General features: G+C 37.7%; 3 protein-coding genes and 3 long non-coding RNA genes across 7 annotated transcripts in view; 2 read left to right on the forward strand and 4 right to left on the reverse strand.

The window, feature by feature from the left end:
• The first annotated feature begins 354 nt into the window (after positions 1-354).
• On the forward strand, positions 355-2864 carry LOC137040026 (uncharacterized). The gene is made up of 3 exons (XR_010897807.1): positions 355-1541; positions 1802-1894; positions 2841-2864. It is a non-coding gene; the product is annotated as an uncharacterized lncRNA (long non-coding RNA).
• Positions 2865-11089: 8225 nt separating this feature from the next.
• Positions 11090-13477, reverse strand: LOC137040019 (uncharacterized). The gene is made up of 4 exons (XR_010897800.1): positions 13388-13477; positions 12800-12845; positions 12615-12666; positions 11090-12353 (listed from the first exon to the last, which is right to left on the reverse strand). It is a non-coding gene; the product is annotated as an uncharacterized lncRNA (long non-coding RNA).
• A 2356-nt stretch (positions 13478-15833) lies between these two features.
• Positions 15834-19116, reverse strand: LOC137040023 (uncharacterized). The gene is made up of 3 exons (XR_010897804.1): positions 18995-19116; positions 18643-18760; positions 15834-16803 (listed from the first exon to the last, which is right to left on the reverse strand). It is a non-coding gene; the product is annotated as an uncharacterized lncRNA (long non-coding RNA).
• A 3591-nt stretch (positions 19117-22707) lies between these two features.
• LOC137040003 (uncharacterized) lies at positions 22708-32034 on the reverse strand. 2 transcript variants are annotated; one of them, XM_067415406.1, is made up of 4 exons: positions 31829-32034; positions 28009-28338; positions 26644-26991; positions 22708-25490 (listed from the first exon to the last, which is right to left on the reverse strand). In XM_067415406.1, exons 1-4 carry the CDS (start codon positions 31836-31838, stop codon positions 25330-25332), a joined length of 849 nt encoding a protein of 282 aa, XP_067271507.1. In that variant the 5' UTR covers positions 31839-32034; the 3' UTR covers positions 22708-25329. The 2 variants fall into 2 exon arrangements, with proteins under 2 accessions (XP_067271507.1, XP_067271506.1); XM_067415405.1 differs by lacking the exon at positions 31829-32034 and adding an exon at positions 31279-31431.
• A 15849-nt stretch (positions 32035-47883) lies between these two features.
• Positions 47884-72089, forward strand: part of LOC137040007 (SLAM family member 9-like) — a 228083-nt gene continuing 203877 nt past the window's right edge. The window contains exons 1-3 of the mRNA XM_067415411.1: positions 47884-47964; positions 49228-49554; positions 49753-50049. Of these exons, the coding sequence (XP_067271512.1) occupies positions 47931-47964; positions 49228-49554; positions 49753-50049 (658 nt within the window). The 5' untranslated portion in view covers positions 47884-47930. The remainder of the gene's footprint in view (positions 47965-49227; positions 49555-49752; positions 50050-72089) is intronic.
• On the reverse strand, positions 55228-62039 carry LOC137040017 (uncharacterized). Its single transcript, XM_067415426.1, has 5 exons — positions 61863-62039; positions 56996-57391; positions 56798-56860; positions 55989-56092; positions 55228-55439 (listed from the first exon to the last, which is right to left on the reverse strand). The coding sequence occupies exons 1-4, from the start codon at positions 61921-61923 to the stop codon at positions 55992-55994; spliced, it is 621 nt and encodes a 206-aa protein (XP_067271527.1). The 5' UTR covers positions 61924-62039; the 3' UTR covers positions 55228-55439; positions 55989-55991.

The following is a 72089-nucleotide window of genomic DNA, read 5'->3' on the forward strand; positions in this document are numbered from 1 at the left end:
GTAACATTCAGTAAATAAAAAACTCAGCTTTTTCAGCCTGTATTAGTAGGCTAATGTATGTGTTCATATTGTGAATTTAATAAACTTAAAACTTTAATAAACAGTAAATTAACATGTCTTAGAAAAATTATTCATGAAACATATCAGTATGTTAATATGTAAACCATATGTTTACTTTATTCACTGACAAAAACGGAAAAAACAGTCAAAGCTCAGCGTTATGAAGAGACAGGGCAAGATAAAAACAGAGAAAAAGAGAGATGTGGACATAAGAAAGACAAATAATCTGCCCAGTGACATCCCAGACAGCATTTACATCTGTGCCAGATCCGTTTTCGAATCAGCAGATTCGCGCAGCAGTCACACTCACTATGCAGATCTGCACCAACTTTGCGCCAGACCTGTCTGTAGATTGAACTATGGCAGTCCGTCCGGCGGGCGCGGCGCCGATCCGGGGCAGCTGCGCAGACCATACGCGCCACAGCTGAATTGAGTCCGTTCGGCGGGTTGGGTGCCGAACCGGGGCAGCTGCGCAGACCATACGCGCCACAGCTGAATTGAGTCCGTCCGGCGGGTGTGGGCCGGACCCCAGCAAGAGCGTTCACGTTAAGTTTTTGTTCGTTTGGTTATTTTTTTGGGGAATCAAAAGTGGTACTCAGGCTCCCTTTAGTGGTACGCAGAGGAATCACTAATTTAAAGTCCCCTTTAACCCAGCGGGCACCTTGACGTCAATTTGACGTCAAATATTAGTCAAGACTTGACCAATATTCTGTATGCACCATTTTAAATTCAGTTTGGAAATTAATTTTTTCCAGTGTTAACTGGGTGAAAATCGGAAGTTAATCCCACACTTAAATTGGTTTTATGTATATGTAGGACAAAATTTTTGACGTTTAATTTACATCAAATCAACGTCATGTTTTAGACATCAAATTGATGTCATATTGACATCAAATTGACCTCAATATTTAGTAATTATTTCATTTAAGTTTATAACATTTTTCATGACTAAGGCCTTAAAATGCATCCATTTGGCACAGTTTCCTTCCGAGCCGTTTTGGATTTGTAAAATATTTGACATTAATCAATTTTTTTTAAATAGCTGCGTTTGCAAAAACAAAAACAAAAACATCCTAAATAATAAAAGTGCCATTATCACGTGGGGTGGCATTTTGCAGTAAAATGTAATGTGTTAATTATAGATGTGTCTGTAAATGCTGCGTGACTTGAAGTGTTTTGGTTTTAATGTGCGTGCGCATTGAACAGTCGAGAAGATTTCAAACACTGAAGCGTCGCAGAGTTGCCATGGATACGATGCAGCAGCAACCGACAAACTACAAAACTCCCTCTGTTGTTTTTCCCCCACTGCTTTCAGGTGAGTTTATTTTCTCTAAAGTTACACAAACAATACACACAGCTTTTCCTAACACTTTTCTTACGTGTAATTGACACTCTTCTGTTGAATATTTACTTTATAGAAATGTAATGTTATTAATTGTCTTCGAGAAAGTTCGTTAGCATCCCAACTGTTTTCAGAGCAGGTAAGTTAAGTTAACGTTAACAGTTAACGTAACTTAAGCTCTTATTAATAAAATGTGTTCTTTTAATAACATATTTATGGGTAGATTAGAGCCGAGGTGTTGAACTTGACAGTTTTGTAAAGGTTTTGCTGGAAATTGAATAGGTCATTAGGGCTTATTCATTTAATGTTAGTTAAATGTGTGCGCTGTTAATCGATGAATGCGAAAAATGCGAATGTGAAACTGGTTAAAATATATATACAAATGTTCTGTGATTTCAGGAGGGACAAAGTAACCACTATAACATTACAGCAATTATCCCAAGATTACAACATTTCTGGAGGAAGCTGCTGACAGAGAAGTAGGAAACACAGGTGAGCTGATAAAGTTATAATCTCTGATCAAGTAAAAAATAATGTTTTACCAATATTTTCCACCTATAATATCACCATACATCTATCTTCTTTTTATTTTCTCAAATTATTGGTTTTATTTATTTTGTTTTAGAAGGCTTTGACATCCAAACGTAAGTGACACTGTATGAACAATATTAAAGGTGCACTATGTAGTATTTATATATGTGTTATATATTTTGTTCAGTTGAGTTCTTACAATATCCCAAATGTTTCCAACTATTTGTAAATTGTGAGAAAATTGCTATTTTAACCAAGGACCCGTGGCGTTTCAGCATAGCGTTTGAGGGAGTCACCTGTCAATTGCGTCATATCTGTGCCTCGGCAGAAGCGCTTTACTCTTAGCAGTGTGAACAAGTGAATGCATAGAGTAACGTAATAACATAATTTTAAAACACACTCAAATGTATCTAATATGATAAACAGAGGCGCATACTCATGACCGGAAAAGCGGAAATGGTGCACAGAACAGTGTTCCATCCCGTCATGATAAAAGTCCCGGTGCTCACGAGGCGTGTGTTGTTCATCTCATTAACAATCGCTCCAGCAACCTTGCTAAGCTCCACAACACTTGGACCTGCTCTGCTTCCTACTACATTAATGTTAATAATCACATTCATGAATGAGTCCTATCCCGATTCTTTTCCACCGGCTGTGAGATGAAGACTATATGGCCCAAGGTTCTGCTCTTAAACTTGGCATCATCAAACTACGCCTTTGTTTTTTGCTTTGCATTACATCATGTATAACCTTGTGCACACAGAAAGTATAACACTAGCTTTAAAGAGGTTAAATTACTTTGTGAATTGCTATGTTACTACAAATGATGGTTGATGAAAGTCTTATTTATGCTCTACTTTAAATGATGTGAAACAAGTAATACAAAATATGCTCCATCTTCATTCAGGTTCTGTACAGCAGTCAGGCCCAGCATCTTAAGAGGCTGATGTAAAACATCTCATGAAGAACCATCTTCGAGCTGCTCCCAACAGAAATGAGGGAATGGGACGCCAAAATGGTCAGACAGCAATTGATCTGTGTTCAGATTCAGATTAGGAAATTGTTCAGAAATTGTATTTAATGTGTGTATTGTGTCTGACCTCAGCGTATTTCCCTATTGTACACCACAGTGATAAATATATATTGTGTGTGTGTGTGTGTGTGTGTGTGTGTATGCTTGTTTTTGTGAAATATGAGGACATTACCCATGTCCTCACTTTTCAAAAGGCTTATAAATCATACAGAATGAGTTTTTATAAGAAAGTAAAATGCAGAATGTTTCCTGTGATGGTTAGGTTTAGGGGCAGGGGCAGTGTAAGGGGATAGAAAATACGGTTTGTATGATATGAAAACTATTACGCCTATGGAATTTTTTTTTTTTTTTTAATGTTCTAATTTTTTACACTGTTTATTTAAAGGGATACTTCACTTTTTTCATATTAAACTATGTTATTCCCTTAACTAAAATGAGTTGATATATACCTCTTTCGTTCAACACGAATAGTTGAACGACCAAGTATGGTGACACAAAGAAAAGGAAAAGTGCCACATTTTATTTTTTGTCCTCATACTTGATCGTTCAACTATTGGTGTAACTGTATTTTAATAGGGGAAACTTCTACTTGATCTCTGTTTGGTACAATAGTGAATGAACTGGGCTTAGTGGGCTAAGCTAAATGCTATCAGATCGTCACCACGCGTCAGAGAGATTAAGAGCACACACTGAGACGAGAGAGGTATGTATCAACTCGTTTTAATTAAGGTAATAACAGTTTAATATGAAATAGCGGTGAAGTATCCCTTTAAATTTGAGTTATGTTGTTATATTTTCCACTATTATTTAGATTTTTTTATTATCAGTATTATTAATGTTCATATATGTATTATTATTTATGTTCCTATCTATTATTTATATTCCTACACTGTCAGAAAAAAAGGTACATTGCTGTCACTGGGGTGGTACCCTAAGTAGGGCTGTGGCAGTTTTTTGCTGTGCCAGTAAACATGCATGACCAAGGGGGTAATCTAGCACTCGGAAAGCGTTCCCCCCATAGGGGCGGCCATTGCTAACCAAGCCATCACCTGCTGTTAGCATCCCACTGACTCCCATTCATTTTTGAGTCACTTTGACAGTGAATAACTTTACATCTGAGGCGTTTAAAGACTCCATTTGTCCATTGTTTATTTATAAAGAAACACGACAATGCATAAAAGGCTCCATTACCGTGTATCTTACACTATCGCCCCGCAGCAGCTGTTTTTGTAAAAATCGATTGCGTCATAACCAACGCGACTCTGTGGCACAGTTGAGAAATTACCTTATAGACAGGAGGAGACGCTCAGAGACGGGAAGTTTGTGCCTCTAATTGACCTCATTTTCCGCCGTTGACGTCTATGGAATAGCTCTGTCCATTTCTTTTACTGTCTATGTGCATGACAACCGCACCACCGCGGTAGAGCGCCACCGCGGTGCCTGCGTAGCACCGGCTGTGGTCAGCTAAACAATTTTTTTTGTATGTGAATGCTGTTTTACGTGGATATTATGACATGAGTGAAGCACAACGCTTTATTTACTAAATAAATAATAGGTTCGCAATTAAATGTTACCTCGCAGCCAAGGAAACATAATGCTGAAGATTATACTTTAGATTTATACTTAGACTATACCAAAGAGATAATTAATTTACATCTCTTTAAGATTTGGGAAAATAAATATGAGATTCCATGTCCAGTAGAATAAAATAGAGTAAGCCTATTCGGGAAATCGGGTGACTAGATTGGAAAACTCAAAGCTTAAATTTGTCTCACTTCACAATGTTTACCTCTCCTGTTTGACATGAATGTTGTTTCCTTGGCTGCGAGGTAACATTTAATTGCGTACCTATTATTTATTTAGTAAATAAAGCGTTGTGCTTCACTCATGTCATAATATCCACGTAAAACAGCATTCACATTCAAAAAAAAATGTTTTTGGTTTGGCCGACCACAGCCACCACGTTACTAATACATGCTCTTAAAGTACCGATATGTACCTTTTTATGTTACTAATATAGGGGTGAGTAAGGTACAAAGATGTACCTTTTCACTTTTGTACCTTCGGGTACTGCCAATGACAGCACTGTACCTTTTTTTTTCTGAGAGTGTAGCTCTGGCAATATTGTATGATTTATGTCAATAAAGCAATTTTTTTATTTGAATTTACAAAATCCAGTATTGTATGAAATGTATGTATGTATGTATGTATGTATGTATGTATGTATGTATGTATACTGATTAATAAAAGTATTATTATTAATTTTGTGTCATTATTTTGGTGGTCAAGAAAACATCAATGTGTGGATGTCAAATTGACGTTTAGTTTTTGACATCAATTTGATTTGCATTTTGCCCGATCGCACCCAACAAATGTGCTGTAAAATGTGTGCACATTAATATTGTGTTCAAAAAAGGTTTTACTTGGTTTTGTATTTATTTATTATATATATTTTTTTGTCATTTGAATACTTAACATTAATCTTTTTTCTCTCACTTGATTATATATTGGTTGGCATTGTTTTGTGTTTTCTTTTTTTTCATCTGGATTCACGTAGATGGTTGTTGACCGTTGTTCATACTGTTCTCTTTTTGCCTTTTTAAAATAAAATAAAAATATTTTGAAATGTACAAATTGTGTGGGCCGTGTTTGTCTGATAGCTTAAATATGCATCACAGACCAGGGCCAGATGAGCCCCAGATGTAAAATATGAGTAGCGGATCTGGGCCAGATCCGCACCACACGTCATGGCTTTAATAACTGTACTGGGCCAGTTCTGGCCCAGATCTGTCTCTGATCCGTAATTCCAACCTGTTCCGGTATTGGGCCGTTGGAAAGGATGACCCCGGCCCAGGTCCGTTTAGCGGACCTGCGCCAAATGCTAATGAAGACCTGGCCCAAATCTGGCCCAAATACATTTTGCTGTCTGGGATGGTTTTCAAGCTATTGTTATCTAATTTTTTGGCCTTCAGAACATCTTAAAATGCACACATGTAGATCATAGAAATCTAAACTTTCTCGGGGGAGCATGCCCCCGAACCACCCTAACATTTGGGATCTATAAACCTGCCTACATTATTGGGTTAATGCATGTACAGTATGGCCATACAGTAAGGTGTTAATATTTGCTTTATAAGTAATAATAAACAGCCAATATCTTCTGGGTATGTTTGTGAGCTATTAGTTAATAGCGCAATTTGGACCCTAAACTAAATAGTGTTACCATTTTTTCTACAGGCCTACCCTCACTGGGGACTGACTGAGCCCCCATAAAATGAAAATCCTAGAAACGTCCCTGGTGTATTTTACCTTCTTACCCCATAATTTCCTTCCAACATGTGCTGGAATTTAAAGCAGATTTAAACATTCTCAGAAATGAAACTTGACCACTAGAGGGCTGAGTATACTAACTATACTACTAAAGCGCCATCCAACCTGAAATACGTTAACATTCCAAGATTAGAGCTCCAACTTCAACCAAAAAATATGTGTATAAAAGATAAAATTGTTACTTTAAGAAAAGATTTGGCCAAACTCACTGCCTCTCAAATGGGAGGAGAGATTAATTCTCAAGTATTAATAGAGCCTGATGCAAACAACACCACACCAAAAGTTTGCTAATCTATTATAAATACAAGGCTTTTAATTTCTATTTTTTCTTTTTATGGCCCTCTAAATTTGACATGCAATTGAACGTCTGTGGAGTTGTATTTGTTGTGTTGTACTTTGAATCATTTATTCTCACCTCAGACACTTGTTTATGTTATATTTTATTAAGTAGGACCATGCAATCTGAGACTGCATGTAGAAGCTAAATATGAACTAAAAGTATAGGAAAGTGACTGATAAATAATAAAATAATACATCAAACATCTAAGATGAAAACAGACACCTCATCAGCTCAAACACAAGAACAGAGCAAAAGGAAAATTAACAGAGGCAAATGTGGGTGACAACAATACAATTTAGGCAAAAGTGACAAAATGACAAAAATGTGGCGTACAAAACATCACATTTAAATTATTCTCACTCCATATATATTTATGCAAATATATAGATATTAAGAGTGGAAAAAGAGAAAATGAAATAAATACTGCAGGTGTCGGATCAAAGTTCTCACGCGGTCCAGAAACACAGAATTTGACATTAGGTGGTCAAATATTAATACATTTTGCAATCAAGTCCAATGAGTGAACTGACTTTGCTTGAAAGGGACTTTGATTCAAACTCATAGCCCTTAAAGGGGTACTTCAGCGCTGTGAAGATGAATCGGTATTTAAACTGGGTCATTAATCAGAGGTGGTAAAAGTACTCAAAAGTTATACTCGAGTGAAAGTATATATACCTAAATAAAAAAATACTCCAGTAAAAGTAGAAAGTCCTCCATTCAAACATCACTTGAGTAAAAGTACAAAAGTATCAGATTTAAAACGTACTCAAGTACCGAAAGTAAAAAGTAAATATTCAAATTAACTGTAAATATCAATATTTAAGCAGATAAAATCTTTTGGGACTGATGCAAGGCTTAATTGAACAAATTACAAGATTAGATACTGCAATTAAGAATTTGTTAGATTTGCAATTAATAAGAGACAATGAAGCACCTTAACGCAGTATAGGGGTTAAACTTAAAATAGACATGTTCCATAACATTAGCTCCATAAAACAGATGAGGAGCAAGATATTAACTAATTCAAAATTAATTCAAAAGCCATAACCACAATGACATATTACATAACAATTAGTTAACAGTCATGTGCCTCAACAAGTAAAGTCATACTATAATTTTGCCAATTGTTATGATTAATGATTCATTAAACAGACAACTGAGAGTCGGAATGCATGGCATTGAATACATGAATTTACATTATTAGTTAATGTAATATGTTATTAGGGAATTAATGATGTCATATTTAATTAATAGCAATTCATATATTACTTAATCTATTAATCATAGATAATGTTCATTAGTTGCTGATGCATCTATAAATGGTATTAATAATCATTAATAAATGGTTTAGTTCTTCATTAGTAATACATTAATTCATGATTATCTGTGCATTAGTTAGGCATGAATTATAATAGTGCACCTGTATTGTAAAATGTTACTGATGTTTTCATAGTAAATTGTGTGCCGAAAAATAAAAATTTGGGGAAACACTGAGCTAACGTTAGTGTGGCAAACCTGACCTGTCAGCTTTTCCAAGTCTATACCTGACTGGATCATCCATGACCGACCAGACCGGTTTGGAAATCAAGTGTAATAAATACTTAATACTTGGAGCGGGCATGGGGAAATGTATTGGAGTAAAAAGTAAACTTTGCCTTTAATATTGTAGTGGAGTAAGAGTAAAAGTAGATGCAAATAAAATATACTCAAGTAAAGTACAGATCCCCGAAAAAAATACTTAAGTAAAGTATCAAAGTATTTTTACTTGATTACTTACCACCCCTGTCATTAATGTAGTAGAAATGTGAATTTTTTTTTTGAATTTGGTGCTTTCTAGACTGAGAAAAGACAGAACATTTATTTTTGTCTCATGGGGATGAAAGACTACAAAAAAAAAAATCTTTACAATCTTTAGTTTATAATGTCCAGAGTCTGTTGCTCTGCTGTTCGTCATGGTCAGAGATCCAGTTTGAGGATCCAGCCTCAGTCTGTCTCTGAATGTCCCGTCAGGACCATCAGATGTGCCGAACTCTCCGGTCGCTCCACAGATTACAGCTACAGGAGTGTCTTGATCTCCAAACATCCACAGGATCTGATCATCTCTCTGTATTTCAGTATCAGTGTTCAGAATCACAGTATCTCCTTTCCTCACGGACACATTGTCTACTTGTCATCTGTATCAGCAGCACATAAATACAGGACAGAAATTAGAGCCTGAGATTAGAGTCAAAAGGAAAACCAACAATAGCAAATGTTCAAATGAACTCATTTCACAATTATGTGTGTGACTGTGTGAAAGAGAGTGAGAAAATGAAGTCATGTATTATACATGTACATTGTTCACCCATGGGTGTGCTTGTTTGAAAACGAAGTGTGTTCAGGCTTATTGTTAGCATGTTGCTATTTTAAGGTGACTGAAAATGACCGCGCCTTTGACAAACAACATTTTTTGTGTTACTGAAAGGGCACGTGTTGTATGTCGGTGCAGTGCACTGTAGTGTGATCGAGAAGGGCACTTTAACTTTCAAAGAGTCCGTCAGAATCTGAATCTCTTTTTACACTGATCATCTGCACAGATCTGACTCTGATCTTCAGTGATTTCAGCGATGAGAACGTCAGTAAAATACCACGCCATCACATCATTTGTTTTTATTATTTCATCAGGATCTAAAGTGACAGATTCCCCTTCCTTACTGACTCTCTTTTGCCACATTTTTGTTATGTTGTAGTCTTACTCCAAAATGGATTAAATTAATTATTTTGCTCAAAATTCTACAAACAATACCCCATAATGACAACATTAATTTAATTGAAATCTTTGCACATTTATAAAATTTAAAAAAAAAATGCTCACAGCCATTTTTAGATCTCTCCAGAGATGTTCAAGTTTCAAGTCTGGGCTCTGGCTGGGCCACTCAAGGACATTCACAGAGTTGTCCCGTAGCCACTCCTTTGTTATCTTGACTGTGTGTTATCTTAGGGTCGTTGTCCTGTTGGAAGATGAGCCTTCACCCCAGTCTGAGGTCCAGAGCACTCTAGAGCGGGTTTTCATCAAGTATTGGTGCATTCATCTTTCCCTCGATCCTGACTAGTCTCCTACTGAGTCTCCTAGCAGTTCCTGCTGCTGAAAAACATCCCCACAGCATGATGCTGCCACCACCATGCTTCACTGTAAGGATGGTATTGGCCAGGTAATGGTTTTAATTGGTAATGTTAATTCTATAAAAGTCTTTTTAAAAATAAAAAGTTTTTAGCACCATTGCTGAAGCAAATGATAACCTACGTAACTTAAATGTTGTCCAGTCTGTGAGCTCTCTCCTCAGGAAAAACGTATAATGCTGCACTGGTTCCTAATCTAATTCAATAAACTATTTTTTTAAATAAAATGTTAAGTTTACCTTTGTTTTTAAGCACCAATGCTGACAAGGTATGTGAAATTGGAGTGCAGACAACTGTGACTACACTCTTAAAACAAATGTGTTAAAAACAACACAACTTGTGTTGTTTCCAACACATGTTCTGAGTGTGCTCAGGGACAACACATGTTGTGTTAAATACAACACAGAATATGTGTTGTGAAAATATACACACAAATGTGTTACTTTAGTAAACACATTAATGTGTACTTTTTGTATACATCCAACACAACTGTGTGTTATAGATTTCTACTATTTATTTTTTACTCTAAAAGATTATTGAAAAAGCTAGATCAGAATACAATATGTACACTTTCATGAAATCACACTGAAGCATTGAATACTGATCATATAGTGTTTATTTAGCTTTTATAAAAAAGTCAATACAAAAATAAGCATTTTAAAAACATGATTCATACAAAACATTAATCAAACACTTCTTTAAATAACAACATACATCACATATGATTAAAAAACTTAAAAATTGAAGTCAACGAAATCACCACATCACACCACACACATAATTCATATTTACCTAAAGAGTGCATGTTCTTTCCTTAAAGGGTTACTTCACCGCTTTTTCATATTAAACAGTTATTTCCTTAACTAAGACGAGTTGACACACACCTCTCTCGTCTCAGTGTGTGCTCTTAATCTCTCTGACGCGTGGTGAAGATCTGATAGCATTTAGCTTAGCCCACTAAGCCCAGTTCATTCACTATGGTACCAAACAGAGATCAAGTTAGAAGCCACCAAACACGTCCACGTTTTCCCTATTTAAATACAGTTACACCAATAGCTGAACGACCTAGTATGGTGACACAAAATAAAACGTGGCGCTTTTCTAAGCGGAATAAAAAGGAGAACTATAATGTATGGTGGAATAGCACTTCTGAGAGAACTTCGACTCGGCGCAGTAAAAAGTCCCGGCTGAAAAATCCTCCCTCACATCCTCCCTGTTTGGTACCATAGTGAATGAACTGGGCTTAGTGGGCTAAGCTAAATGCTATCAGATCTTCACCACGCGTCAGAGAGATTAAGAGCAGGCACTGAGACGAGAGAGGTGTGTGTCAACTCGTCTTAGTTAAGGAAATAACAGTTTAATATGAAAAAGCAGTGAAGTAACCCTTTAAATGTCAAATCAAGTTTTGTATTGACAAAAATATTTTCCAAGCACTTTTGACAGTTATACATCATCTGTTTAAATTAGGCACAACGCTACAATTTGGCAATTAATTCTATAGCATTTGATCGTTTGCAAGTGGACTGGGACAAAGGCAGGTCACATACATTATAAACTGAAGACAGTTGGCATAGATATTGAAGATTACACAGTCAATAGAATTTGAAAAGTTTGTCTAGAGCACAAGTGAGGCTTTGTACATCAAGTGGAAGAGCAAAATAATAATTATTTGCCACAATTACATACCGTCTTAAAGGGTTAGTTCACCCAAAAATGAAAACGATGTCATTAACTCCTCACCCTAATGTCGTTCCACACCCGTAAGACCTTCGTTCATCGTCACACACAGTTTAAGATATTTTAGATTTAATCCGAGAGATTCTGTCTCTCCATTGAAAACATATGCACAGTATACTGTTCCTTTCCAGAAATGGAAAAAAAAACATCATCAAAGTAGTGCATGTGTGACATCTGTGGGTTAGTTAGAATTTTTGAAGCATCGAAAATAGATTTTGGTCCCAAAATAACAAAAGCTACGACTTTATTCAGCATTGTCATCTCTTCTGTGTTTGTTTTTAATCCGCGTTCGCGACTGCGCAGACTCCCTCAGACTATAAACGAAGCTTGTGCGCACCCAAAAACACATCAGCAGCGTCACTGCTAAGGGATATAGTCGGTTGATTTAAAACAAACACGGAAAAGAAGACAATGCTGATTAGTAGTTTTCGTAGTGTTTGTTATTTTTGGACCAAAATTTATTTTGGATGCTTCAAGAGATTCTAACGAACCCACAGATGTCACACATGGACTACTTTGATGATGTTTTTATTAGCTTTCTGGTCCTTCAGGAAAGGAACAGTATACCATACATACGTGTTAAATGGAGATACAGAAAGCGCTCAGACTAAATATAAAATATCTTAAACCGTGCTCCGAAGATGAACGCAGGTCTTATGGGTCTGAAACGACATTAGAGTGAGTCATTAATGACAATTTTCATTTTTGGGTGAACGAACCCTTTAATGTCCTGTAGAGCCGATGGAAACCAGCTGCGGCTGAGTTGACATTGGCGATCCTTTTATGCCTTCTGTAAGCAGAGACGTCACACTGGTACCAGCCTACAACAATGAAACAATGAAAAGCATCAGAAAATGTTTCATGCAATATTGAAACTTTATTAAAAGCTAACATAATGCATACTGGCACCAGTTCCAATAGAGTATGTGGATGATGATGATGATGATGAATGAGGATTAACAGTGTCTATTTGAAATTATTACTTTTAATTTATGAATTGAGTGTTACAATGTACATGTCATTGTCCCATTACCACATTTAGAAATGTGTGCACATGCCACAGAAATAAAATAAATCCTTACCATCCTGCTGATTATCAGCTTTCTCCAGTCTGTCTTCTTTCCCACCGGTCATCTTGGAAAATTCAATGTCCACATGCAGTGAATAAAACAGAAAAACAGAAACAATGAAATATTAATATTAACAAATTATAAAACAACCTTTGTGTAAAGTGCTCAGCAGCTCTGTTTAACAAGTATTAACTTACCAAGTGTAACGTAATATGATGTGACTGGATCCTGGTCTTCCATTACCTAGTTAAAATATATAATAATAAAAACAACACCATATTATAATGCTGTAATCATATGAGTCATAATTTAAACCAACGAAAAAACGTAAATGTTAAATGTTTTCATCCCGTAATCCATACAACTTTAAATAACTTAGTCAGTGACAAGCTGCTGGCACAAAGTGGCGCGTTTTTAAACTAACGTTACACAACCACATATAGACTTTAAAAAATATAACATTACACAACACACGTCGCCACAACGTCGTTTAAACTAACGCATAGTATTTGGTAAAAGCCAAAAGGGACTATAACAAGTTTAAACTTAAGGAACCATGCATTAACCTTTAAGTCTTTTTAAAAACAATAACGTTACCTATAAACACCTTTGCAAAACGTGAGAGCCCGCTGGCCTAACACACAAACATTCGGTGTGTGGGAACATGGAAATGGCATAATAACAGTTAAAACAAACAAATTATATTTCCTAGACAATTAACACAAATCTCTCATGTTATGTGGAGAAATATGCACTATTTTACGCGTTTAATTAAATTCACTCACCTGAGGGAGACTGACAAACTGACGGCTGGCCGGCTCCGATTCTTTGCTGGAAACGGAAGCCACCGCGCACGCGCAGGCAGCGCAGCAATGCCATTCCGGCAGTCCTAGTTGTTTTCCCCCGTTAAAATGCGATATTCACATTTGCAACGTGATAAATAAATCCAATAGTTAAAGTTGCCAACACCCATTGACTATTTGCAACAGAAAAGATGCCTTTAATGTAAACATACTACTAAATGGGTTTTACACAGTAATTGTGTAAACAGTTGAACACTATATTTACACATCATGTGTCTGTAGTAACACAAAATGTGTTACGAATCCTTTAACACAAATTCTGTGTTCATTTTTAACACATCATTTTTAAGAGTGTAGTCAATCACACTTACCTTGCTTGTTTGCTGTTCTCACGGGGGATGAAAAACATTTTTGCAGTGTCACAGCTCATATGTTCTCTGGAACCGTGAGCTCTCTGCTCAGGTGAACATTTCTGTTGTTAGGAACCAGCATGCTGTACTGCTGGTTCCTAATCTAAACCTAAAGCAAATCCTGTTGATCCAAATTGTGCCAAAGAGGCCATTGTGGTAAATACAGTATAATACTTTATTTTAAAAAATAATACAGTAAATCACCGTATAGAGCGCCGGAGGTTGACGTCATGCAATCTAAACTCCTCTATTTTGGCAGGCAATAAAGGGAAGTATCAGCTGTAGCATTGATAGTGGTTGAGCAATAATTTAAAACCAGACTGTTTAAAACGTACTATTTCAACATGATTGACAGCTGATGTGCGTCAGGATAACAGGCAGGGGAAAGAAAAGGGTAAATCATTTTATCAAAGTCAGTTGTTGAAATGACTGCACAACATGGAATGACGAGACAGATGCACACAGATTTTTTGGACAGGTTTGTGATAACCGCTAACGTATAATGTTAATCATGTAATGTTTTCTCTCTTAAAATGTAAGCCCAGGTATATTTCAGTATTGTCATATACGTGTAAAGAACTGAAGTCGGTCATGTGAAATAAAGGTGTATTGATGCAGTTGAGTCTGAGGCTTCCATAAATATTTAGTTTATAAATAGATTTAGGCTTCAATGGTGCAGACATTAGCCTGACAAGCCAGACCCACATCAAGATGTTTGGTCTGGAAACTCACCATTGACAGCTCAATCCGAGGGGCGGATAAACGGTTGTCTTTCAAACTCCCTCTGCACGCGATAGGATAGCGCTACAACCAACCAGAGCAACGAAGGTGAAGCAGAGCTTGTTGATAGATTAAACATTCGCCGTATCCGGTCGGCTAAACTCCAAACACATCTTCCCTTTTTAAGAATGACTTCAGTGCCGTTCTTTGTTCTTTTCTCAGAGAAAAGCTTAACTCCAAGTCTTCCAGAGTCGCGATCAAAGCTGATTCAAAAGACCGCCGCCATTCGCGAGTTTCTGTGTTTACTAGACAACAGAAGCACGCAAACGCAACTCGGCCGTCGTCATTATGGCCCCGCCCACCGACTCTATACACGATGTGATTGGCCCGTCCAGATTGTGAGGAATACAGCTCAGAAGGGTATTGAGAGTTCCTAGACGACACTTGCGGCAGATTAAATTTGCTGCCGCTAGGGTGCGTCTAGATTTCTAGGCTATGCAAACATATTTTGTAGTGCATAAGTTGAACTTGGTGGCCATTTACGTCAAAACTAAGCTAGTTGTAACTTACACACAGCTGGTGCAACAGGTGTCCTGACAGGAAAACTATCATTATTGATGCATGTGTAAAGCACCCCGGGGGCATTATAGGGATCTGTTCTGTTAAATCTATAAAGTTTTGCTAGGTCTATCTTTTGAATTAAAGTGCGCAGTGAACTCTGTTGCCTTGAAACTCATGCTGGCGTCATTCATTTCATATTCACTCCTGGCTGTTCTTGCCTGCCAATATGGCGTTCACTCCTGGCTGTTCTTGCCTGCCAATATGGCGTTCACTCCTGGCTGTTCTTGCCTGCCAATATGGCGTTCACTCCTGGCTGTTCTTGCCTGCCAATATGGCGTTCACTCCTGGCTGTTCTTGCCTGCCAATATGGCGTTGTAAACAGAATGGGTCACGTGACATCCAGAGCTCTATTTGGTGTTTGTCACAGAAAGTTCCCATGATGGCCCTGTCCGCTGTTGCTGTTTAAATAGATCAACATATTCAGCAAAGGTACCTGTTTTATATTTTGTTTGTGGCTCAGTTAAGTGATGCGGCCGTGTATATTTGGCCTCTACAAACCCAAGCAGTGAATCAGCCCTGCAACAGAAACTAAGGGGTATTTAAAGTATTATTTGCCAGCATAGGAACGCTATTCTATTATTCTATTGCCTTGTAAACTTCTATTTGTTTCATTGATACTGCTGACTGTGGATGTAAATGTCATTTGAAAGGAAAGAGACTTTAAACTTTAACTTGAAAGAAGCTTTATTTAAAAGAATACCACAGTAATACCAAATTATATATAGCACATTATTTTACAGATCATTTACATTTAAGTTGGAGTTAATTCATTGTATTGGGGTGAATTGCATTTCTCCTTGGTATACTGAGGTTTGGAAGCAAAATAGATAACAGAACAGATTACACTCAACCCATTATATTAAAAAACTTGAGTGTCATCCATATAATTCCCAGAGAAAGGATATTCAACGTTAAAAATCAGGGTAGACGATTAGAAAAGAAATGGGTTGTGGTATTGAAATCCCAACAACTAATCACTGGTCAATAAGCAGAAAAATAGGGAAATTGTATTAATGAATCACAAAGGGAATAACATGCATCTCGTCAGGGTGTCCAAAGGCCAAACTAACTAACAAACAAAACAAGTATAAAACAGAAAAAGGGAAATACATGAAATAACCTAGTCAAATAGCAACACATTTAGCTAACCGAACAAAAACAGAACCCAAACAAGTTTCAGAATAAATAGCAGGACACCTCTGCACGCTGTGCTAATATAACATGCTTATATTGTCAGATGTCACTAGAACAATTTAAATTTGATCATTAGATCGTTCTTGTCAAATGCTGGCAGTGTACATTTACCATCCACGCCTCAACAAGACGACCAATGACGGTCATTCACACCATCACTGGACAACCAGAATCAGAACGAGGAGAGAGAAAGAGAGAATGCAGAGCAATACAGGTACAAGAAATGCAGGTCGTAACGCTACTTTTATTTTTATCAGGGTATCCATTTCCCAATAAAAGTCGAACATTTGTACAAACCAAATGCTGACATTGAACACTTGCCAACATTTTCAATCAACGACTTGCTTGACTCATAGCATTTGTAAAACGTGAGTGAGTTATAACATCCGTAAAATCCCAAGACGTCCCATTTGCCACCTTCCTTCAGATCAGGCTCTGCAGCACCAAACACACCTGAAGACAAAAATAAACAGTTACTTGCGTGTGTGGCACAGTCATGTTGAACTTTTTTTTTTAAATCTTCAGTCACGTTCTAGTTTCCCGCAACTCTTTACTGTGGGTACTATTATGATTATTCATTCTGTTCAGCTGTGTGTCATTAATTACCCTTGTTTGCGTTACTATTTAAGACTTTTCGGTGTTCAGTTGTCTGGTCACGTCTGTACGGTTGTGTTTTGTTTACCTGCCTTTTTTGGGTTGTCGTGGCTTATTAAACTATTGAACCCTATTTTAAAGGAAGTATGTAAGATTGTGGCCAAAACCGGTACTGCAGGGGTATCCCCTCCCCCTTTTTTAATCATAATATTAATTTTATATTCACATGCTAATTTATGATTATTCTGAATTAATTTAATTTTTTTGAGACTGTTAGAGGATATGATTCATGTACTCTTCGGGTAGATAATGAATGTCTGCCAAGTACTTCATCAGGTATCATTGTTCTCAGAATGTGTAATTCACGGTGAAACATTTACTTTTCATGCCATAATATTATACAGGACGAAAGACGGGATTTTTGGAATGTGCAAGCGTTTCTATTCTTATATATCTGAAGTCCACGAAAATCACATGACGAGAGGGTTGGATATGATGCTGGTAGCATAATTTGATGAGCAGTTGAACTGTACTACCTGTTCTAAAGCAAAATCTGACAGAACATAATTTCCACAACAGGAAAAAATAAATGAATACCATCCAAAAATAAACAACAAGGAACATAGTGGCACTTTATAGGAGTCACTGTTTTAATATAATGTAAAACAGAGATCAATACAATACAACTAAGATTCAATGTTAGAAGATGATGTTAAATAAAACTACCATATTATGGAGCCAGAATGGTGACTTTAAAATTTGGCATCACAAATTAAAATTGTCATTGAAAACAAAAGCAGAACTGAAAAAGGAAACATTGGCATTGAAACATTTGCACTGAAAGCGTATTGGCAAAATGTATTGGCATTGAAACAAGTATTGGCAATGAAAAAATAAAATAATTAAAATCTTACAATCTTATTCTTTTATTGTATTGGGATTTATTTGTATTTTTCAATGACAATCTTCAGATTTTTTCTTCATGTCACTCTTTTTCAGTGACAGATTTTTTTTACAATGTCAGTTTTTTTTCAATGTCACTGAATTTCAGTTTCAACTTTCTGTCACTGTTTAGGCGTGGAGAGGGGCGGGGTCTGAGGGGAGGGGTAAGTAGAGCGTAGTTTGCATATCATTTGCATATAGGTATACTGAAGCAGTAGTAGGCGGGGGGGGGGGGGGGGGGGGGGGTGACTGGACATCATGCCAGAAGCTTCAGAGCTGACGACGGGTTCCGGTAAAGTGACGCTCGGCCTACTGCTTCTGTATACCTATATGCAAATTAAGCTCTACTTACCCCTCCCCTCAGACCCCGCCCCTCTCCACGCCAAAACAGTGACAGAAAGTTGAAACTGAAATTCAGTGACATTGAAAAAAAACTAACATTGTAAAAAAAATCTGTCACTGAAAAAGAGTGACATGAAGAAAAAATCTGAAGATTGTCATTGAAAAATACAAATAAATCCCAATACAATAAAAGAATAAGATTGTAAGATTTTAATTATTTAATTTTTTCATTGCCAATACTTGTTTCAATGCCAATACAACTGTTTTCAATGCAAATGTTTCAATGCCAATGTTTCCTTTCTCATTTCTGCTTTTGTTTTCAATGACAATTTTAATTTGTGATGCCAAATTTTAAAGTCACCATTCTGGCTCCATACAAAATGCGTTATAACTACAAAATCAAGAACGTCTTACCAGCAGTGAGCAAAAGCAGAATGAGCAAAAAACCGCGTCCCATCATTTCATCAGATGTAGCTGAGCTGCTCTGTTGATCTGTTGTAATCGAGTCTGTAACGGAGTCTTCTCTTCCTGTCTGTTAAAAAAGCCGTCGTTAACTCTCTACTGCACACATTTTGATGGTGCATGAAAAAAAAAAAAAAAACTTTTTTATTGTTGCTACATAATCATTGAGAAAACGATTAATCATAAGACAATGCTTAGAGAGCAATAAAAACAATAGATATGATGATATGTGACATCCCGACGCTCACTCACATTTTACAGTTCATGTAATTTAAAATAAGATCACTAAAGCAAATAATCTTACCTTATTCTCGCACAACGTGCTCTGAGAACAAAAGAAAGCATCACACAGTGCAGTCAGTGGAGACGGTTGACCCCACCCCAAATTCACAAAAACAAAACAAAAAAACGGAAAGCTATTCAAACAGAAGCGAAAGTGAAAGCTACATCCGAGTGATGTAAAGGGCGTAAGAATCGGTTTTACTGCTAAAACAAAAGCTAAGATTGTTTCATCCCTCCACCCCTTAAAGGTTTTTGTAGTCATACCACTAAAACACAGATTTATATGTATAATATAATTAAAGTAAAAAGCCAATCTTACGCATTGGAGCTCAAAACAGATCGATCCAAACCATTTCAGCTCAACCAGCTTAACTAACCAAACCATTTCAGCTTAACCATCTTAACCATCCAAACCATTTCATCTTAACCATTTCAGCTCAACCAGCTTAACCATCCAAACCATTTCAGTTTAACCAGCTTAACCATCCAAACCATTTCAGCTCAACCAGCTTAACCATCCAAACCATTTCAGGTCAACCAGTTTAACCATCCAAACCATTTCAGCTCAACCAGCTTAACCATCCAAACCATTTCAGTTTAACCAGCTTAACCATCCAAACCATTTCAGCTCAACCAGTTTAACCATCCAAACCATTTCAGCTCAACCAGTTTAACCATCCAAACCATTTCAGCTCAACCAGCTTAACCATCCAAACCATTTCAGCTCAACCAGCTTAACCATCCAAACCATTTCAGCTCAACCAGCTTAACCATCCAAACCATTTCAGCTCAACCAGCTTAACCATCCAAACCATTTCAGCTCAACCAGCTTAACCATCCAAACCATTTCAGCTCAACCAGCTTAACCATCCAAACCATTTCAGTTTAACCAGCTTAACCATCCAAACCATTTCAGCTCAACCAGTTTAACCATCCAAACCATTTCAGCTCAACCAGTTTAACCATCCAAACCATTTCAGCTCAACCAGCTTAACCATCCAAACCATTTCAGCTCAACCAGCTTAACCATCCAAACCATTTCAGCTCAACCAGCTTAACCATCCAAACCATTTCAGCTCAACCAGCTTAACCATCCAAACCATTTCAGCTCAACCAGTTTAACCATCCAAACCATTTCAGCTTAAACCTGCCCTGCAAGAGATTTGGTCATGTCAATCACAGAGCTGATAGCCACAACCCTTTAACAAACAAACAAAACCACAAACTCTAAGCTGTACAAAAATAATAGCCTGGGTAAATAAAGTGCTTAAAACAGTGTGTGTACTGTCACTGTACATATTCACGCGCCCTATCATGCTGTTTAAGCACAAGAGAAACTATGAGCATATGCAACATTACGATGTCAATTTCTAATTCATGAAATAAAAGTAAAGTACCAATAAATCACGTAACTGGTTCGACCTGTGTTATGTGGGAAGGCATGCTGGTGTGATGTTCATTCTGATCATCAGGAGCAGTTTTAATGTTTCATTATCAGTTCATGATTTATGTATTGTGTATTCACCATGGTAACGGTTGTTTCCGTAACCCCAACTTTATTTTCACTTAATGTTATTTTGTTCATTTTGAAAGTGTGCTGGCTATATCAACTATAGTATGACAGTAATAACAAAAAATGCTATCGTTAACTTATAGGTTATTAATCAGCATTATATTACAATTAATTTGTTTGTTAGGCTACAGTCCCGAACGAACCACAAATATATTGCAGTATATTGGAAAATATCATGTAATACATTAGGCAATATATTCACATGGGATTTAATATTCATATTCGGCAATAAATTGCAATATATGAAAGCGGCAATCATTTGTATATTTTGCAATATATTAGAGGAATATATAATATATTGTATATCAATATATTATTCCATGTATTTACAATATTTTATAATATATTTTGAAGTAATATCATAAGGGGTAGGACATTACTCTTGTGTGTGTCAAATATTTTTAATAAATAAATGTGCTTTTTGACATCATGGGAAATGGTAAAATGAGTACATTATTTCTGACTGTATACAGTGCAGACATTTATTCATTTGAGTTTACTCAGGTATCATAACTGCCCTAAAGAAACGTGAAGCAAATGTATAAAGTTAAATTATTGCTGTTGTTAAAAGTTATTATTGCTGGTGCCATGAACTATGACTCCCAGCAAAAAGAACCGAACCGCTGCTCCGAACCGTGACGTGAACCGAACCGTGGTATGGGTGTATCCTTACACCCCTAAAATACTGTATATAATATTTATTATTGAAGGAGTGTCACAATAATACATTACAAATTCAATTTAAATGAGTCTACTCATTTGGTCTTACCAGTTGAGGATGAAGATGTTTGAAATTATTACTCTTATTTAACTCCATGAATTATTATTATTATTATTATTATTAAAAGCTTTCTATACTATATGTGAGGCGATCTTACCCCAAGTGTCTAACTATAAAATTTAATTACAGACAAAAATAAATGGTCATGTTATGAATTAAAACACATTTACAGCATTTACCAACACACATGTAAATATACACCATAACACAAACGTTTATTATTTCTAAATATTGTCAGTTTATTAGTTATTATATAGTTATAAAAAGTGAAACAGTAAAATTACATGTTTCCAGTGGCTTTTGGAAATATTTTTTCCCATTTATTTTGACCATGGAGATTTCACCAAAAAAATAAAAATAAAAAATGAATCAAAAGATCAACCTCGGATATGAATTATGCAGCATTACACAGATTTGGTTAGTTTTACTTAGAATTGTTAAAAATACATTTGTATATGGAGGAAATAAATGGGATTGTAACTTCCAGACAACTGGAACAGTTAAAGTGCTGCAATGACAGTTACAAAATGATCTTTATAGTATGAACATAATATATTGCACAAAGACCCAATACTTAAAATATGCTACATTTCAACCTCTAAGAAACATTTTTATTTTTTTGCATTTTATAGTGTCAGGGTCATGATCCAAGACCAGTGGTGCAGTTAATTCAAGAAATTAAAGAAAAATGTACTGAAAAAATAGTTTGAGTTTCATCAGCAGAAGCCAGCTTCAAGTCTCACAAGGAGTTTGCAAGCCACGCTCCCTCTCTACCCGTTTCGTACATACAATTTCTCAACAGTTATACTATTTTCAAGGTCTAGCCACGTCTTTACTGCAGGTTTAATGATTCAACATGCCCGTTGTAATGCAGAACCCTCCCGCACATGTAGATACACAGTTTCTCCAAAGTTGGAGCTGCGGGACAAACACACTTTCTAAAATCTTCACACTTTCTGTTCCTCGGCCGTAATATGCAATATAGCTTCCACCTGACCTGCTCAAACCATCAACACTTTCACTAAACACCTTAAGACAAACCTCTACAAGCTCTTAACTAAACCACACCCATTGACAAAAGCACATACAGTGTATTCGTCTGAATAAAACTGTCCTGCAAAACCTTAGATACCTTAGATCATTTAGGTCTGCAGGGCCTGTGAAAAAGAAATACAAAACCTGTGCTAACTGAAAGAAAGAAACTTTGATAATCTTTGAAAGAATATTTGTTAGTATAGCCTAACATTAAATGTATAAGTAATTTGGTCCAGATCCTGGCCACATGTGGATTCCATGAGTACCAGATATGGGCCGAATCTGGGCCGACACAATGTTGCTGTCTGGGTTGGAGGGTTTTTTGTTTTGTTGTTTTACCTTGAACATCACAAGCGTATGAAGTTAAGAAAAAAATTCCCAAAAGATTATTGTTAATTGCACAACAGAAGTCTATTATAAAAGAAAAAGAGAAAGAGACAGAAAATCCTGCCATGTCCCACAGCTAAAATGATCTACAGTCACTGTTAAAAATTGCAGATGACATCAGATGTTTTTCCACCTTTGATGGAATATTAAAAATGTATGTTATGAACAAAAACAAACTTTACAAAAACAACACCTCAAATGACCTGGTTGAATAAGTATGCACACACCCTTATATAACAGGGACACGCAGTGATATGTTGAGGAATTAAACAACCATATTAAAACTCTGAAAAGAAATTAAAGTAATCATTTGGTTGTCATTTAAGTAATGCTCATTAACTCTGATCAGTCATTTCTGTCAGATTTTCTTGCTAGTCGGGAGAAGGGTGCAAAAGTACTTACGAAACATTAGATGTATGGAATACCTCAACCAAAAGAGACAATACCCAGACAGCAACATAGTGTTGGCCCAGATGCGGCCCACATCTGGGACGCGTTGAATCCACATGTACCAGATGTGGCCAGATGGAAGATAAAAAACTCTAAGTCCACCTTAATTCTGCCTAATGTTTTATGGTCTGATGAAACCAAATTATCAAACACATGGATAGTTCTAATGACCTGACCATTTGGCAAAAAAAAACTGCAGACCTCCATTAAAAATCAGAAGATAAAGAAGAATGTAAAGTTGCGTTTCCACCACAGGAACTTTCCCCGGAAACTATAGGGACTTTGGGGTGTTTTGACTGCAGGAACCAGTCTAAATTACATTTTGGGTAAAAAAAAAAAATCCCTGCTCGTGAGGTAGTACTTTTTCCAAAGTTCAGGAACTTTCAGGGTTGGGAATTAAGCGCTGTACATGATTGACTCCACTCAGCAACAGGTCTGGGGGAAAGTTCCTGGTGTCTCAGCTGATGTCAATTAAAGAAGGGATTCAGAAGGGCAAGAAGAATGATTTGGAAAGGCCCATTCTGATAGCCTGACAAGCCAGACCCACATCAAGATGTTTGGTCTGGAAACTCACCATTGACAGCTCAATCCGAGGGGCGGGATAAACGGTTGTCTTTCAAACTCCCTCTGCACGCGATAGGATAGCGCTACAACCAACCAGAGCAACGAAGGTGAAGCGGAGCTTGTTGATAGATTAAACATTCGCCGTATCCGGTCGGCTAAACTCCGAACACATCTTCCCTTCTTCAACAGAATGACTTCAGTGCCGCTCTTTGTTCTTTTCTCAGAAAAAAGCTTAACTCCAAGTCTTCCAGAGTTGCGGTCAAAGCTGATTCGAAAGACCGGCTTTGAAGACCGGCTTAAAGACTGATCAAGAGTTTGTTTTTTACAGCTCAGAAGGGTATTGAGCGTTGCTAGACGACACTCCCAGAAGATTAGATTTGCTGCCGCTAGGGTGCGTCTAGATTTCTAGGCTAGAAATCCAAAAACCTTAAGGAATGTTTTGAAGAGGGCTGTAGACAGGATACCACTAAATATTCTCAATCTGGAGGTCTATTGTAAGAAAGAGTGGTAAATATTGACTAATAAAGTGCTAAGTTGAAAGGTGCGAAGCAGAATACTCAAAAAGACTGGAAAAGCAAAAAGTATTTCAACAAAGTTAAGTTGAACACTTCTGCAACCGAGTTATTTTTTCAAATATTTGTAAAGTTTTTTTCTTAAAAGGTTATATTTGTGTGTCCCATGAGTTTTGTTGGTTTTTATACCACACTAAAGGAGGGAAATAACATTTTTTTAATGTGATTTTTATCTCTATTATGTAGGACCATGGAATATTCAAGACTACAAATGCTTATGTTCTGCTAATCTTATCAAATCAAGTATTGCAAATTATTAAATGAGTTTACCCTAAATGTACAGCCTGATGTTTACATCTATAAACATACACTGTAAAATGTTATTTCGAAAAAAAGTTACCTGGTTGCCTTAAAATTTTGAGTTCATTGAAATTAAAATTGATTTAATACAATGAACATTTTTTGAGATTCGACAACCTTTATTAAAATATTATTAAAAGATTTTGTAAGCATATTGGGTAATTATGTGTGTTTTATTTCTGATGACGCAGTGAAACATGCCAAATAGTGCTATTTTCATGATTTATCACATTTTTATGTGGTTCAGATACAAAAATATTTTGAGTTTCTATTTATTAAACAAATTTCCTTCATTGTATCAACTAAAATTTTTAATTTCAATAAACTCAAAATTTTAAGGCAACCATGTTACTTACTTTTTTAAGTCAAACCGACAAAAACCAAAAAAGATTTTTTACAGTGTACTTATCTTGATCATTGTGATTGTGCTGGAACAAAAAGTGCTTGATTTTCTACAGGGAACGTGACTTCTCAATCATTTATTGTAAGTGCTTTGCTTTTTTTTTTAAATTTTGGATTTTATTTGGATTTACTCAATGGCCTGCAGTTGTCTAGACTTTGTATACATCCAGTATCAGTTATTAAAAGCAAATTTTAAATATTCTTTATTTTTGGTTAACAATGGATCAATTGGAATCATGCTTCAGTATGAATTATTACCCACTAATCCTGTGTGTTCTTCACTATCAAATGATCTACCAAATTATCACACAATTTTGTGAGTCAGTTTGCGGTATCATTTTGTGGTCTGCTTTATGGCTCCGGCGACGATAGTAAATCACACCAGCAGCCACGGCAGACACCAGCAGCAGGACAGTCACAGATATTCCTGCTACGACAGCGGACAGACCTGAATCTGGAACAAAAGAGAGACCGTCATTAGTGTGAACGGATGTGTCAGATTGATCTACAACACACTTCAGAAAGTCTAAGAGAGTACATGTGAATCTCACTTTAAAGTAGAAGTCAACTGAAGAAAAAACAAGACATTAATATCTCTCAAGATCTCAACAGAGGATTGAAAAATTCCACAAACAGGTTTATCAGCTTCTCTTATTACTAACCAGATTGACTTTATTTCTGTCATACGTTTACAAAAGCTCGTATTAACAATTAACAGAGGTTTAGATGATCAGTGTTTGCTTTAGTTGGTCTCTTGGTCACTTCTGTCCGTTTATATCTCGGTTTCTGTTATGAATATTAAACTTCTAAGAGAAAGAAAGTACAACAATTAACAAAGATCCAGCCGCGAGCACAGGGGCCAGATTTACTAACAGCTTGTGCCAGCACATCCCCTTTTTTGGCGTTAAAAACTACTGTCAGGATTTACCAAAGACACACAGTGATAAATTAATGCTGGAAAGGTGTGGACAGGGTTCGTTTTGCGACTGAGCTTATTTCATATGCATTTGTAGTTTTCCTTTCAGGTGCAAAATGCTTGGGGTGGAGAGTATTTAAATGAATAACGCAGGTGAGTTAGATGTTTGCGCTCGTCAGACCAGATGCTAACTGGTAGATTACGCTGTTATTGAAATAATCTGACCCTTAAACTATTAATGACAATAACAGTAGGAGCAATAACTATTGGACTGGCAACATAACTTTCTCACTTTCCAAGGATGTTATTTTAAAACACTGCAACATTATTCATTTGAATTTCGTTGTTCCAAGAATTTTGTTCTATGTTTTTTTTCACCCAACATTATGTAGGACAAAAAAAAACTTCTACAAGCTATGTATAAATAACATTTTGTGCTAACCTTTTGATATCATTGTTGAAGATCAGATAACACTGAACAAACGGTCTATTGTTGTTACTGGAAGAACAACTTTGAGAGAACCTTTAGAATGATAGCAGAAGTCCCTGTTTGCTGGGGTTGCTAAAGTACCAAGTTGTCAAGGTAGTAAAACAAAAATGTAACAATACCATGTGTGTCTCTTTATATTGCAAATTGAGGATGTTTTCACTGCCAGATAGACAATTGGCTGAATGACTGAATTACACTCACCAATGACAATAACATCAAAGCTCTTTTCACTGCTGATGCTGCGGCGAAGGCGGCGAAGGCTGCTGCTGATCTGTAGTTTATAGAGTCCAGAGTCTGTGGTTCTGGTGTGTGTGATGTTCAGAGATCCAGTCTGATGATCCAGCTTCAGTCTGTCTCTGAATCTCTCTTTACACTGATCATCTGCACAGATCTGACTCTGATCTCCAGTGATTTCAGCGATGAGAGTGTCATTAAAATACCACGTCATCACATCATTTGGGTTGTTTATTACACCAGGTTCTAAAGTGACCGGTTCTCCCTTCATCACAGATTTTGTCTTCATTTTATCTTGTTCAGCAGAAGGAAGACCTGAAACACAAACCAACAGATAATTGAAGGATCTTTTGAGGTAAAGAAACACCACAACAAGGTCAGCAGGAAAATGATTCTGCAAAATGCACGTTCTTTCTTGACCTTTAGTTTGTAAAGCAAGATTTATTTTGTTGGGGTCCAAGCACTAAAAATGTCACTGCAATAAACAAACACACTTTCTTGCTTACTGGGAATCCCCCTTTACCGTCTGTAAGATGGAGGAGGATCAGAGAACCATGGGCCACCTCGTGCACATCCGCACATCAGCCAAGCCCCCGTGCAGCAGAACTAAAGCCTAACCCAGACATGGAGCCTGATCTGAGTCAATGTTGTCTGTGTCAATGTCCCTGCCCTGCCTCCTACTCCCACTTTCTCTGCCTGTCCAGTGTTGGTCAAGAAAGCCATTCCTGAAGTGTCTGCCTGCACAGTGTCAGCTAAGGAGACCACTTTTAATCTTTTTGCACACCCTGAATTGGTAAAGGAGGCCATTTTGTAACAATCTGCCCATGCTACTCGGTTCTTCAGCCCTGTCTTCACTGGCTCCTTACAGCCCTTCAGCTTTTCCTAAGCCGTTTGCTCCTTGTATCCTGGATCCACCTGCTCATTCTAGTTCACCAGATCCTCCCTGGAGTGTCGACTCTTAAGCTCGAAGCCGTAACTTCCACTTATACTCACTCCCTTGGCTCCACCTGGGATCACTATTCCTAAAGCTCCACCTCGCTTCCCCGCCCTTCCGGCTACGCCTTGGTCAGCCATTGCTCAGCTGTCTCCATGGACTTTATCTGCCTGTATCCTGTTTTTTACTCAATCTCAAACTCATGGCTTTTGTGACAAACACTATGACTAATTATTGACAAATCAACTTTCCAAAGGTAAGTGGTGCTATAATCTAAGAAACATGGGGGTTTCCATCAAGTGTACTTTGTGTTTGTGGTGAACAAGGAACAATGAGTATAAAATAAAATAAAAATGTGATCAGAGATGGTATGATTAAACATTTGTTACATGACTCACCAATGACAGAAACACTGAAGGTCTTTTCCCTGATGCTGCTGATGCTGAAAATTTTTAGATAATAATCTCCAGAGTCTTCAGTTTTGAGGTTCACGATGGTCAGAGATCCAGTCTGATGATCCAGCTTCAGTCTGTCTCTGAAACTCTCAGTACCTTCATTACACTGAACATCTGTACAGATCTTACTTGGATCTCCATTGATTTGAGCGATGCGAGTGTCTTTATAATACCATCTAATTCTGTCTTGTTGGGTTTTTTTCACACCAGTGTGTAGAGTGACTGAATCTCCCTCCATCACTGACACTTCACCTGTATCAGCAGGAGCCACACCTGAAGAAGAAATCAATAGATCATATTAATTTTTTAGACAATGCAGAACAAAATATACAATAGCAAAAAAAGTACTGTGAATTAACATTAAACATGTTGTTGGGTAAAAAAGTGCCTGGATTATAATATGCAAACAAACATATTTGATTTACATATTCACTCAACATACACGAGTCTCAATAACAATTTTAAAGACCTTAATGAACATCATACAACCCACATCTTTTTGTACATCCTTTCATACAATCCATATTTTACCTCCCTTCCCTATACATTTAGGCAATTATATAAATGAGAAATGCACAAAAACTCACCGCAACACATTCCTAAACATTGGCATTTCACTTTGTATATCGTGGCCATTCTTCGCTAATTATAATATGTAGCAAAAAAGAATCAATAATATTACACCTTTGCCCAAATGCATATTAATGGCAAGAGGTGGCAACATAAAAGCAAATGGCCTTGTGGATTTACCGCCTGCCTATCAGAGATATTCGTTTGTCAATTAAAACAGCAAAGTACAAAATATCAATCAATATCAACAAAAAATATTGTAAAATTGTAAATATCTTTAAGCTTGTAAAAGTAGGTCTATCATCAGAAACAGAAGACTGCTGTATGTGGACATTATAGAAAATCCCCCAGAACACTCCAGCGACCATAACATCCTAAAAAGTACTACCCTAGCAACTGCATATAGCAACACCATAGCAACCACCTAGCAACCTATTTTTTTAAACTAATTTGATTATCGATTAGTCGTGTCTGCGTGCTCGGAAACCATCAGACACTCAACGTCGTTTAGCCAGTTTATGGATAAAACCATAGACCGTAAAAAAATATGGACGACTCAACATCATCCGTTTCCGCTTGGCAGATTTGAAGCTTTCAGGCGGCCTTGCACGGCGCGGACATCTTGGGACCGAGTCTGCGCAGTAGCGATTTCGGGACCGGAGTTGCGCAGTAGAGCGCAGGAAGTAGAGCAGGAAGTACAGTCGCGATATCAAAAGCCCGCCCACACTCTCGCAGATGCAGAACAATTAATAATGTTGGTGTGAAATAAACAGTTATGGAAATGTAGAAATTAAAGCTAAAGCTCTAATCTGCTCCCAAAAATTCCGAAAAAAGTCCATTAGTGCCTCAGTGACAACTTCACTCAGAGAAGCCGTCAGTCTCAGCTGTCAATCATGACGTCACACCCCCCGTTTTTATAGCATCAAATAACTAACTCAAACTAAACTTATTTTTAAAACGAACACCTGAAATGAAATCATCGTGATGATAACTGCCTTCAGTGACATACACTACCTTTGGGGAAACATTTTTGAAGTGTAATTTTATTATTTAATTTGCCTCGCGTCCATTAGAAAACACAGAGGGGCGGCTATACTGGGACCGGTCACCGGGGGGCGATCGAGGCGCGAAAGCTTCAGTAAATGAGAGGGAGACTGCAGGCTTGGATAAAACACACTAAAATAGCGGAGGACACAGAGTGAGCTGCTGCGGGAAACTATGATTTAAGTTGTCCAATATAGGCTATATAATTTATATTTATAAGTGTGTAACGCTTGTGTCCGGGTGAAAAATGCGGATAGCTCACTTAATATAACCTGGAGTGGATGCAAACACGGAGGCGATTAACGTCAAACATGTCGCGCTTTATTCCCCGCTGAACTCTCATCACAACTCCATTTCCTTCCACAGCATTACTCAATAAAACAAAATACCTGACTGTTAGCAACAGATAAACAGAGAATAATCCCCACGCATGGGAGCTCAAAAACTCTGCGCACATACACAAGATGCAGAACTCGTTCACAGGGAGCGCGCGCAGCCCTTAAAGGGGCCACACTATATTTCTACTCGTTACAAGTGCTTCAAACTAAAGAACAAGTGTTTATGTCTTGCCCTGTCTTGTGACACGTAACACCTCTAACACTTGTTTTCCTCAGCGCATAACTTACATTTTTACTTGTAAATGTTACGCCCTGCATCAAAAAGACAGAGCATGTACAGCAGAAAACAGCTCAATTATGACACATGCTAAAATATAATCATACTTATGAGAGCAGTAAACACTATTGTTGGAATAGCCCATTTATATAGCCTAGGCCAATAATACATAAAAGTGATCATTTTGTAGCTTTTTGTTTATTATAAATTTTAATTTCGCCGTTAAACACGACTGGACTAAAATTTGGCCCTGGACAAATTTAGCGGTTCACCCGTGGCGTGAATGTTTTTAAATTGGATTTTTATTAAATTATTTATTAAATGAACTGCAAATTCAGAAAGAAAAAGAAAAAACCTCACATAGAAATGCACGTGCAATGCACTGATTTTGAAAAATAAAAAACCTATTAAAACAAAACAAAAAATAAAAAAAACACATCTAAAACTAACCTCAATGAAAATACCCCCAATATTTAATAAAATGAGCCTAATATTAAGTGTTCCTAAACCTGCAGGGTCAAGTATAACTGGGTGCTGTTGGATTGAGGTAACTCCATTAAAATAAAAGGCAAAAGCAAAAAATGCTCAATCAGATTGAGCATCCACCATCATGTTCATGTGGTCTGAGGCTTTTTAAACCAGTTGATAAAACTACCGAAACTACAGTTTAGCACAATCTGACTGCACTGCACTGGGAAAGTACCGATGCTCTCGGTCCCGACCCTCCGAGAGGCTTCATGTCTAAATCAGACACATTTCACTTGATCATTGACCTAAAAAACATCGCCACATTAATCATTCCGAGAGGGTTTGTAACTAACTAATGTTTTACCATACACAAGCACAACACAATGCAAGCGAAATAAAAATAGTATGATAAATACATTTCTCTCGAACGTAAAGCAGTTAGAGCTGACACAGAATGAAACTGCTTAAGAGATTGTATATATATATTAATAATAACAAAACAAAACAATGTTTTACCTTGGTCAAGAACAAACAAGGAAACTCCCAAGAAAATAATGAAACGCTTCATGTTCTTTTTATCCCAAAATGTAAATTCAGGTTCTGTGAAATAAAATCTCTGCTCTTCCTCTCCACGAAGTGAAAGAAAAAGCTATGCGGGAATTTGTTATGAGAGCGCAATAAGGAACTGTCAGTTATGGCCAAGCCTGTCACTCAGAACCCAAAAAAAAAAAAAAAAAAAAATGAATAAACAAAAAGTTTAGGATACTGGAAAAATGTAATAATTGTACTTAAACATTCAAAAAGCATGGAGCTAGGACATAATGCCACTGTGACTGTACCATGTGGCTGTTTATGTGGCCCAGAAGCATGTCTGAAATGAGTGGGTCCCTTGAAAATTCTGACCACAAAAGTCAGAATTATCTCTTTGATCTGAACTCGTGGCTAGGATGCAAAGATCCTATCAGTAAACTGTGAGAAATTTCAATCGAGGGGAACTCACGCCGGATTATTATTTTATCATAGACTGTAAAAAGAAAAAAACAGGACTTAGTTTCCATGACGTCACCTGTAGGCATGCGAAGAGCATTTTTGAAGCATAATGTCGGCCGTTGTCATCTTAGCAGCGCGTCACTCCTGGACACAGGCGAAAAGACGTGAAGCTTCAGCAGGAATAATGGATCAATTTTGGGATCCTGGCACTTAGGCTATGCCTACGTGCGCAGTAAACATTTAGTCAAATATGCAAATGTCAGTTTTATATATTATATTTCCTGTTGCTGTCTACTTTCCCCTCCAGTGTCCGTAAGTTAGTTCTTCAGTGTAATATAACATGTCACGCTCTGTCTCAGTTGCCTGTGTCCACTTTTGTGTCCTTTAGCTGCACACTCGGAGCTGCAGTCAGTACCGCATTCTCAGACCCCTCGTTTTTTCCAAACAGCGCCTCCTGCTGTTCTGAAGATCGTATAACACCCTTATCCAAATAGGATGCAATATTACTGCGTCGTTTCATTTAAAGGTAGGGTAGGTAGGACTGATCTAAAACACTTTTGTCCAAATTTGTTTAAACTTTCTTTATATGTCAATACTAAAATGTAAGTACTCTGAAAAGGAGAGTATAAAAACCGAGTGACTCTAGACTTTTTAATCTGCAATAAACACCGCTCATTATATTTATTCGGGACGAAACAAATGATTGGCTTGGGTGACTGTCACTCTCTCTCGCTACCATGGCGACCACCGCTTTCGCTACAGGATCTGCTCACATGCGCGCACTCGTTTGATTTGAGCAGTTCAAGAGGCAAGACACAGAGGCGAAATAATGGCAGAGAAAGAGCATTCAAACTTCACAGTGCAGGGTTTTACAGTCAGCGAAGGCAAACAATGCAAAAAAGGAAGACAGTACGAGTAAAGGCAATGCACAGAAAGTCTTTGGATAAACAAAGAAATCAAACGCGAGTAAATATCTGCGTGGCTTTTCAACGATGGCGAGAACTGAGGGCCTAAAAAACGGCTCATTGCTGGCTGTATTTCTGCTGGACAGGTAATCTTTCATTTTGATTATATATTTTTTGGTTTATGTTTTAATGAAGCACGTATCACTAGCACACGTAGCTGCCTAATATAGCTAACATAGCATTACTTAGCATAAAGTTACAATTTTATACACTTAGCCATTAGTAGAGATGATAGATACTCAATATGCTTAGCTCAAAATGATCGCTGTTGTGTTGAATTGCGCAAAATTTAACTTTAGATAACAAAATGCATGTGTAAAAGCTAGTACACCGCATCCAGGAGCTGTTTTTAGAGCTAAGTTAGCTTTAGCTACAGCTAATCAACAATGCTTTCATCATGGAAACTCTTACATACAAAACACAGTATATGTTATGAATCTTACACGAAATTCATCTTCATCACAGTATAACTGATGTTATTGAAAAAACATGATGCTACCCGTTTTCTTTGCCTTATAAATATAACTAGCTCATTACCAAATCAAACAAAAATATATTTTACACTTTACCAGTACCGGTATTCTAGCTTGATAGTGAGAACTAAAAGACATCTTATTTGTTTATATTCATACTGATAAAGTTAGATGTTTTATTACATGTGATTCTGACATGATGTGACTGCACACTGCTCGTCTGAGGTCAATAATGCGTCTTCCAGCTGATCTCTTAGATCTCTTAGCTGGTCAGTGAGGCGTGTTCATGTGTTTTGGGGGCGTGGCTTTGGAAAGAGCCCAGAATGGAGAAGGTGGAGTGAATGGAAATAATGAGCTGTCTTTAAAACAGTCGTGAGAGGTCTACACACACTCAATTTTTATACTTTCTTTTTCAGAGTACTTACATTTTAATTATGTATTGATTTATAAAGAAAGTGTGAACAAATTTGGAAAAAAAGTTTTTTAACCAATTCCTACCTACCCTACCTTTAAAGCTACACTGTGTAACTTTTTTAGTTTATTATCATAACACTTAGTTCTATCAAAAATATATGTGTCCATTAATGTATATTTACTTCTTTTAAGTAATAAAGTATTCTCGTAAGTTTATAATATGCCATTGAAAATACATACGGGTGAGGGGTTCGAATGCCGGTCGCCATGTTGCCCCTCCATCTTGAAAGTACATTAGCCAAAGAGGGACATACCCGTAAATTCAAGCTTCGCCTTTTGCGTTTTAACACTCGATGGCACTCATGGACGAGGCCGAACTGGAAGCCATGTTAATCTTGGGCTAAATCGGCCACCGTAGGAGTTAAAACGAAATCAGAATTGAGAGGAACAGAAGCTAATATTCACTGGATGGTCATATACCTTTACACCGCTGGATAACTTACACTATGATGTTATTGCATCCTGTTAATTTACAACAAATATGAGGTGCAAATATCTGCCAAAATAAAGTGTAAATAGCATCTAATTACTACACATATTGCAAAGAACTGCTATTTTTACATGATGAAAATAGAATATATCGCCTAAAGTTTTTGTTTGTTTGGCATCAATGGTTCAGAGCTTAGATCATTAGGTGATACAAATGAGGTACAAACTGATACATGTTCAATGAACTGGTTATGAGTTGTTAATCTGTATATGTTAAATAAATCATGTTCTGACCTCTAACTCTCCTATTTCAAACATCAGCTTGCTTGAGTATTTTATTTCATTCTGTCTAGAGAGGAAGTCAGACTGTGAGGTTAATAAATAGCAGGATATGAAGAAAAACTTTTCACCGACAAACATGTACAAGCCGTTTGTTCACTCAGCAGATAAAAACCACATTTCAGAAACCAACGAAGGTTTCAGTTTGACTGATGGAGCTGAAGAGGTGTCAGATGTAAAGCTGATAATGTGAGAGATGGTGGGCGTTGTAACCTTTGTATTTTGCCAAACACAACAATTGATAATCGAGTTATAAAATATTTTAAAAACCAACCAATGCAGGGGTATTCACTCAATAGTCTTCGTCTTATATGTTTAACACTGCCAGGCCATTAAAAAAAAAAAAAAAAAACTATCAATGTTAAATGATAAATAATTATGAATTCTTATGTTTTCTCTTCAGTTATAGTCTTAATAAGAGACAGAAAAACATATTTTATAACCACACACTATACTTTATATAACATGTAACTCACACTTGTTCAGTGTGTGTGTGTGTGTGTGTGTGTGTGTGTGTGTGTGTGTGTGTGTGTGTGTGTGTGTGTGTGTGTGTGTGTGTGTGTGTGTGTGTGTGTGTGTGTGTGTGTGTGTGTGAGGGGCGAACTCTGTCGGGGGAGGCTTCAGATTCACACATCAGATTAACAGCTCGAGTGTTTAGTTCAGACTCTTAAAGACAATGTTTCGCATGTTTGTTTTGTTCTCTTTGTGCTGCTGGCGTCGGATTGGTAAGTTATGAAGCATTTTATGGCTTCATTTCTTGCATTTTAAGAGCAATAAACTACTGCGAAATTACATTGTGAGGTTCAGGTCTCGGGATTTGTGATCAGGGAATTTTTAAGCTGTGCCTAGAAAAGTAATGGAAATGTATAGGAATCTTAATCATTAACGTTTATTATTAAAAATACAGAAAAGTAATGGAGATTTCAAAAGAATATAAAATGAAACTATTGGAGGCTTATAATACTCAGTTGCTTTCAGATGTCAGATATTTTTGGTGGGTTTAAGAAGAACGTTGACATGATAATGGAAAAAATTCTCAGCAGCCATAAAGATTACATTACTGGTTCACACATCCGTTTGTTCATGTATATCATCTTTGATTGTATCTCGGCGGCTAAATTTAAAGGTTACACATTACAGCTGATTTCATGAGCCTTTATCTGTGAAACATTTAATTTTCTGTGTGTTCATCAGGTGTGTTTGGTGAGTCGGTGTCAGTGATGGAGGGAGATTCTGTCACTCTAAACACTGATCTCACTGAAATACCGGAAGACGACGATATACTGTGGAGATATGGAGCTGAAAACTCTCTGATAGCTCGAATCAGTAGAGCTGAGGGAATCTTCTCCACATATAACGGCACTGACGGGAGATTCAGAGACAGACTGAAGCTGGATCATAAAACTGGATCTCTGATCATCACACACATCTCAACTGAACACGCTGGAGATTATCAACTAGAGATAAGTGGAGTGAAACGATCATCAAAAACATTCAGAGTTTCTGTCTATGGTGAGTAGAGATCATTTGTCCAGCATTCACAAAAACTAATTTTATTTTTTACTGTCTACGGGGCTGTTGAACGCTTAGATCTGATTGGCTGGCGAATGTTCTAAGGTGTGCAGTTATTTTCAGGGAAACGCACGAGTAAAGTAGTCCCAGCAGGTTTTGACCACATTACACATTCCTTGATCGCCAAATGATTTCAGGTATTTCAAACTAAGGTCTGCCGACAACAGCAAAAGAACCAAAACCCACAGCAACACTCACCAAGAGAATAAATACAGTAAACACTGGGATAAAAACAAAAAAATATTTCCATGGTTTTTGCAACAAAAGTACATTTTATTAGGCTATGTAAGTTTTTTCCCACTCTGTCTCACACTTAAATGCACATACAGTATAGACCATAGACTATAAAAAAGATAACAACAATAGACCGAATATGGACACGGCCTGCGGCGCAGTGACCTCAGGATCGAGCATTATTCTGCTATCAGTGGCTCAATAGTAAGACATTAGTCCTGCACACAATATAGTGCTTTAAGGACAAAAGCAGTGTAGAGTCCATTATTCCTTATACTGTAAAGTTTAGTCAATTTATAAATTAAAACTGTATTAGCATTGAACTAAAAATAAGATTGTGGATTGGATTTACCTGTATTTCTGTTTATTCTCTCATTTTTTTTCCAGCTCGTCTGCCTGTTCCTGTCATCATCAGTAACTCTTCACACTGTTCTTCATCATCCTCATCTTCATCATCATCAAATTGTTCACTGGTGTGTTCATCAGTGTTGAATGTGGGTCATGTGACTCTCTCCTGGTTCAAAAGAAACAGTTTATTGTCCAGCATCAGTGTGTCTGATCTCAGCATCAGTCTCTCTCTACCTCTGGAGGTGGAATATCAGGATAAAAACACCTACAGCTGTGTGCTGAACAATCCCATCAGCAACCAGACCAGACATCCCAACATCACTCAACTCTGCCACACATGTGCAGGTACGGCAGCACGGCTGATATAATGTGTGTGTTTATTCACTGACCTGGTCTCGGTCTTGTAGATCAGACTGATTCAGTCACACTTCTTTCTTTATCATTACAGAGCTGGACAGACGGTCTCCTCATCCTTTCATCCTCTCCCATTCACTCTTTCTGATAGTGCTGATCTCTGCGTCTGCTGGATCTCTGATGATTGTTGCAGGATTTGGGATATTTTACATCTGCAGGAAACACAGAAAAACTAAAGGAGAAGGCAAGAGAAACCTTTGATTATAAACAAGTAGTATAACAGATAATACTTTAAATGTACAATGTAAATATTGTAATTAAGATCAAATTATCATTTTAGTCATTCTCAGAAATCAGATGTCACAAATTTAGCGTATAGTGTATACATTTAACATAGTACTTAAATTAATATCACTAATGTCTCACTGGCACATTTCTCAGTCTACATGAAAACAAAAATGTAAATCTGCCTTATTAACACATACGTTGTAAAGAAACAGATCGAGCAAAGATAGTCGTGTTGTTCTAATGAATCTATTATTACTGTTGTGCAGAAGAGATTACTTACGCTGAGCCAACAATCTACAAGAGAAAAGCACATAACTCGGTAAGATCTAATAGTCCTAATTCATGTTGTCTTCATTTCAGTGGTGAGTCAGTTTTAAATGTGTGTGATTATCAGCTGGGCTTGACATGAAGTTTTTATCTCGCTAGCTGCTGTGGTTAGTGTTCTTCCAAAGTCACTAGACACTCTGCATTTTAACTGGACACAATTTTGACATCTGCCACATATATATTTTTAATATCATCGCATAATTCGGTAGCAGTTTTCATTGCTGTCACTTTAAGACCTGACGTACGGACTCATACTGTTACACATGTGTTTGCTTTCTCAACTTTTTACGTTTATTTAAAAGATAACTGACTTATGTTTACCTGCAGATTTTACCAGCATTTGGGCTGTTTTAAAGGGGGGGTGAAACACTCAGTTTCAGTCAATCTCATGTCAATCTTGAGTACCTATAGAGTAGTATTGCATCCTTCATATCTCCGAAAAGTCTTTAGTTTTATTATATTTATAAAAGAAATATGGTCTGTACTGAGTCTTTCCGGAAAAAACCGAGCGGCTGGAGGCGTATCGTGTGGGTAGAGCTAAAGAATGACGAGCGCGCAAAGCGGTGACGTCCTCAAGCGTGGAGAAACTCATCGCTATCGATCTCAGCTAATAGATATATGATCCAGAATCAGATCCGGAGGCTGAAATAAATTGAATAGGAGAAACATCAACAGCAGGACGTCCGTCTCTGTGGTATGGACTGTATTTAGTGGCCTGTCAACATTTGTGTGTGTTTACTCGCAGTTTATGAGGACATGATTCGGTTTATGGACTATTGTATGCGACTAAACCTTAGCAGTAGCAAGCAAAATGGTTTTGCACGTCAGACTAGTGTAACGTTATACATAGAACAACAATGGAGTAACCGTTAGCGCATTTGAATGACGAAGCACGCGATCGTGTCGTTTACTGATGTTTACTCACGCGACGATAGCCAACAGCACAGACATTTGAAGCAGTTTTACTCACCGGCTGCTTCCAAAGCAGGACCGAACCTTTATCGCTGGGACCGCTCCGTCAAAAACACACTTCTGTACTTCGCGCGCGCACCCTACCGAGAGAAGAGCCCGTACGGCCCATACAAGGACCTTCCGCTCTATTAACGTCAAGCCGACCCATACTCGAAAAAAACTCTCTGAAACTTGTGAGAAACCGGAAGGAGTATTTTTGACACAGAAATACTCCATCAAACGTCCAACATTGTGAAACAGCATTTCACCCCCCCTTTAACGTTTAACATATTACAATCATTATCTGAAGGCTTCTTCAAATCACAAAATAGGAAACAAACATACACTCTAGAAAATGCTGGGTTAAAAACAACCCAAGGTGGGTTAAAAATGGACAAACCCAGCAATTGGGTTGTTTTAAACCAATGTATTATTGTTGTTGTTGTTTAATTCATTATTATATTTTTGTTTTTGCAGAAAGTGAAAGCAGAGGATCATGTGGAAGAGAATGATGTGGTGTATGTATCTGTCGCCATGAGTAGATGACCAAACTTAAACCTTTGTCTGAATGCCAGCGCCAGCTTCCTCTACGAACCTTTGGTCTGTGGTTGTGTTTTGGAGTTCAGAATCACTGAATTTAGCACAAATTCTGAAAGAAAATGATTTCTGAAAATCCCAGCAGACATTCAGAAGGATCATTCTGGGGATTTGAAGCGTGACGGGAGATGGACTAATGAAATGCTCTCTTAAGACTTTGCTTTTGCAATTCAATGACTTCTAACCTGGACAGCAGCATGGTGTCGGTCCAGATCCGGCCCACATCTGTGGATTCGGTATCTGCCTGACTCTTAAAGACTATTTTAATTTTCAAAACTGAAAATACGCTGGCCTAGGTAAAATGACATGAGTGTAGAGATGCGTTTGATCTGTTTGCAGGACACACATCTTGTGCATGAGCATGCGACTGGAGGTTTGTGGTCGGTTCATGCACGTATATCTTGATGTGTCAGCAGCATACGCTTGAAGGGTGTTTTTCCATTCCTGTCTTTTTGATGATAAAACTCTAACTTCTGTCGTTCATTTTAACTGCTTTACACAAAACAGCCTTATTGCTAACACACTGAATAATTCATTCTGATGTTTGACAACAAAGGTGGTCTCAAGTCAAACTGCAAATATGAAAATATCAAACTTGTAGAGCGCATACATCATGAATTATACACATGTGTGATCAGACGCAGATAAGATGCACTGTCAGAAAAAAAAGTACAGTGCTGTCACTGGGGCGGTACCCTAAGGTACAAAACCGAAAAGGTACTAATATGGACCATTTAGAGTTAGTCAGGTACAAAGATGGACCTTTTCACTTTTGTACCTTAGGGCATAGATATCCATAATAAAGGCTAGATGTCTCGTGCGCACTGTTGGCCAATGGAGGTCGCCGTCCGCAACTGGCGGCCATCTTGTCACAGGCAGCTCGCTCACTCGTAACAGTGTGTTTTAATGGTGCATGTACTTTTAAATAACCATAACTTGCTCAATTTTCAACCGATTTTCAAACTGTTTTTTATAAATAATTATAACCATGGACTTCAATATGAAAGTAACATTGAACAGAACAGATGGGTGCAATGAATACACACACACACACACACACACACACACACACACACACACACACACACACACACACACACACACAAGGTATTTATGTTAAATCAATATATAGGCTACTAAAACTGTGTACTGAATGGCAACATGATAAATTATATATATTTACACACATATACAGCTCTGAATTTTTTTTCCAGAGCTAGCTATATATATGCTTTTATAATAAGATTTTCACTATTATAATAAAATAATTTGTATTTTTTTAAAAATGAAACAAACAAAAAAAAACCTGCAAACTAAGTTTATTTTAACTAGACAAAAGATTGTTTGTCATAAAATCGTTATTGGTGTCAATAAACCTATATAATTGAAGAGCTCGATTGTGGTCTCAGCCTTGATAACGTGCACGTAAGTCAGCCGTGAACCACAAGCTGCACGATTAAGTCGTTTATCTAAACGATTTTCAACCTGTTATAGCATCCAGATTTGTAGCCATGTTAATAACGTTTGTAAGAAACCAAACCATTTGTAAATCCGTCAAGATTTCAGCGAGATAAGAGTATTTATGTTCGTACAGATCACTCATCTTACATCAGGTTCATCTGAGCCCGACAGAAAGCCTGCCTGTGACAAGATGGCCGCCGGTGATGACGATGGTGACTCCACCATAAGACATCTAGCCTTTATTATGGATATCTATGCCTTAGGGTACCGCCCCAGTGACAGCACCCCCAGAGAATTATTTTAGGAGCTATTCAAAATCACACCTTTAAAAAAAATAAGGAACACAGCCTGTTTTTGTCAATGTCTGACTCATTTTAAGAATAAATGCAATGTATTTTCTGCTGTGATATTTATGGTTTTAATGCAGATGATAACTAACAACACTGCTAACAAACTACACATTTTGTCAAAGTACCAGGTTTAACTGCTTGAATGCCATTTTTCTTTGGCGTTTGCAGTTGTGACAGTGTGTTTGTGTTTGAAGGCGTCTGACCCGAGCTGTAATGTTTTGTGACCGATGACTCAGTATTAAAACTCCTTCAGCCGACAGGGAAAAAACACATTAGACAACTGAAACTACAGCAGCTCTATACTTGTGTCAGACGAGATGTTGAAGGTGTTTTTAGTAGGTATTGGATCCTACTCTGTGGTTAGAGTGCTCTGGGTGGTTGTTTGCTATATATTTTGCTATGTATGTATTTGTTCCTAATCACTTGTGGAATTTTTGATTTTATAAGACAAGGGGCTAGCCAAGAAATCTGGACGCACCCTAGCGGCAGCAAATCTAATCTGCCCGCGAGTGTCGTCTACTCTCAATACCCTTCTGAGCTGTAAACGGCAAACTCTTGTCGGGCCAATCACATCGTGTATAGAGTCGGTGGGCGGGGCCATAATGACGGCCGAGTTGCGTTTGCGTGCTTCTAGTAAACACAGAAACTGGCGAACGGCGGTCTTTCGAATCAGCTTTGACCGCGACTCTGGAAGACTTGGAGTTAAGCTTTTCTCTGAGAAAAGAACAAAGAACGGCACTGAAGTCATTCTTAAAAAGGGAAGATGTGTTCGGAGTTTTGCCAACCGGATACAGCGAATGTTTAATCTCATAGACAGTAAAAGAAATGGACAGAGCTATCCCAGTGATGTCAATGGCGGAAAATGAGGTCAACTAGAAGCACTCACTTCCTGATGGCTGAGTGAACTGCGCCGGCTCAGACTGAGCTTGAGGACGTAGATGTGACATGAGCCTCCTGTCTGACAGCTGTAGGTCTTCTAGTAGTTGTGGAAAGTGAAATCTGAATCACGTTGTTTAAATATTTTCTCCCGTTGCTTTTGGCTCACTATGGGCTTCTCCCCATTCTTCCCCCTTGACTTTATCAGACTTTATGTCTCCACGTCCCCCCAACTGCCTCATAAGCCCTATTCGGACTGGATTAGTTTAACATGGGGACATGGGGGTAAAGTCATTTTACCTCAGGACATCTGTAATATTAATGGCCAATTCGCACGGGATAAGACATCTCAGTAAAACTAGCAGAAGTGGGAGGAGTAACTCGCTTTACGCACCTCCTTGACGTCATGTGCGTATGACGTTACCGTTATCACGTGAGCAATCACACAACCTGAGCGCCAGTCTGAACTCCGTCTCCAATATATATGTGTGTTTTAATAAACAGTTAGGTCCAGTCTAACGATTCTGATTGGATTATGTTGGTAATAGACACTTTCCTAGAGCTAAAATGTGTTGTGCCTCTAATAAGTGCTTTTGATCTTCTTTTTGCTTTAAATGATATGCGGAAAATACTGGACATTTTCCACAGATTTGTCCCACCACCTACAAAGCAACCGAATGCTTCAAGCGCCTCCAAGGTCGCAAAATGTTTTTTTTTTACTTTTAAACAGGAAATGACGGAATTTTACCATACATTTTTACAGCAGGTCTATTCGAACGGGATTAGTATTACCCGAGGTCATTTTTCCAGACCTTTTTACAGAAGGTAAAAGTCTTGGTAATCTTTAGGCCTACTGACATTGTCCGTAATGATTACCGAGATGGAACATTCGGACGGGACTAAAATCACCGTGAACCTCTGGTAATAATTACTTTACCCCCACGTCCCCATGTTAAACTAATCCAGTCCGAATAGGGCTATAGACAGTAAAAGATTGCTTCTGAGCGTCTCCTCAGGACTATACGGTAATTTCTCAACTGTGAGACAGAGTCGCGTTGGTTATGACGCAATCGTTAGCCTATTTTTACAAAAACAGCTTCTACGGGGCGATAGTGTAAGATACAAGGTAATGGAGCCTTTTATGCATTGTCATGTTTCTTTAGAAATAAACAATGGACAAATGGAGTCTTTAAACGTCTCAGATGTAAAGTTATTCACTGTCAAAGTGACTCAAAAATGAATGGGAGTCAATGGGATGCTAACAGCAGGTGATGGCTTGGTTTGCAATGGCCGCCCCTATGGGTGGAACGCTTTCCGAGTGCTAGATTACCCCCTTGTTTAATCTATCAACGAGCTCTGCTTCACCTTCGTTGCTCTGGTTGGTGTAACGCTATCCTATCGTGTGCAGAGGGAGTTTGAAAGACAACCGTTTATCCCGCCCCTCGGATTGAGCTGTCAATGGTGAGTTTCCAGACCAAACATCTTGATGTGGGTTTGCTTGTCAGGCTAACAAGGGGCACGTTTTGAAAGGGACTAAAACAAACAGTACTTTCAGGTACATGATCAGTTGATGTCATTTCTACAGGCTCCGATAGATCAACGGTCTACAGATGAACAATCATAAGGGTCACAGCTGCTGATTCTTCAACATAGAGTGTGAAGAAATATGGACGTAGTGTCCGGGATTTCACCTGGAGCCCTTTTTAGGTCTCTAGAAGCCAGTTGAACTGTAGTCACTTCTGTGTTGGATTCAAGAGAGACCGCAGGAGGTTGTGGCTTGCTCTTCAACCAGAACAGCCACTGTAGCCACGCCCACCACAGCAGAGATGACCAATCGGATCACAGCTTCAGTAAAACCACAACAGTGAACTTCTGGAAGAAAAGAAAAACAATCATAAAATATTTATGTTTAACAAACTGACATTGACACAAATACAGGTACTGTAAATATGATTCAAAACAGCAATGTTGAAATAAAAAATATATATATGGGGGATTTATTTGGGGTTTTCACTGTGTGAATCACTTGCAACTTTCATTGTGTGAAGAAAGGGTAAAAAACCAAAAAGAGTTGAGTGATGTTGGGATGTCTGGTCTGGTTGCTGATGGGATTGTTCAGCACACAGCTGTAGGTGTTTTTATCCTGATATTCCACCTCCAGAGGTAGAGAGAGATAAAGCTGTTTTTGTGAAAAGGAAAGTCTGATCGTGAGGTTTATGATAACAGGAGAGGAAATGAAGACACTCTTTGCCCACAAATGACTGACGCACACATCAGCGCATCTAATACACTGAGGGTTTCCACTCATCCGGTCAAACTACACTTCTTTGTAAATACATGAGACCACAGAAGTTTCACTTTGACACACAAACTGAGCTGATGGTACAAAGATGTCACCGAGGCAATACCCATACAAAAGCAAAAAAGTACATATTTGTTCCATATTTACCCCTAAATAGCACATATTAGTAGACTACGTTTTAGTTTTTGTGCCTTAATGCCCCAGTGACGGCTTTGCCTTTTTTCTGAGAGTGAATCGCATTGGCTCTCGGAGTTAGAGAACACCCACGCTGTGGTTTCATGAGTCTGTTTAAACAGAATGTGGGCTGTAAAAAAACGAAAATGTTTGGGTGGTTTTTTTTTATTGACCTTGTCATTAGTTCTAGTTTTGACACATTCCGGCCTGTATACACATCAGTTGTGAACATGCTCTGTCTTTTTAACTGAAGCTTTCTATAGCAAATACATTAGTGTATGTATCATCACACACTTTCACAGGCTAAAGTTACTCCATGAATTGCATCCTAATTCATTACAATAGTTAAGTTTGTGCAGGGCTCAGGGTTCGGGATGTGTAATCATTCAGCCGTGTTAAGCACACATGCAGCAGTCATTGAGCCGTCCCAGCGAGAGAGATGCAGATCCACAGCAGCAGCACTTTCAGACCATCAATTCATTAAATATGATTTATATTCACATGGATTTTAATCAGATTGATATGTAAAAAATACATGATATATAACAAATATCCGTGCACAAACTGATGCGTTATTCCTTATTGTATAGACTATTTTTCCTATTTTTCCAGAACATAAATTATGAACACCATAGTTATTATTATAATTATTTTTGGCATTTGCATTTTTCAGATTAGAGGTATTATTATTATTATTATTATTATTAATCATGTTCATTTAATTTTAGCATGGTATATGATCCGCGTTGATGTTTTATTGAAAATGTTAAGAAAGTCACCATTATGGTGATCAGTGTTTAGTGCTTTAGTTGGGCTCTTGACCCTTGACTTTAAATTTCTCTGGCTGCTGTCTGTGTGTTTATAGGACACACTTATTATGGCAAAGACAAAATGTGATTATTAGGTCATGTTGGCTATGATGATGAACACATAATCATGTAGTGATTCACTAAGGGATCTTAAAGCCATGCTCACAACACATCAAATCACAACCGTTCCCTCCCCTTTTCATTGGTGTTTTTTCCATTATTTAAAAAAAGTCTTTGTTAAATAGTTTTAAGCCATGAAACAAGCCAATCGGCTACGACTACGAGGTGAATCACAACACTACAAACTTTGATGTGTGTGTGTGTGTGTGTGGGGGGGGGGGGGGGGGGGGGGGGGGGGCACGTTATGGGGACAAATGTCCTCACAAAGATGGCAATATCCGAAATCCTTGTCCTTGTGTGGACATTTTTTAGTCCCCATGAGGAAAACATCATATATATCATACAGGGTGAGGTTTTTTTTAGAAAGTAAAAATGCAGACTGTTTCCTGGGTTTAGGGGCTCTGTGTGTGTGCGTGCGTGTGAGAGAGAGAGAGAGAGAGAGAGAGAGAGAGAGAGAGAGAGAAAGCGTGTGCTGGGGAGATCCACTTTGCGACGCGACTGAAGCGATGTTGTGAAGCTTCCCGTCATTTCTGCGTTCAAATCGGTTCAAATGCAGCGCTGCCTTCCCGGAATGCTGTGCTGAAGCGTTGAAGTCGCTCGACGTCACCCATAGGAATAAAGTGGAGCGCAGCACGACAGAAGTGTTCACGGACAAGTGGATCTGCAGCTGAGCGAGTGTTTATGGGCGTGCATTTCCTCTATCGCTCTATTCGCGCGCACACCCTACCGGGAGAAGAGCCCGTACGGCCCATACAAGGACCTTCCGCTCTATTAACGTCAATCTGAGCCATACTCGAAAAAAACTCTCCGAAACTTGTGAGAAACCGGAAGGAGTATTTTTAACACAGATATACTCCATCAAACGTCCAACATTAGTTTTTGAAACTTTGTCTATATTTAGGATGGGAATCCAATTCTTTAACAGTGTAAAAAGCTCAGTATGCATGAAACAGCATTTCACCGCCCCTTTAAATGTAATTTATTAGAGGAGTATACGCTCATCTAATCTTCCAATTAGTACCAAGGTATAAAACCAGCAGCTTACATCTTCCCATTGTTAGTTCTTGCGGCATCCCTCCTCCTCCACAGCTCCTCTTTTTTTTGTTTCTAGTCAGAATATAAGTCTGAGGGTGCGTTCACACTTGTCATGTTTGGTTGGATTAAAACGAACCCTGGTGCGATTGCTCGATTAGTGCGGCTCATTTGAACATATGTGAACGCTGCCATCCGAACCCTGGTGCGCACCAAACAAGCGGACCGAGACCGCTAAAAAGATGGGTCTCTGTCCGCTTCCAAACTAACTCTGGTGCGGTTCGATTGATATATGAACGCAACACGGACCAAAGACATGTAAACGGACCAAAACCGGACGTAATGTCACAAGATATGACGCATAGTCAGCTGATTTGACGACGCAGAAAGATCGGTGTATCCAAAATGAGTAACATTAACGTTAGAGGGCAAATGTGGAGCAACGAGGAGGTGCCTAATCAATATTTGGTCTGACGAGCGTGTTTCGAAAATGCTAGAAAAAACACACAAAAAGCAAACCTGGTTCATCTCATCAAATGTTGCCCATACAGACGACAGAACGCCCGTCTCTTTTGCATAAGAGATGCCCGTCTCTTTTCTGCACAACGGAGGAAATCCTGCTACTGTTTTGAATGTTTTGAACATTTTATGAGCTCTTCATGAGTTTTCAGCCGGTAAAAATAATGCCACATGTACACGCATACAATGACCGTGTTTAATCCAGCACACAGCATTGTTTTGAATGTTTGGTAAACGAGCTCCTACGTCATATAAGCCGACCAATCAGGTTGTGAGCGTCTCCCTGTGCCTTTGGTTCGGTAACTTAAGGTTCGCTGTTAAAAATGCCCGTGTGAACGCTAAGCGGACCAGGACTATTATGTTTTGTTTTTGTTTTTTGGTCCGGACCAAACGAACCAAACTAACCGAACTACAAGTGTGAACGCACCCTGAAACTGCTCCATTGGGCTGTGATTATGGGGCGTGTTTCAACCGAACCAGGAAAGACCTCAATTGGATAGACCTACAACCAATCAGAGCAACGAAGCGACGCATTGTCAAATGTCAACAGAGCTCAACTGCACTGTGTTGCCAAGATACTATGAAGGTGAATGCATATACAAACAAGCTCTCCGTTTAGGATTTGAACAAATATAATCCAAGCCAGGCTACCTCTATAGCACACAGCAAGACAAATCGGTTTACCACTTTCACTAAGATTATACGAGCACACAAACTCGTCAACTATAATATAGCAAAGCACACAGGAGCCTGTACATGAATGTGATTCACTTGAAGACTCGAGCAGCTCAATGTGAAACCTTTTGTGGTTTGATCTGCTCAGCTTTATTTAAACATGTGGTTTGTGTGTGTGTGTGTGTGTTTGTGATCAGCTGATAGCTTCACGAGAAAACACACAGTATCAAACCCTTAGTGACCATCCTAAGACCATTCCACATGTTTATCAGCAAAACATTGATAAAACATCTGAAATCTATTGCTGCAGCAAAAATATATATATTATATAATATAGTATTTAAAATAAAATATTTGAAACCATCGCATGCGAGAGTGTGTATGTGTGCAGGGAGTGGGTGGTGCTTAAATATTATTGGTGGAGGAATCGCACGCGACCCGATCTCAGTTTAACTCCGTCCTGTTATCTCTGAAGTGTTCACAGACTAGTGTGACTGTCTGAACTGAACATGTTTGTGTTGTTCTGCTTGTGCCATCTGATTGGTGAGTTATAAACATATTCATTTTAACACATCACTTGCTTTAGTTTTAATACAGAGATTTAAAACAGATCCGGATCAGATCAGATTGATGAAAGATGCTCAAACCAAACTGAAACGTTAATGCAAGATGAATAAAACGACACTGAGTGATTTTGTTGTTGTTGATGAATCAGAAGTTTATTTTACTGTTTTTTGTCTAATTTCTGGTTTCTTTTTTAAAGAAAACTATAATGACACTTTTGATAGTAGAGAGAACTATATGGACATATAGACAAATACAAGTCAGGGCTGTTTTAAAGGGGGGGGGGGGGGGTGAAACACTCAGTTTCAGTCAATCTCATGTCAATCTTGAGTACCTATAGAGTAGTATTGCATCCTTCATATCTCCGAAAAGTCTTTAGTTTTATTATATTTATAAAAGAAATATGGGCTGTACCGAGTCTTTCTGGGAAAAAACGAGCGGCTGGAGGCGTATCGTGTGGGCGGAGCTAAAAAATGATATATGGTGAAGTCCTGTGACAGCAGTGACGGTGGAGATCCACTTTGCGACGCGACTGAAGCGATGTTGTGAAGCTTCCCGTCATTTCTGCGTTCAAATCGGTTCAAATGCAGCGCTGCCTTCCCGGAATGCTGTGCTGAAGCGTTGAAGTCGCTCGACGTCACCCATAGGAATAAAGTGGAGCGCGGCGCGGACTATAACGACAGAAGTGTTCACGGACGACTGGATCTGCAGCTGAGAGAGTGTTTACGGGCGTGCATTTCCTCTCTCGCTCTAGTCACGCGCGCGCACCCTACCGGGAGAAGAGCCCGTACGGCCCATACAAGGACCTTCCAATCTATCGACTTTCAACATCAGTTTCTTTAAAGCTGTTTTTGTGAAAAAGGAAAGTCTGACCGTGAGGTTTATGATAACAGGAGAGAAAATGAAAATCTTCCTTTAAGGGATGTTCATCTGAGCGTTTTAGTCTACATATGGATCTCTGTGAAACATTAGTGAGACGTTTTCAGCCGCTTTACTGGATTTGCTAAGTTTGGCTTCCCATAACCTTTCATTCTCCGGAGCAGAAGCACTGAAGGAGCCAATCAGAATTAAGATGAGATGAGCACTCCTGTAGCTCCGCCCACCGTGTGCTAACAGTGCCAGATAACTGAACAAAACGCCTCAAAAACTATTAATCCTCAATCCTCCTGTGTCAGCTGCTGTTCATCATTACAGTTATAAACCTGATCTACTGTATGATTAATCTGTGACTCTGTTCTTCAGGTGTGTTTGCTGATCCAGACGGACTGAAGTCAGTGTCAGTGATGGAGGGAGATTCAGTCACTCTAAACTCTGATCTCACTGATATAGATGATGATGATCTGATTATGTGGATGTTTGGAGCTAATAACACTTTAATAGCTGAGATCGATGTACCAGAGGACAGAATCACTGTATATGATGATCCTGACGGGAGATTCAGAGACAGACTGAAGCTGGATCATCAAACTGGATCTCTGACCATCACACACATCTCAACTGAACATGCTGGAGATTATCAACTACAGATGATCACAAATCTGAGCAAGAGTTTCAGTCTCACTGTCTATGGTGAGTTTAATGTTGTTTCACCTGATTTTAGCTTTAAAAAATGACTAAATAATTTCAATAATCAATAAATTCTCTCTGAAATTTATCCATATGTATAATTAATAACCCTTTTTTCATGGAGAGGAATGAAGATCACAAGATGCTCACTAACACTTCAATAAGCACTTTTTGAACTACTCACATTTCTCTCTTTCTCAGCTCGTCTGCCTGTTCCTGTCATCAGCAGTAACTCTTCACACTGTTCTTCTTCATCATCATCATCCTCCTCATGTTCACTGGTGTGTTCGGTGTTGAATGTGAGTCATGTGACTCTCTCCTGGTTCAAAGGAAACAGTTTATTGTCCAGCATCAGTGTGTCTGATCTCAGCATCAGTCTCTCTCTACCTCTGGAGGTGGAATATCAGGATAAAAACACCTACAGCTGTGTGCTGAACAATCCCATCAGCAACCAGACCAGACATCCCAACATCACTCAACTCTGTCACACATGTGCAGGTACGGCTGTTCACTGAATTAATTTGTTTACTTGCAGATATCTTTTTGAGTTTACGACAGAGACTAAAGTTAACTTTTTAAAATCGCGATTCAATTCATGATTGCTAAATCTTCACAGAAGTCCACGCCCACAGTTGTGATTCTGCTGAAGCTGTGCTCCGATTGGTCGCCACTGCGCTGATGGGCGTGGCTGCTGCGGCTGCTGCTGTTCTTCTGGCCAATGACGTCAGATCTACAAGAGCTAAAACGGAACAGATGTCATAAATATATAGTGATATATATTTCAGTTTAAAAGCATGAGTGGGCTACTTGTTTATTGATTGTGAAGCTTTGCTTATTCTCTCAGGACTGGTTTGTAAACGCTCGTCCTCTGAATCTGGTGAACTGAGGCCATCTGGTGGCCAAAACTATGAATGTTGTTCTTGATTATTTCAGTTTGTTCTGTAATGCCATCAATTTTACATTTCTTTCATTCTTTCTTAATTTTTATTATGTTGCTGGTTTCATTTTGATGTATTGGCCTGATTGTATGCAGCAACCCCAGAAATAAAAATGTAAAAATATTTTTCACGCCAATAAATCGCTGTAGAATTGAACTGAATGCCACCTCAAACTGATCATATATAGGCCTAAATGGTCATTTAAAAGTGTAATACAAGAGTCAAAGTTGTTCATAAACTTAACATAACTTCTGAGAGAAAGTGAAAGTTCTGATCAGTGACTTTTTCTTGTTTTGATGGAAAGGGGCGAATAGAAAAAATAAAGCTTCTGCTCATAAGTCATTCTGAATAGACAGATAACCGACATACATTTAGAAAGCCAACACTTGAGAGTTCAAGACTCTGACAATATATAATCTCAAAAATATAACAATAAAGGGTATACATCAGCATCACTTCCCCGCCAGAACAGGAACATCCCACAGGCCTGAGTGGCAGAAGAGCTGCTGTGTGCTGGAGGTAATAGAGGAAAACCACAGACTGTAAAAAATATATAGTGTTTCTTACAACTTACCAACGATTCAGTGACCAATGGATAATGACATGCAGCGGAGTTGTGTTTTCCTGATATATTTATATGAGTCTGATTTCAACACATACATTTTTCTCCCTGTCAGTCATCATAATTTAGAGAGTGAATCCTGCTTGTACATGCAGATGGCCTGTGTGTTGAAGTGTGTGTGGCCGCTTGTCAAGAATGGAAAACAAAAGCATATCATTTGTTTATCACCTAGACAGCGAGCAAAGAGCATGCTCTATTTTCACTGAAAGCTGTCACTCATTCAATAAACACAATCTCACAAAGTTCGGCGGTGAAGCTGGTATACAATGAATCTCTTATTTTCTCAATGTCTGCACGTACAGAGGCGTACGCGCGTGTGTGTTAACTAAACTCACCTGGACAAACACTCGAGCGGTGAGTGATTTCAAATCCAGCACTGTGATTGGCCATTTCGTTCAAGAACTCAACAAACATGTCTGTAATTGGCTACATTACTCACTAAAGTGAAAATACATTGAACATATAATCATTTGACAAGTGCAAGAATGGAAACACAGGATCTTTTGACAACTCCTATTCACAAATAATATCTTGTTGTTATTTTCTTAGAGGATTACGAGGATTGCAGATCTCAGAGCAGCAGTTATGAGCAGCTTTTCCATGTAACATCAATCAGAAGCAGCAGACAGCAGTCAGAAAAGAGTGAGAAAATGACAAATTTATCAAGTCCTTCTGGCACAGGGATGTCCATGGCCAAGCCTCCTCCAAACCACCCTCATGATGGACCTGGTTTTGTGTTTTTTTTGCGTAATTCACACTGTAAACCAATGCTATCTGTCTGCCACTCAGTGGGGCGTAACCGCAGGCACTCCAGCTGACGGTGACGTCATGTGCATAACCTATACGTAATTTACATTTATAAAAAAGGAGGTGGCTGTAGAAACTAAACACAATCAAGCTGAAGCCACAGTTCTGCTCAGCTTTCATTTCAAACATGAGGATTTTTATCTAAATATATATATATATATATATATATATATATATATATATATATATATATATATATATATATATATATATATATATATATATATATATATATATATATATATATATTCGTTTTATGAAACCTTTTCTAAGACCATGTCATGCATGTTGGTGTCACTCGTTCTGTCTGGACCTCATCTTTGCTTTGGTTCCTCGAGCCGGTGTCATTATGTGGTTTTTAAAGGAGATTTGTAAATGTTTAATGATAAAACAATCTTCAATCCCAGCTCAATATGCAGTCAGTTTAGTTTTCTATTTCTAGTTTCAATTTAATTTGCATGCAATCATTTAAAATGTTCTAGATTCCGTATTCAATGTGTTAATATGAGTTTCATTGTAACATGAACTAACAATGAACAACATATGATATATGTATATCTTAATGAATGTTAGTTCAACTCACTGTTGTTCATTGTTAATTCATGTTAGTTTTTAATACAAAATCATTTTATTATCTTAATGATCTTATGCATTACATATCATAAACTAACTTTGTAGAATAACAATTGTTAGTTCATGATACCTAATGCTGCATTAAATGATGTAAACAAATCGAGCACTATTGTAAATTCTACCGTTTCAGTATTTTATGGCTTTGGAAGTTAATACACCAAAAGCAAAGGTAAAACACAACTGGCATTATTTTAAAATGTTTAACGGTGCATTCATTTATCAGTAGTCTAGTGTTACTGTTCATCTTGTAAAAAAGCTCGTAATCATAGGAATCTTCAGAGAGCTTCGTACCACCTGACTGCTGCAGATTTATTCATGCATTGATAGTGTTACCATAGAAACGCACCATTCCCAGTCCAAGTCTCACAGCCCAAAGACGCAAGAAAATGCACAAACCACACAATAAAATAAATAAATACAAAAAAGACTAAATTTATTTATTTAAAATAATTTATTTATTTATTTAAAATAAATACTGTACTTTTGAACTTTCTTCATCAAAGAAAAGTTTTACACAACTGTATTATTGAACATTGATAATAATAATTATTCTTGAGCATCAAATCATCACATTAGAATGATTTCTGAAGGGTCATGTGACTGATGCTGAAAATTCAGTTTTGATCACAGGAATAAATCACATTTTACAATATATTCAAATAGAAAACAATTAAAAAACATTTGAATGGAAGTGCATATTGTAATAGTTTAGAATAAAAAGGAGGATGCACAAATAAAATACAGTGCAATCAGTCGGACGTACAGTAACTCAGAGCTCGTTCAGTAAATGCACAGATGTGTTTGAGTCTGGATTTGAATGTGGCGACTGTTGGAGCACATCTGATCTGTTCAGGAAGCTGGTTCAGCTGCGGCTACATAACGGCTGAAAGCAGACTCTCCTTGCTTTGAGTGAACTCTTAGTAGTTCGTCCTCTTGCAGGAGTGTAGGGGTGGAGTAGCTTTGTCATGTACGAAGGTTCTACATTATTTAAAGATTTATAGACAAGTAGTAAGGTTTTATACTCGACAATAGTGTGGTGGTCAAAGCACAGATAAAGCAGGGCATAAATCTCAAATCTCCCACATTAACAAAAGTACCACTGATATGTCTACTCATTTAGCCTCTACCAAAGAAAACAATGATAGGTTTAATCAAATAATACTATACCAAAGAATACAATGTATCATAACATAATACAGCTAATATAAGGCACAATAAAAGACACTATACTCTAACAACAAATAAAGAGATAAACTGAATGAAATGAAATTGGAGAGGATCTTTAATTTCCTCTGGAACAGCAGAAGTTTAAAGCGACTTCTCTACTAGGTGAAAAACAGTGTGTGACAAAAGAAGTATGTCTGAATTCAGAGAACTCATAAAAGAGCATGTAAAGAGGAACTGATACATTTCCCTAAAGTATATTCGTTAGGCCTACTACATTAATTGATTGACCTTTATTATCCCGAAGGAAATTTGTCTTGGACACATACAAAAACACTGTCTGCTGTATAAAAAATTAATAATAATAAATACATAAATAAATAAATGCATGAATGTCACTTGTATACACGCACTTTACACATAAATTCAGAAGAACACACACACCGCAAACAAATGCTCACAAAACCGCGGTTGATTGATTTCATTTTCCAGGTTACGTCCATTGTTACATTATAATGTTTTCCTATCACTATAAAGTTATCCATGTGTTGACTATGCTGTATTAATGCCGTCGTTAAAACACATCGCTCAAATGTTTAAAGTCACGTTTGTTACCGTCTATTTGCAGTATTTTATATCCAGCTGGAGGCCTTTATGCATTTGTTATGGACCAGAGGCATATTTGAAGCTATTGACAAGCCAACTGTATCCTCATGCAGCCGACAAAACATAAATCAGAAACACATTTGATATCATTTTCTTTTTCTCGTCACTGTAAAATATTTTGATTATATAACCAGTGACAAAATAGCTATATTTTAATATTTTTACTCGATATATTTTTATTCCTACTTCTCATTCTGTTCAGGTTGTTGGTCAGATATTTGTATATTTTTTCAGTCAGATTCCCTGATTGTCTGTGGTATATGATGTGTGATCTGTTTTTGATGTATGTATGTTTATTGATTGTAAAGTGCTTAGAGTTTGAGAAAAACACTATATAAATGAAATGTATCATCACTATCATTATTATTTAAAACCAATGGTTGGGTTTGTCCATTATTTGACCCGAACATGGGTTGAAAGTGTTTTAGAGTGTGTGTGGGTATAGTGGAGGGAAACTCAACCCATGAATCCTCCTTATTTAAAGGTGCAGTGTGTGAATTTTAGCAGCATCTAGTGGTGAGTTTGCCGCTCAACCCTTCCTTTCAAAGCACATAGAGAAGCTACACAAGACAAAAATGTCGTCGGAGAGAGCAGAGAGTGACTAGCGATCTGTAAATTAGTTTGTCCGTTTTGGGCAACTGTAGAAATATGACAGTGCAAAATGGCGATTTCACTGTAAGGGACCCGCGGTGTGTGTGGCTCATTCTTAGGTAATAAAAACATAACGGTACATTACGTAAGGTCTTTATACTCTCTAAAAACATAGTTGTGTATTAGCATTTCTGTCAATAGATCCGCAAATAAAATGAAAAAAAAAAAAAAATCTGATTGGTTTATTGCCACACCCATGGCTTAAGAGAATAGGCACAACCTTTTTAGACCATGCGGCGGGCACACACACCGTTTTTGTCCGCCATTAAACTACCTAAGTGCACTTGTGCCGTGTGCTTTAGACCATTCGCTTAGCTCGTTAAAATAGGACCCCTATGCTTCCCACTATCATAACTACTGTTTTATGAACCTCATATTCTCTACAGATGACATCTGTCTTTCTCCTTCTGTAAGAAAACAATGAACAAGATAAAGAAAGAGAAATTAGCAGTGAAATCAACACATCTGTCATCAGAAATAAGTAATAATATTCAGTTTAAAAGTTTTTTTTCCCAGTTTCTATGACTATATATAAAATAAAATATATAACAATATATACAATTTCTACTCAGTCAGTGGAAATATAAATATACAGATATATGAGTCTCAGTCTCTTCATGTAACCTCAGACTAACTGGATAATATTGAGAGTAGATCTGTGTCAACTATACCATCTGATTTTACACTCTTTGTTAATTCAAAAATATCACTTGATTATTAAAATGTATGGCACAAAGAAAATTATATTTAAAAATGGCTTATTATAGCAAAACATATAAATAACTCTTTTTTGTATGAAAATCTTCTACAAAGAGACTTTGCTCATGTTTAGACTTTCAACAGATGCTCAGGCTTGTTTTTATCCATGTTTGCTATAAAAAATGACACACAATTAAACACATGCCTAATAAAGATGAGGTTTTCCACTTACTACAGTAACTGTATGAGATACTTACCCTTTAAGAGCGCTTGTGGAGATAGTAAATAACACCAGCTACAGATACGAACACCAGCAGAACAACAGCAGCAACTACTCCAGCTATGAGCCCTGAAGACTGACCTGAACAGATAAAGACAGACAGTCATTAGTGTGAGTGAATCTGACAGTAACTGTACATCCAGTCATGTGAAAAGGAAAACACACTCTCATTGAATTCTCTGATTTACATTAGTAGGTCTTAACACGAGGTAAATACAACAACACATGACACATTTAACCATAACTTGTCCAAAATTGATCCATAGGTGATAAACTGAGTACACCCTCACTGCTTCTATATGATTTAATAGGGTGAGCAGCAGTCAGGCGCTGCTAATGAAATGACTTTGATTAATTGATCATCAGCAAGTGTGACTAACTCATTAAAAATCAGAAGTTTTGTCATTTCGCTAGTCTGGAGCATTCATGTGTGTGTTAACACAACGCCATAGAGGAAAGCCATCGGCAATGATCTTAGAGACTCTACAGGCCTTAGTTAACATGTTCAATGCTAAGATAATGGCAGTTCAATTAGAAGGAGACGGGACAAGTATGGCATGTTTGGAAGGGTTGCTGGGAGAATGTCTCTTCTCTCTAAACACAACATGGCAGCACGGCTTAGCTGGATCTGAACAAACATCAAGACTTCTGGAACAATGTCCTTTGGACAGACGAGACTACAGTGGAGATGTTTGGCCATAATGCACAGAAAACCAAACACAGCACAAACACCTCAACTTTTTACAGATGATTATAAATAAAAAAGGAAGGAAGGAGAAAACATACTCCAGTACCACTCTTCCTCGTTGTTCAAGTCTTGAAAAGTTTTCTCAGTAACAGACAGAGCAGCTGAAAAATACAAGGGAACATTAGTAAATAAATGGAGTAAACCTGTTCTGAAGCAGGTTTTATATACAAGGAAAGAGGAAATAAACTGGTCTGATGACATTCAGACATTCAAACCATCACAAGTGACCGACTCACCGCTGACGGAAACACTGAATGTTTTTATGGTGTCGCCAATGTTGCTCATTTTTCGAATAACTTTTGTGCCGTCACACGTGCTGTTTCTGTTCAAGCTTTGGCTGGTTCCTGAGCTCTTACTTTGGATGAAATGTGCTTCATAACGTCCAGTGTGTTCAGGTCTGACATCTGTAATGGTCAGAGATCCGCTCTTATAGTCCACATCCAGTCTGCCTCTGAATATCCCTCCTTCTCCATCATACAGACAACTCTTGCTGGCCGCTCCATTGATCAGAGCTATGAGAGTGTTGTTAAAATACCACCACATTGGTTGATGTTGTTGTTTAGTAACACCAGTTTTTAGAGTGACTGACTCTCCCTCCATCACTGACACTGTCACCTCATCACCAAACACACCTGAAGACACAAATAAAGAATAACTCATGTGTATCGTTGACAAGGAATTTGAATCCACAGCAATGTGTTGAATTATGAGAAATCAGGTGAACAACGACAAAATATATAAAGCAAGCCTGATAAGCTTATTAAAACTGAGGGCCCTATTTTAACGATCTGAAACGCAAGTGTCAAAGAAAGCGCGAAGTGCAAGTAACTTTGTGGGCGGGTCTTGGCGCTGTTGCTATTTTCCCGGCGGGATAAATGGCTCTTGCGGCCGGCGCAAATCTAAAATGGGTTGGTCTGAAGTAGCTTCATTATTCATAGGTGTGGTTTGGGCGTAACGTGAATAAACCAATCAGAGCGTCATCCAACATTCCCTTTAAAAGCAGAGGCGCACGTTCCGTTATGGGTCGCTATTATTATGGCGTATTTACCAGGCGCACGCCAGGAGCGGTTCACAGGCGAGGAGACTGATGTTCTTGTAAGAGCAGCCCTTACGAAACAAAAATATATTGCAGTATATTGGAAAATTTCGTGCAATACATTAGGCAATATTTTTCAATATATTGCAATATATTGAAAGCGGCAATCATTTTTATATTTTGCAATAGGCTATATTACATGAATATATAATATATTTTACAATACCATCAAAATATTATTCCATATATTTACAATATATTAAAATATATTTCAAGTAATATATTGGTAAATATATTTTCCTTTCGTAAGGGAGTGAAAAACAGAGAAGCCACTGACTTTAGACTAGGTTTTTTCTGGTCAGTGGCGTAATTGTTTAATGGAACAGCAAAATAGCACCAGGGATTGTTTGCGCCGGAACACGACTCCTTTTTTGCGCTGAACCGCCCAGGGAGCGCAAGTTCATTCACTAGTTTAGCGACGTGCTTCTGTGGAGGGAAAAGCGAGCTTTGCGCGGGAGCAAAATAGGAATGACACATGCGTCGGTGTACAAAGTCATTTGCGCTGGGTGCAAGATAGGGCCCTGAAACTGAAAATATATAGGCAATGTTGAATAGCTACTCTAGAGATATGTAGGCCTACAGCTTTTTTTTACAATACTGATTAAAAAATATATATGATAGAGGTTATGCAAACTGAAAAGCAAACACAGCTCCATGGTTCACCAGTGAACCTTCTTCACAAAACTTAACATCTAACAGTTTTATCATTGGGAGAAAATAAAATATTTCAATACTAGAATTTTAGTAAAATATAATTTATACACCATGTCAAACACGCAGCGGGAAATATCAACCTGCGGCAACAGTGTAAAAGTAGCAAAAATTCTCAGGAAAAGCACAGGCTTGGCAACAATATATACCTTTTCAGCTACTGTTTGTAAAAGACTTTAAATCTGGCCCCTGCACCCATAGATATCCATAATAAGGGCTAGATGTCTTACGGCGGAGTCACCATCGGCATCACCGGCGGCCATCTTGTCACAGGCAGGCTTTCTGTCGGGCTCTGTGGAACCTGATGTAAGATGAGTGATCTGTACGAACATAAATACTCTTATCTCGCTGAAATCTTGACGGATTTACAAATGGTTTGGTTTCTTACAAACGTTATTAACATGGCTACAAATCTGGATGCTATAACACGTTGAAATTGCAGCTTTTCGTTTCGATAAACGACTTAATCGTGCAGCTTGTGTATCACGGCTATAACTTACGTGCACGTTATCAAGGCTGAGACCACAATCGAGCTGTTCAATTATATAGGTTTATTGACACCAATAACGGTTTTATGACAATCTTTTGTGTAGTTAAAATAAACTTAGTTTGCATGTTTTTTTTAAATAAAAAAACAAAAACAAATTATTTTATTATAATAGTGATTAACCTTATTATAGGGATGCGCGATATACCGGTACTGGAAAAATACCGGTATATATTTTATTTAAAACGGTACGATATCATGATTTGGCACATTTCGGTATATGCTGCTGTTCTGAAGTTCACCGCTAGATGGCAGCGCGCTACCCAAACTGACCCGAAACAACCGGCAAATGTGACAACAACATAGACGAACAAAATGGATAAAGCAGTTGAATCTCACTCAAGATACCCAAAACGAATTAATAAAGAGAGGAGTAGAAGTGACATTTGTAATGACTTTGCTTATAAAACTGATGAAGAACCATCAAACCTAGCCAAGAAGCATATCTGTCACTATCCTGACTTTAAGACTTCTGAAGAGATCGACAGGTCAGTGAATCATTCAAACCATCTCATTTAGACATTTATTTTCTTTTAACACTGATCAACGCACACACACAGCCTAACATAAGATCGAATATCACAATCTCCAGCGTTCGTTTCAACCAATGACATTTAGATCTCATTATATTTGCACGCGTACTATTGCACTATTTATATTCCCGTTAGACACAACCGCCTGTGTTTATGTGAATAACTTACTCACTAAAGACGGACATTTGTACATAACTCTGTGTATTTGACTGTTTAAGGAAACTTAATGTGTAATGTGCGAGCGTGACTAAGTGACAGGCGTGTGTGTGTGTGTGTGTGTGTGTGTGTGTGTCGTATGAGCTCATATCTCCTGTAACTGTTATTACGAAATGCTATAAAATCACTTGCATGTTCAAATGATTTCCGTTATCCATCCCGAGACCAGCGTGAAATGTTGAATAGGATTATGCAGATTGCTTTAGTGTAGTGCGATCAGTGGCGGCTAAGTTACTGGTCTGTCAGAGAGGGGAAGCTCATTTTCGGCCAATTGTCTTATTTATTTAAAAGTAAATTCTGCCCTACGTTCCTTTTCAAGAAAATGGTCTTTTACCCTGTGAATGAATGAACGATCTAAAAAAATATTAAACTCTGTAAAACTGAAACAAGGAATGTGGTGTATAATTGTGTGAAATGTATGATGAAAATGAAGCAATTTCGCCAAGCAAATATCAAAGAAATAGGTTGCAGAAGTTTTTATTTCGAATGAACTTGAGAAATTCGCGATGGGACTGAGCGCGAATAGCTTCAGTGATTCCTTATAGTACAGAATCGCTGTCAGTCAAAAGGAGATGCAGACCCTCCAATCATCACGCAGAAGCTCGGAGTCCGGGCCAGCCCACTCCCCATTCGCTCCCAGAGACGCTGAGCGTCCGTGGGCGGGACATAATCGCAGCGTTTATCCAATGACCGTCTAGTTTCGAAGCGCTGAAAAAAACCGTTCAAAGCAGCCCCATTGAAGTCAACGGACGCTGGGCTTCAATAGGGAAATGCACTGTGACGCTGCGGGAATGTATGGGATGGAAATCGAGTCAGCCGACCTGCTATATGTAAACGAACTCGTCTTTGAGATAAACGTTTTCTAACGCATTTTTAGTCAATACAATGTTAATATAATAGTACATATTTGACCATTAATTTTGTGACATTATAAGGGAAGCCGAGCTTCCCTTGCAGTCTTAAAGAAATCGCCACTGAGTGCGATGTCTTTTGAAACCAGAAGCAATTTGCTAATTTTGAGAGATTTTTGCTGAAATTATTTCTCACAAGAAAGTTTTCAAATGACTGATTTGATGTGATAAGCTTTGCTGATTCATTTACTAAGAAACATTTGTGGTAATTTCCCACTTTATAAACTCAAAACTTGCATAATTGTTCTCATTCGCGTGCAATATACCCGCGCTAATATCAGACCTTGTGGTATCGATTTAATATCGGTACTTCGGTATTAGATTGTGGTACCGTACCGAATCCAAAATTGTGGTATCGAGCCATCCCTACCTTATTATAAAAGTATATATATATATATATATATATATATATATTCAGAGCTGTATATGTGTATAAATATATATAATTTCTCATGTTGCCATTCGGTACACAGTTTTAGTAGCCTATATATTGATTTAACATAAATACCTTGTGTGTGTGTGTGTGTGTGTGTGCGTATAGTCATTGCATCTATCTGTTCTGTTCAATGTTACTTTCATATTGAAGTCCATGGTTATAATTATTCATAAGTATGTAGTGTCATAACTACATCTCTGACATTTATAACAAACGAAACAGTTTGAAAATCGGTTGAAAATTGAGCAAGTTATGGTTATTTAAAAGTACATGCACCATTAAAACACACTGTTACGAGTGAGCGAGCTGCCTGTGACAAGATGGCCGCCAGTTGCGGACGGCGACCTCCACTGGCCAACAGCGCGCTCGAGACATCTAGCCTTTATTATGGATATCTATGGGTCCTAGACCAATAAGAGATGCGATTAGAGTCCTCCTGGCGTAAGTCAAGCCCTGGTGGTCAAAACAAAATCTGGTCCTCTATTTTATTTCATTTTTTTGAGTGTGACAATCATTCTAATTAATAGGCCTACCCCTATAATAAATTACACGAAAGTATTTAAAACAGAGGGTAAAATTGAAGACAATGCGTAGGAAATAGGCTACAAGTTTATGGGAAACAAAACTGTTCGAAAATATAAAAAGTGACTTACCATAAACAAGACACACAGACACAGCGAACACGGAATATACTATAGTAACAGCTACACCCATGATAACAGCAATAATCTGAGCTTTTGCTTCCTTGTTTTAACAAATAAAAATCCTCCCGCAAGAAAAGAGATTCCTTTACTGATGCTTTAGCCTATTTGAAACGCAGAGACGCAGAGAGAGAGAGAGAGAGAGAAAGAGAGTGAGAGAGAGAGAGAGAGAGAGAAAAATAAAAATTTAAAAATAAGTAAAATATACTTTTAAGAAATATGCTAAACACAAGCATACTTTTAATATTTTTATAAAAAGTATACTAGAAGTACATTGGTAATAAATATATGCTTAGGCTAATTATACTTTTAAGAAATTCGACCACAAAAGTCAGAATTATCTCTCTGATGTGAACTCGTGGCTAGGATGCAAAGATCCTATCAGTAAACTGTGAGAAATTTCAATCGAGGGGGACTCACGCCGGATTATGATTTTATCATAGACTATAAAAAGAAAAGAAAAAAGGACGTCGTTTCCATGACGTCACCTGTAGGCATGCGAAGAGCATTTTTGAAGCATAATGTCGGCCGTTGTCATCTTAGCAGCGCGTCACTCCTGGACACAGGCGAAAAGACGTGAAGCTTCAGCAGGAATAATGGATCAATTTTGGGATCCTGGGCCCTCATTTATCAAGGGTGCCTACGCACAGTTCTGTGCGTAAGAACAGTTTCACGCAAAGTGTGGGATTTACCAACTTGTACTTATACGTAGAAATGTGTGTAAATATAAGAACAGCTCTGAGCATGCTTACGCAGAGAAACTAGTGGTAGAACAGCGATACTACACATAAAACAGCATGTAAAGGGAATGATCGTGCTAAATTTATTTGACACTAAATTTATATATAAAATTATGCATTGTCTTTAAAATGACTATATCTTTATCTATAGATGGATGTATGTATGGATGGATAGATATATATATAGATATAGATATAAAGTCATTTTAAACACAATGCGTGATTGGTTTCTAACCCTAAAAAAGACAGTTGTGACAAATGTTAGATGCAATTATTTCCTTGGACCCAACCCACAGTTCCCTTACTGAAATCCTCAACTAGCCAAAATAAAATGGGGCTAGCATGCTATCGCCAGATTTCCACATCGCCATAAAAGCACCATCATAAACCAACAAATTTAATTATGTAAATAGAAAAGTGTTTCATTCTGTTCTCTGCTAGACAAATAATAATTTGTGTTGCAAATTTGTTGTTGTTGTTAAACGTCATTGTCGTCATTGTCATTGCCATCAACGTCAAAATGATTGACTCATTTTGTGTTTGTGAAGTTCCTCTTTTTGCCATAATTGCGGTGACAGAAAAAAAAAACAATCTTGTGATTTTTAAAGGGATGTGTTGTCACCATATGGTTCTTTGGAGGCGTTTCTGAATGCTAATGACTGTGAACGTGAACGATCATGGCACTTACGCACATGTGGGATTTATCAACAACGATTGCTTACTCATGTGCGTAAGAACTGTGTACGCACGTTTGATAAATACGGATTTTCTTGTACTTAGACACATTCTAAATTTCAGTCACACGACAAAATAAAGAACATTTTCTACGCACTGTTGATAAATGAGGGCCCTGGCACTTAGTAGCCTATAGGCTACCCAGATAGCAATTACATTTGGCCCGGATCCGTTTTAAGCCCCTTGCCTCCGTTTCTATCTTAGAGACGTTTTCTGATTGTGAACCAGATCCGTGCCAGATAGAGGTTTCAGCTTAAACATTCTAACTGCCATCAGTTCAGTATTCATATCATATTACAGATCTGGCCCAGCTCACTTTTTACATAGGTAACCGAAAGACATTAGCTGTGTCTGACACTGGTTTGGTCCAGATCTGCAATATGAATCTGAGCCGATACTGTTTTCACATAGGCTACACTGGTGTGGCCCGAATCTGTGATACATATCTGAGCCGGCTGCATTTAAAAAAGGGCTAAAAACTGCTCTGGCCCATATCTGCAAAACGGATTTGAGCCAACACTGTTTTGACAGAGACTGCATGATGTGGACCACATCCGAAATACTTTCTCAAACTGTGTGAAGAAATAAACATTTTCAAAACAACATGGTTAGGCTATCTGCATTTTTTTTCCTATCTAGAGCATGAGATAAATGCATTGTCATTCAGCTGAGCAATATTATCAGTTTTTAAAAACTATACAGTAACATTTTGTGATGCTACGGCCGTTACAGCACAGGTCCGTTTGAGCTTCGTTTTAGGTCCGTTTTACGACAGCGCCAAGTGAACGTTGGGTCTCGCTTGACTGTCGTCTTGCAGATACGGCCCACATCCGTACTACGGACTTCAATCGGAAGCGCCAAAAATAATCAAGCTGTCAACGCAGATTTATCTGACGAGCTAGGCTATCACACGTAAGTTTGTATGTGTTTATTATGTACATCTATTTGTATGTGTTTATTCTAATTTACTGTGTATTACTTAAACGTGCAAGTGAAATGCTGTTTGCTTTGTAGATAGCAGTTACAGGCTGTTATTTGCACACGAGTCTGTGTTAAAGCCGCATCTGCTCTGCGCTATACAAATAGCCTTTGAGTGTAGCACAGAATAGGCCCAGTTATTGGATAACCAAATTAACTTTTTAATATATTTGCGCTAATGTGCTGAATTTTAAAAGATATCTTAGCTTAGGATGTCCAGACAGTCCCCGGTTTTGGTTGCCTCCAGGAAAATAGCCTACAGAAAAAAAACTGTCTCTGCTTTTTGAAGATAAAACTTGTATGTATTTCAATCAGATTGACAGTCAAACTAAAATTGTCCCCGTTTTTTCCAAAATTTTATTTTACTCATGCTGCTCACTTTTCATAATCAACATATAAATTAAAATATTAATAGTACAGGTTAATGTTTAGGCCTAAACGCTATTTCGTAGGCTGTTTTCTTTAACCCACGGCCGATAAAAGCGCCGACGTTCTCATTTTTTTTCTTTTTCCTTTAAGAGAGATGAAACAATTCACAATAGCTACTCTGTCATTTTTAGCTATACAGATGAGTTCAAGACATAATTATAAACTATAAACTGTCTATTTTTATTTGTGGACTCGGGGAACTAATCCCGAGTCAAGCTACTCGGGGCACTCACTCCAAACGCTGTCTTCATTTAAAAAAAAAAAAAAAGTGTTTATTAAACTGTTTTATAAAATCAATTGTTTCTTTTCCAAAGCATTTCTAAATTCAGTTAATATGTCCAAAAAACGAAATATCTAGCCAAAATAACGAAAGTGGTAAAAATAAATAAATAAAAAATAAAATAAAAACATTTGAGTTACCATGCAAATTCAAACATTTCGCTCTTCTCTGCTTGCTATGCGTCAACCTGGCGCGCGTAAAAGTCGATCATTCTTTACAGATGAAGGTTTCGGTTTGTTTGGAGAGAAGACGAGGCGGAGTTCTTTATTAAACTCATAAAAAACAATAGGATTACAGTAATACTGGATTCTAAATACAGAAATGCTACATTATCATGAAGACCTTGAAGCAGATCTGACACACACACACACACACACACACACACACACACACACACACACACACACACACACACACACACACACACACACACACACACACACACACACACCTCATATCCGTGCTGCTTAAGGGGCTTTCCTTGCCATTAATGCTTGGATAACACGTCTCCTTCCAATAAAAATGATGGCTATGTGGTGGATGGGATATACAAACCTACCAAGTGCTATCATTTTGGAATGACCTATCGCGAGAGATTCAATTCTTCCAGTTTTGACGTCTTCGTAAAACAGCATACACCAACAATAATGCCTTCTGTTTATTCTTCTTATTCTTTAGGGGCTACGTCTTAACCTCAATGGTTACATATAGTTAATTTGTCTTATTCAGTTTTACATGACCAGTTTTTTTTATTATTAGGCTATTATTTTATTACAGCTCCATCAACTTATGCACAAACCGTTATAGAAGAATACTTATATAATATTATTATTATTATATATATAGTAAGTATACTATATATAGGCCGAATTAGAAGGATGCTATCTTCATTTTAAGCAAATGCAACATAGCCTACGTCTGCCTGTTTTGTCATCATGTAGGCCTAGCACTGATCCAAATTTCTCATTCAACCTAATCAGTAGCCTAAGGCTGTTTTCCAGGTGCAGCAACGGCAACAGAAGATGAAATATGGAGGCATGCAATCAGGTGGTTTGCCCTTTCGGCGGACAGGAGAGGAGAGCGCCAGGAGAGACTGTTTTTTTCACGTTGTGTTCATAGCAATAGGTGTTTTTTTGTATCCAATAATTATGTGTTTGTTGTTGACTGATCTGTTAATTGTTGACTTTGTTCATTACTTTGTTGTTTGTTTTGTATAATTAAATCTGAATTTGTGGTCATTAATTCTGTGTTTGTTGACTTTGTTCACGTTGTTTTAGTATGCGTTTTAATCATTAAAACGATTTATTTCAGCTATAGCCTATAGGCCTACGCATTGCTCCAAGTGAAACTAGCCTTTATCAAGTAAAGTCAAGCTTTTTATTTATAGCCAAGGCTGAAAAATGTAGGCCTATGCATAGGTTATTATAACAATCCAGTGGTGATTTAAGCGGAATCGTAACACATCCGGCACAGCTCCGGCAGGGGGAATCGTTTCACGCACTTGTTACGCATCTGTAACGGGATGATCAGGCGGTGCTGGATCGGCGCTGGCACATATCCGCAACAACCCCTAAAAACAGACCAGAAACGGCTTCGGCCCGATGTGCGTTTGGACTCCCACATCGCACATTAGGCAGATGCGAGCCAGACCCGGCTCTATCGTTTTTGCGTTTGCGGCCCTGTTCCGTTACAGCGTCCAATGGCTATCTGGGTTATGTGTATAAAAATCCTGGAATGTTTTCCTCAAAAAAGTTCATTTCTTTTTGACTTAGATGAGATGGGGGTGAGTAAATTATCAGGAAAATTTCATTCTGAAGTGAACTAATCCTTTAAAAGCAGCAAGCTGTTCGTAGTAGGCTAACTGGGTAATCATACTAAATACCAAAACTGTATTATATATATAACTACTGTATATAATATAATTGTATAGTGCAGACACATCCAAGAATGATTAGCGCACAATCTTTATTTCTATTCAGATTGCCCCTGCTGACTTTAGCAGCCATTATTTCTCATGATGGGAAACCATAGCTTAGAAATCTAGACGCACCCTAGCGGCAGCAAATTTAATCTGCCCGTGAGTGTCGTCTAGCAACTCTCAATACCCTTCTGAGCTGTAATCCCCTAACTCTTGTCGGACCAATCACATCGTGTATAGAGTCGGTGGGCGGGGCCATAATGACGACGGCCGAGTTGCGTTTGCGTGCTTCTAGTAAACACAGAAACTGGCGAACGGCGGTCTTTCGAATCAGCTTTGACCGCGACTCTGGAAGACTTGGAGTTAAGCTTTTCTCTGAGAAAAGAACGGCACTGAAGTCATTCTTAAGAAGGGAAGATGTGTTCGGAGTTTAGCCGACCGGATACGGCGAATGTTTAATCTATCAACAAGCTCTGCTTCACCTTCGTTGCTCTGGTTGGTTGTAGCGCTATCCTATCGCGTGCAGAGGGAGTTTGAAAGACAACCGTTTATCCGCCCCTCGGATTGAGCTGTCAATGGTGAGTTTCCAGACCAAACATCTTGATGTGGGTCTGGCTTGTCAGGCTAGGGAAACCATACAACATGCATACAATCATACTTTATTTTCCTCTCTGAGGACTACATCCTCACGCAGGACTACAAACCAAAGTGGACACTACAAGGACAACATGGAGGAAAGGACAGACAAAATTTGACATTACACTTGTTTGCGATGGATTTTTTAACACAATAACCTGCAGGTCTCTTTCCTCGTGAAGCTATAGTGAGCATGACGCGAGTGCCCTTAACTTACATACAAGTTGGTGTATGCAAAATGGCAATGTTTATGGTAATTTTTTAATTCATATAATGCATTTTTATCACATATTCATTTATGATTCATTACTTATCAATGTTATTTTTAAATTAATTTATGCATGCATTCTTCTTATATATCCATCTTAATATTAATTTTATATTCACATACTAATCTGTGATTATTCTGAATTCATTTATATTTTCTGAGACTGTTAGAGGATATGATTCATGTACTCTTCAAGTGTTCCTACATGTGTTCGGGTAGATAATGGATGTCTGCCAAGTACTTCATCCGGTATCATTGTTCGCAGAATGTGTAATTCACGGTGAAACATTTACTTTTCATGCCATAATATTATACAGGACGGAAGACAGGATTTTTGGAATGTGCAAGCGTTTCTATTCTTATATATCTGAAGTCCACGAAAATCACATGACGAGAGGGTTGGATATGATGCTGGTAGCATAATTTGATGAGCAGTTGAACTGTACTACCTGTTCTAAAGCAAAATCTGACAGAACATAATTTCCACAATAGGAAAAAATTAATGAATACCATCCAAAAATAAACAACAAGGAACATAGTGGCACTTTATAGGAGTCACTGTTCTAATATAATGTAAAACAGAGATCAATACAATACAACTAAGATACAATGTTAGAAGATGATGTTAAATAAAACTACAAAATGCGTTATATACAAAATCAAAAACGTCTTACCAGCAGTGAGCAAAAGCAGAATGAGCAAAAAACCGCGTGCCATCATTTCATCAGATGTAGCTGAGCTGCTCTGTTGATCTGTTGTAATCGAGTCTGTAACGGAGTCTTCTCTTCCTGCCTCTTTAAAAAAAAAGCCGTCATTATTAACTCTCTACTGCAAACATGTTGATGGTACGTGAAAAAAAAAAAACTTTTTTGTTGTTGCTAGGGTCATTCTTACTATTCGGTGCCATTTCAGCTTGGTAACTTTCTATTAAAAAATGTTTAAATTTCCATGATTTTATAATTTTATCTGAAAATTGGCTTGTTACACTACAATAAAAATATATTGGTCCAGCTCAGGATATTATTGTTTAATAATTTTGACCAAATTCTTCACACATGCAAAGGCCAAATGTCCACCCTGTTACCGGACATTCTCATCTCAATTAATACGTGTTTTAAATGCATAATTATTGTAATATTTATATATTCTAAGAGCTAAAATGTCCCTCACTCTACCCTGCAAATTTTTTAACAACGTGTTCATAAACAAGCATTATCTTGAGAAAAGAGTTTTTTTTTTTAAGGCACAATGGTAATTTCAACATATTTCTTTTAGAATAAAAATAAATTTCATTGGAATTTTGTCCCCATTTTAAATAATTTAATTGTGCCATTTAATTTTCTACAAGTAACCACCAAGATATGCATAAAATTTGTTGAAATTATTTAATTAACATAAAAAAACCCAGAGGTAACAGGGTGGACAGAGGAGAAACAGGGTGGACAGGAGGTAACAGGGTGGACATCACGCCACTGAACAACAGGACATCACACCACAAATCAACTAATTAACCCTGCTATCTCTTGAAGAAGAAAGAAACATGAACAACATCAACCATTCACAATTGTCTAATCTAAAAGAAAACAGTAAAAGTAACAGTTAACGTAACAGCATCTTACTGTTACTACACTCTTAAAAATAAAGGTTCTTAAATGGTTCTTTGGCAGGGTGTATGGTTCTATGAAGAACCTTTAATATCCAAAGAACCTTTCCATTGCACAAAAGGTTCTTTGTAGTGCAAAAAGGTTCTTTAGACTATAAAATGGTTAGAAAAAGATGGTTCTTTAAAGAACCTTTCACAAAACGGTTCTTTGGGGGAACCAAAAATAGTTCTCCTATGGCATCACTAAGCCCATGTTTGGTTCTTCCTGGCACCTTTATTTTTAAGGGTGCACTTACTCCAACATACTACTGAACAGATCAGCATCCCATGTGTTGTTCTAGGAAATTCCACACTGTCTTCTCAAGCTGGACGGACCTCTTAACAAATAAATTCCATATAAAATGATTATAATTACAAATAAATGCTATAAACACTTATTTATCTAGGTATTATGTCCACTCTGTTACAATATGTCCACCCTGTTACTGTGCAAAACAGTAACAGGGTGGACAGTAACAGGAGGGACATTTTATTCTAAAGTTAGCCACTGCTACTTACGTGATGAACAACAAGCTAGTGTGCAGTGATCACTGAGGAAGATTTTTAACATGTTTATTAACCATATTTTCAAAATTACAATCAATTATCAGTTTCCACTATAAATAAGCATAACAGGGTGGACATGTTATGCTTTACCACATCAATAAATCGTTCTAATACATTGAAAAAAAGAGTAAATTAAGGAGAGAGACTTGCTTTGATTCTTGTGGATATTTTGCTGCCAAAAGTTATTTTACTTCCTGAGAGGCATGTGATTAGAGGGACGGTTAAGGGGTGTGTTCAGATGGATTTTCCATCAGAGTAACAGGGGGGACATTCAGTTCAGGGACACAACATATTTTAAAGACTTTAAGCATTAAATATGTTTTAATAACAAAAAATATATATTGGTGAGGAATATTATAAATAAGAATATACAACAATATTGAAAAATTTGGAATTTGTTTGATTTTTATTACTTATATTTGTGTCTGAAGTTAGGCAAACTTACTTGGGGACATGGCAGTTTAGCATACTTGCACTAAAATCAAAGTAATTATTTTTAATTAATTAATCCTGGGTACTTATAATTGTGTTCTATGGTAAAGGGGGATTAACTGTGTAAGATGACCCTTTAAATACAATTATTAGCCAATTTTTACTCAAAATATACCATATTATGTCATGGGGACTCAAATGGCACCGAATGCTAGGAATGACCCGCTACATAGAATCATAAAGAAAACGATTGGTTCACAAATTATAAGATAATGCTTAGAGAGCAATAAAAACAATAGATATGATGATATGTGACATCCAGACGCTCACTCACATTTTACAGTTCATGTAATTTAAAATAAGATCACTAAAGCAAATAATCTTACCTTATTCTCACACAACGTGCTCTGAGAACAAAAGAAAGCCTTACGCTTCCCATTTGAATGGGTGACATCATCCGTTGCCGAACTGAGATTGAGAATCAGATTGAGCATCTACCATCATATTCATGTGGTCTGAGGCTTTTTAAACCATTTGATAAAACTACCGAAAACTCAACTACAGTTTAGCACAATCTGACTTCACTGCACTGGGAAAGTCCCGATGCTCTCGGTCCCGACCCTCTGAGAGGCTTCATGCCTAAATCAGACACATTTCACTTGATCATTGACCTAAAAAAACATCGCCACATTAATCATTCCGAGAGGGTTTGTAACTAACTAATGTTTTACCATACACAAGGACAACACAATGCAAGCGAAATAAAAATAGTATGATAAAATAAATTTCTCTCGAACGTAAAGCAGTTAGAGCTGACACAGAATGAAACTGCTTAAGAGATTGTATATATATTAATAACAAAACAATGCAATGTGTTACCTTGGTCAAGAACAAACTAGGAAACTCCCAAGAAAATAATGAAACGCTTCATGTTCTTCTTATCCGAAAATGTAAATTCAGGGACTTTATGAGAGCGCAATAAGGAACTGTCAGCTAGCCTATGACATCTGTGACTCAGAATTATGAGCCAAAAAAAAATAAAAAATGAATAAACAAAAAGTTTAGGATACTGGAAAAATGTAATAATTTTACTTAAACGTTCAAAAAGCATGGAGCAATGCCACTGTGACTGTACCATGTGGCTGTTTATGTGGCTCAGAAGCATGTCTGAAATGGGTGAAAATTCTGACCACAAAAGTCAGAATTATCTCTTTGATGTGAACTCGTGGCTAGGATGCAAAGATCCTATCAGTAAACTGTGAGAAATTTCAATCGAGGGGGACTCACGCCGGATTATGATTTTATCATAGACTATAAAAAGAAAAGAAAAAAGGACGTAGTTTCCATGACGTCACCTGTAGGCATGCGAAGCAGTAGTATATTCCTGCACAACCGGAGGCTGCAGTTTCAGGACCCCAGTTTCAGGACCGCAATTCTAGGACCCTCGTTTTTTGTGACAGCACCACCTACAGAACTGGATGATATAGCGGTGTGCTGCAGCTTTAGGACCTCAGTTCTACGACCCAGGTGGTTTAGTTAGTAGCCTAGATAGTA

Source organism: Pseudorasbora parva, chromosome 14, assembly GCF_024679245.1.
Source record: "Pseudorasbora parva isolate DD20220531a chromosome 14, ASM2467924v1, whole genome shotgun sequence".
Lineage (NCBI taxonomy): Eukaryota > Metazoa > Chordata > Actinopteri > Cypriniformes > Gobionidae > Pseudorasbora > Pseudorasbora parva.

Excerpts from the sequence above, each read along its gene's own strand:
- LOC137040003 (XM_067415405.1), bottom strand. The coding sequence starts at position 31,330 with ATGAAGCGTTTCATTATTTTCTTGGGAGTTTCCTTGTTTGTTCTTGAC. Across the intron at positions 28,339-31,278 it reads CTTGTTTGTTCTTGACCAAG|GTGTGGCTCCTGCTGATACA; the intron begins GTAAAACATTGT and ends TTTCTTCTTCAG. Across the intron at positions 26,992-28,008 it reads CTTCAGTGTTTCTGTCATTG|GTCTTCCTTCTGCTGAACAA; the intron begins GTGAGTCATGTA and ends TTTGTGTTTCAG.
- LOC137040017 (XM_067415426.1), bottom strand. The coding sequence starts at position 61,923 with ATGGGTGTAGCTGTTACTATAGTATATTCCGTGTTCGCTGTGTCTGTG. Across the intron at positions 57,392-61,862 it reads GTCTGTGTGTCTTGTTTATG|GTGTGTTTGGTGATGAGGTG; the intron begins GTAAGTCACTTT and ends TTGTGTCTTCAG. Across the intron at positions 56,861-56,995 it reads ATTCAGTGTTTCCGTCAGCG|CTGCTCTGTCTGTTACTGAG; the intron begins GTGAGTCGGTCA and ends TGTATTTTTCAG.